We start from the raw sequence: 51,564 nt of genomic DNA, 5'->3' as shown, positions 1-51,564 counted from the left end.
TCACCACTAGCCGTTTGTCTGCTACCGTCACGTCACCTCAGCTCCACCCACGTCCCGGCTCTTTCCCCATTTTCTGTTATCCGGGAGTGATGCGTGGTGACGTGCTGCAAATATGGCAATGGCCAGCTTTAGGTTTCAAAAATGCTCTTCAGAAACCTACGGGTGACGTGACAAACACTATGTCCATATTCTTTACAGGCACCCCCCGGTGGCCGATTTCTTTCTAATTTCTCACAGGCCTCTAAGGCCATGATGAGTCAGACAGGCCAAGCTTCAGTGGCTGATGGCGGACATGTTTTTTGAGATATGTCACTGTCCTCGTAGACAGTCATGGCACCTCGGATAAAGACACTGCATGCCAATTTTCAAGTCGATCGGACTAATGGTGAAGTAATTATAGTCGATTTCATGTTTTTTTTCCTGTTATAGCGCCACCAAGTGGCCAGTCGCCACAACCTTTTTCATGCGACTACAGAATGAGCTCTTACATAGGTGTGCTGAGTTTGTTGAAAATATCTCGTTCCATTTACGAGTTATAGCCATTTTAGTAAAAGTGGCTCCACCCACTTAGGGACTGCGAATCGTTGACAATCAGCTGCACTGGTTCCGATCGGGCCAAAAACCTAGGACTAGTTCACAAATGTAGTTTTTTTCAAAAAACCTAAAATACCCAAGAAATTTCACAATGCATCTTGTCCGACTTGAACCAAGGATTCCAACAACATAAAACACTTGAGCCTACGCCTAACGGTTTAGGAGTTATACGTGATTTAATACTTTTGACTGCTGTAGCGCCCCCATCAGGCTGAGCTTTGCTGACATTGTAGATGGTGTGAGTACTACCAGCCCTCAAAGTTTCAAGTCTCTACGACTTACAGTTTGGTCTGCCCAATCACTTTTAGGGGAGAATGCTGATCCTTGGAAAATTCAACAAGTACAAAAGGGTTCACGCATGTAATAATAAATAAAGATTTTAATAAATAATCTGAAAATCTGTTATAAAAACAGGAATTTCAATCTATCTAATTGGATCTTATTTGATTCTTCATTCATCCAATTACACTCAGCTTCCAATTCTGATATAAATTCAAATTTTTTGGTAAGAAATAGTATGGCAGCATATCCAGAATTGCCATATTTACTTGCCATATCAAAGTCATGATGCAACACTGCAAACTATTTTCTGATATCTACAGTTTTAACTAGTAAAATGTTCTACATTACAGATATCTTAAATTGATTTTTTTACTAACGGAGATATTTTACCAATCAAAACTGATTTGTAATGATTAAAAGACAATAAAGGAATGCAAAGAAGTACTTGCCGTAGCAGGTGACCGTCTGCTGTTCGAGGTCTGTATTCACGGCATGTGACTGACATTAGATTTCAGATAATGTTAATTTGAGAACTGGCCAAATTAAACATACTTCTGATGCAACGAACAATACTATGAACAATGGTTGATTTTGCATGTTAACCCTATTAATAAATCTGAGAGATCCTAAACCTTATTTGTTAGCTTAAAAACATCATAAACACTGAAGGATGACAGTCAAAATAAGAGAACTGATTATGAGCAATATTTCTATGTGACTGTCTCTGGGGTTTTCCCAAACATAAAATGCTTTGAAATAAAATGGTCAACTAGGTTTTAAGTCAGCCAGAGGAAAAGATTTTTTTTTTTTTTTTAAATAAAAAGGGGGAAAAAAATGGTTTCCACGATAATATTTACACACAGCACAGATCCAATTACACCCATGATCTTATCATAAGTGGACAGGCCATGAGAGTGCAAACAACCAGGATGTTATTCTCAACAGAATGAGAAAGTGATCAAACTAATAACAGAAGTCTGGTTTGATTAGAAATATAATTTTTCATCAACATACTCACCCAAGATGAAAGAAACAAGACCAATATTCTGACAGAAAAATGCAGTTATTTAGTTTCCAAAAGAAAGAAATAAAACTTTTCTTTTTGCCTAAGACATGACAAGAATTAATAACGGAGCTTAATGTGGCTGATTCATTATTTTTGTGCAGAATCCAATTAATCAGTTCACACAAAAGCAATTCACTAAACAAACTATTTAAAAAAAAGAGTCAAACTAAAACCGACAGCTAACAAGTAAATTCACAATCCTTCTGTAGTGATTAGTTGAATAGTTACATCTTTCAAAATGAGTTCATAAATGTCCTGTGAGGTCAGTGCCGATCTCAAAGGAGTCTTTCCAGTTCTCTTAAAGGCAATCATCCGCTAAAACATGACAAGAAAAACTGAAATATGTTCCATAAGTTCATAAGTTGACTATACAGAAATCTGTACGTTCATTCAGTCAAAACAGTCCCTTTCACCTGAGAAACTTCCCACGGTTTACTGGTGAGTTAAACAAAAGGGTGTCAGCGGAGTTGATTAGATTTTCAGTCTGCTATTTGTTTCATGTATATATTGCTAATGAGGCATAGTGGTGATCCTCATACTCTGACTGGCGATAGGGTACGTCACCATCGGTGTGGTCGCGTGGCTCATCGTGATGCCCGGTAATGGTTGTGCCATGGACACGGCCACCGGCGCCACCGAAACGGCAACAGGGGCCATGGAAACAGGAGGGGCCATTCCCTGGGCGATAGTCTGAGCGAGGGCGGCAGAGATGGGGTCGGGGTTCAGATGTGGAGGGGGTGCGGTAGGGGGCGCGGCATTAGACGGAGGGGCGGTCGGCGCACCGGCCGGGGCCACCAGATCTTGTTGAGTGACGGGACGAGGCTGCAGACCAGCACTGCTCAGTGTGGTGTGTGTCTGGGCAATGCCATGGTTGTAGGAGCTCACAGAACCAACAGGGGGTGCCAGACTCTGCTCAGACGGAGCGGGGGTGGAGGACAGAGTCATCACTTTAGCCTGGCTCCGAAACTGAGCGTTCTGCTCCAGAAGCACCTCGTTGGTGGCTAGCAGATTGGACACCTTGATGAAAAAGTAAGGAAAGCAATTGAGAATTTAATTAGAAACTTAATTCTGAAGACATTTAAGATGTGGTTACATTCTACATTTATAAAAATAAGTGATCCTATTACTTATCATAACATAAAAAGTACAATTTAGAGATGTTGTGCATGCTTTGATTGCAAGATATATAAAGCAAAGGACTGGTCTCAATCATTACACATGCACAAATCATTCAAAACCTGTATTATTTCTGTCATCCATGGAACATAAAAGATCATCCATTGCAGAAATTAAAAGTAATTTACAAAGTCAAACATGGGACTTTCAAGCGAGTATTAGACAGCTGTTCTGTATCGGTTATCAGCTGATATTAGAGATTTCTGAGTATACTGGTATCGGCCAATATTAGCATTATTAATATTTAACAACACATGCCCAATTTTTACATTTATATTTTACATTCATCACCATCTAACACTCACTTAAAGTTAATCTTTAAAAAAAACTGTTAAATGTAATCTTAAAAATGAGTATTCATTTTTTTTCTTACAAAAACCCATCGCTTCAGAATACCTTTATTAACCCCCTGGAGCTGTATGGATTACCTTTATGATGGATGGATGGATGCTCTTTTTTTGGCTTCAAAATGTATTTAATTTTTTCAAAATAATTTAAATTTTTGGGTGAACTACCCCTTTAAATGTATGAGTACATTCCCTACCTGTTTTTTAAGCTCCTCCACTCTTTTCCTCAGTAGGGCGTTCTCCTCTTCTAGTAAGCGATACTCTAGCGGTCGGGTTGGCAGGGTGGTCTGAACCCCCAGGTCATAATGTCCACTGCTGGTCCCATCGGTCAACCGCAGCCCCTCCAAACGGCGTCTCTTCAGCTGGAGGGTTGTGTGGTCAATGGGGGCCTCCACCGGCCCAGGTTCAAACATGCCATTTTCAAACAGGGGGTCGTAGACGGAGCAGGGGCCCCTGTCGTAGCGCCGATGACCCGCCGTCCCCATTGACATACAGCCACTCATCGAGCCACCGCCTCCACCTCCAACCGACAGGCCCTGGTCTCTGCATCCGCCCATGTTGGGACATCCCATTCCCATGTAGTTACCTACACCACCGCCAACGAGGCCAGACATCCCACCGCAAGCACCACCAACACCAACCGCACCGCCGCCACCGGCGTTCACCATCCCGCTCACGCCACCGGTGACACCCATCATGCATCCGACCCCGACCCTGGGTGAGGCCTCGTAGTCGTAGTCCTTCCTGACATGTCGGAACTTGCACTTGTTGCCCCGCTGGCACTCTCCTTTCAGGTAGTCCCTGCAAATGGGCACCTCTCCGCGGCTCAACGGGAGGTCGGTCGGAGACAATCCCAATCCGGCAGCCACCTTCCCCCTGAGCCGAAGTGGAAGCTCTCCGGTTTTCTTATAATAGTCCTCATCTTCCTTCGAGCCATGCACAAATCGGCAGTTGGTGCGCACGCACTCTTTGTTCTGATGGTCATGGCAGAAGATAAACTCATTTTTCTGCACACCCAAGTCAGGAACTTCATTGAAGTCCGGATGGCGGAAGCGACAGCGCTTGCCGCGCTTGCACACATTACGCAAAAAGTCCCGGCAAACGCCATCCAGTCCCAAACCGCCACCGGCTCCGCCGCAGCTGTTGCCGTTTCCTAACGCCCCGCCGCCTCCCATGGTCCCAGGACCTCCGTTACCCCCCACACAGCCCACTGAGCCACCAACTACCGTCGCTCTACCCTCTCCTACCCCTCCGCCCAAACCCGCCCCGGCCCCTCCCTCGTCCCCGACCCCAGTGCCCACCCCGGTCCCACTGCCACCCCCACCGCCACCTGCCAGGTAGGTGCTATCCCGGTCAGGCATGGCGCTCGGCCCAGCGGGAATAGAACGCTGCGCTCATGTGGGTGCCAGAGAGATGGAGGTCATACAAGTGTTCAGAGTTATAATGCAAGAAGGACAAGAGCTCAGACTGTAGACAAATGCAGATCACAGCTCCACCTGGGCACCTGTAAATATCACACAAATACAATCATATATTATTCCAGAATTAACATCATATAATTTCGTTAAAACAATGAATAAACAATTTTGAGTAAGAATAACTGTTTGCATTTGGCCACCCTTTTCTCTAGATCAGGGGTTCTCTGATGTCGGTTTGTCGTCACATGAGATGCAGGTAAAGAAATAAAATATTTGGTCTTTTTCAGTGTTCTATTTGAAAATATTTTTATTTTAGTTAATATTTTTATGACTGAATAAATGTTTAGCTTTTCATTATGACCCCCTACTCTAAATATAGGTATCTGCATGCATTGGTCATTACAGAAAAAATATATCGGTTGACCATCACAACAAATTTCAGATGCATCATTATGGTGCACCAAATTGCATTAAATAAGGATGCAACGTTTTTGTGTAGAGACCATTCCAGCCTTAGGCATGCCATACATATTTGGCTTTTGGCATATTTTGGCATATTTGACAGGATGACAATGTCAAGATTCACCAGGGTTAAAATTGTGAAAAAGTGGTTCAGAGAGCATGAAGAATCATTTTCACACATTAATTGGCACCTCTGAGTCCTCTCTGAGTCTGAGTAATTTCATTGAAAGTCTTTGGGGTGTGCTAGATGAGACTTTACAGAGTGCTCACCTCTTGCATTGTCTCTTGAATTGATGCACCTTGATGGAAATAACATCACAACATTTATTTCCATTGAGAGGTGTATCATTTTTTGGTCAAGATCTTGCATTGACAATGCATGAGGTGAGCACTCTGTAAAATCTTATCCAGCACATCCCAAAAACTTACACTGAGGTTAAGGTCAGTGCCAATTCATGTGTGAAAATGATTCCTGGTGAATGACCCTGGTGAATCTTGACATTGTCATCCTGGAATATGGCCACGATGTGTCTTCCTACATGGTTGTTTAAGAAATGAAAAGCTACACACTCCAAAAGAACTGTTGCCAAACATATAACATGCTAGAAAAATAATAATCACCGTAAGAATGATCTATCCATAGACTCTTAAGTATTTGCCTATTAAAATTCAAACAGCAACTTTTTTTTGGGCCAGGCAGTGTATATTATAATTATAGAATGCTATATATTAATGGATTCCTTGCAAACCTTAATAATTCCTCCTGGAAATGCAAATATTTATCCAACATATTATGCAGTTTAACAAAAAAACAAAAACAAAAACAAAAAAAACATATTACCACCTTGGTTTTATTGGGTAACACCATGTTTTGCTCAGTCACTTATTAGTATTCTCTGAAATACTCTTAAATATCATTTAAGTAACATGAATACATAATAAACAGTACTGTGATAATAGCACCATATCACACACACACACATATATATATATATATATATATATATATATATATATATATATATAAAATGTATAATATTCATATACACTATATATATATATATATATATATATATATATATTATTCGTTTTTAAATAATAAAAATAAACAATTAAATATTTTTCCTAATCTTCAGTCTCGTATATAATCTATTAGAAGAGTATATAGTAATATACAACAATTATAACAATTTGTTTACTAGTGAAGTGCTGTCATGTCAAATCTTGAGGGGCGCCAAATACTCTACTCGAAGTGTATGTTGCCAAAAGAGTGTTACATAAGTAACCAAATATAGTTGACTGTTTCTTTTGTATATTATTTAGACTAAACATGCAATATGTATTATTTAATCCACAGCACATAAACCAAAACATGATCTCTGGCACAAAGGCCCGGATAACGCGCATGCACAGAGCGCAACGATAATAAACTACAACCATTACTACTAGTAAACAACTCACCCAATGTACACAACCAGTCGTATCAGCGAGATTAAACAAAGTGTATCTGTGCATTACTAAATTACACGCATAAACTATGAACTGGCTATGAGAAAGCTTACATTAGAACACAAGTTGGTCCGTGAACAACTACTTCCGGTTTTCTTTAGAAGCACTTCCTGTGCGATAGAAAGCTGGGAAAATGAACTTCAGATTAAAAGGCCTAAAACCACACAGTGATGATGGTATTAATATTATTACCATTATACATCATGGTGTTACAAAGGTAAAAGTATATTAAAAAAAGGTACTTTTTGAATGCACCATTATAGCGGTATTATTCCATTAAACATTTAAAATACATAGACAAGTACACTTAAAATGCAACAAGGTGCAACATTTCTTAGAAAACAGAAGAGTAAAACCTGACAAAGCAGCAAATGCAAATGTGGATTCATATTTATCCTAAAGATCAAAATTTTAGACAAATTTTGTTTTAAAGTGGCATTTAAAAAGTAAATGTTAAGAAAATATTTAATTGCAAAAAACAACTTGTTAGAAACAACCACCACCCAAACACATTCAGTATGCTGTAAAATCCATTGCTTGCACAAAAACATCTATTCTAGACATAATTATGACAACATTACTGCTGAATTGGGGCTAAATTCAGAGTTTGGATTACGTAAAGAATAGGTAAATATCTGACCTTGTCAATGATGTTAAGACTCTCTAACTCAAATTATGTTTTAAAATACAACATAGGAGAGACATGTTGGCAAGATACGATTCAACATTTATTTCAAGTCCCAATAAGTCACTACAGCATGATGGTTGTCAACAGTTTATTTGCATCTTAATGAGAACATCAGACATCAATGTTCATATCCAATAATCTTATAAAGATTCAGTTGTAGAGCAGGAATGCAGGGGCACATTATCTGTGAAGAAAGAAGAAAAGTGTAAGTGAATGTGTTTTTACATTTAAGGCAAGACACCACAGGTGAATAGGGTAAAATAATAATAATAAATAAATAGATATCACCATACTTTCACCAGTTGATTAATCATAGTACATTACTGTGTTGTGTTACAAGTTTTCTGAAATGCATTATTTAAATTTGCATTAATTTCCAGAACCAAAAATCTGATTTTTTGTTTCATTTTGTTGACATATTAAAAGGTTTTTACAGAGTAGACTTTGGATCTCTTTTTAATCATTCCATAAATAAAACATTTATGTCACAAAACAAGTGCTTTTGGAAATGTTATATGTATATCAGATGAATGACATATGAACAAACTCCTCTGTAAAAACCTTCAGAAGATAGGGATAAAACTGTAGAGCTTGGTGTGTGTAAAGCTTCTGACATGATTTCAGGCAGCAGGAGAAAGAAAAACATTGAGAAAACTGCTTTTAAATATATGTATTGTAACTGGAACCTAAACACACAAATAGATGATAGACACATTATTTGGATGCTTTACATCCATTAGTCTGGAAAAAAAGACAATGCTATGGAAGCAAAATAGCCCAAAATCTCAAAATTAACCAGTGTATGGAAGTAAAATAATGACTAATGTGTTTGAAACAAAAAAAGCATGCTGAATTTCACCAATTGAAAATGCAGTGCATTAAAATGCACTGTTTTCAGGGCTTACATTTTTGGGGGGCTGAAATTCAACATGGTTGTATATTTAAGATGTGAATACTTCACATGAAAACATTTCATAGACAATTTCATTACCAAAAATGCAATAATCCACATTCACCACATCAGCGTAAGGGGAGATAAGATTCTCTCTCATTTGCTGTAGAAAAAGCTGCTTACATGTACTCTGGGAAAAGGGCTGAAAATTGCTTGTTGAATATCATAGGTGGTATTTTCAAACAGACTGAATATTTTGGAAATGAAATCTGGAAGGTGAATATGGATGGATTATTGCATTTTTTAAATAATGAAATAATGTATGAAATTTCGCATTTGAAATATTCACAGCTTAAATATAAAATGTTTCTCAATTAGTGCAATTCAACATGCTTTTTTTGTTTCAAAGATGTTCGTCATTTTTACTTCCATACCAGAGCATAAAAGTGGTATTATTAATGGCATTCTTTAAAAATTACAGTTAGGGACAAAACTCAGGGCTGTTCAATATTATTACCGGTATGTTTACTGAAATGGCAGTACATATAGAGAGTGAAATGATGCTTGCAAAGTATTACAAATAAGATTTATATGCACTTGAAAGGCCACTCACGTTACATTGCTTTATTCTCCAGAAGGCCTGACACTTTGAAAAACACCAGCTTCTTTCATGGCATTAAACTCCTTCATGGCATCATACTGTTTGTAGAAGTCAGCATATGCCTGTTTCCTGGGCTCTGTTACTGCAAACTGCAGAAAGACACAACTTTCTCAGATTCAAAGAAAAATGTCCATGGCAGCTTGTAAAACAAGCTTCCAAAATAATTTAACAATAATGAAAAGAATGAAAGATAGGGATGAAACCAAATGTCCAAGATCAGAAATAAATTAAGGAGAATAAAAACCATCGAAAACTAATCTTAATGAAGTTACATCATGACAAAAGTTGATTTTAAAAAATGTTGAAGACATCTGGATTTCTCCTTTTTTTTTTTTAATTCAAAGAATCATTTCTACCTACACAAAAGATGAAGTACCAATGACAATTTTGAATAGAATTGAAGACCACAAAGGTCCAACATAGTGCATATAATCATAAAAACAACTTAATCTGACAAACACAATAAAACTGACCTTGAAAGCGGCTGCTGCAACGAGGGAAAGAGCAAAAGCGATGGGCAAATGAAACCTCAGACGCTTGGCAAGGAGGCCCCTCATCGCTGGCTTTGGAAGTGACATTGTTGACTTCTGGAAAGAGAAGACAATAATGGATTTTAATTGAAAAAGAAGAAAAAAAAAATCATAGACTGATAGTCAAGTGACAACCTTGCACTTCCAATAACATTAGATCACCCTTTAGTACTGCTACGTGCTTTTCTGACCATCTCAAATGGATGTCTTGCTGACTTTCAAGACAAACACAGAATGAGCAGTGTTAACATTGAGCTTTTTCTTATGGGTAGAGACTGAGAAGATAACAACATGTAATATACTAATATGCATGTTTTATATACAAATGAACAGCTCAGTTCAGGTCAAGGATTTAGCGGTTTGGCTAAAACGCAATTTGCATATTTCTCTAGACCTAATAAAGCGCAAGCCAAGCAATTAATCCTTGTTTTATTTTTAATATGGCACTTCTGATTCATGTCATAGTGCCTTCTGAGATTCAGGACTACCTGTCTAGCTAACACTAGCTAGCAATGACGATATTTCTAAAACGAGATTTGTTTAGCTAAATGAAATGAAGAAAAAAAAGTTATTAAAAACATAACATGGTGATATTATATTTTATACTTGATTCACCATAGAAATTTTGTTATAAACGTATAGCAAACTCGATATTTACCGTTTAATCCGCGACCTTCAGCACGCACGTCCGGTAACTCAGACAGGAAGGCGTTTATGTGGGGCCCAACTACGGAAACTGGCGAAGGACAAATACATTGAGGCCGATTCAGAGCAATAAGACATGGCATTGTAGTGACAACCATATATGTCTGTACCGTCCAGGGTTATTATAGTTAACTAAAATCATAAAAAAAAATAATAATACATTTTTTGTTGAATGAAATCAGATAAGCAATTGAAATAAAATAAAATATAAAAAACTTATAATATGTAAATTTTATTTCAGCTAGGCTACTTGCCAAACGATGTAATAAAATAACTAAAAGTATAAAATAAAATTAATAAAAACTATATAAAACTATTAAAAATGACAAAACACACAACAAAATTACTAAAAACTTTAACTAAAATGAAAACGGTAATAAAAATAAAACAGATTTAAAATATTTTTTTAAAATACATTTTTGTTGAATTAAATAAAATAAACAATTGAAATAAAATAAAATATAAAAAACATATATGTAAATTTTATTTGAGCTACTTGCCAAACAATGTAATAAAATAACTAAAAATCTCAAAGAAAATTAATAAAAACTATATAAAACTATTAAAAATGACAAAACACAACAAAATTACTAAAAACTTTAACTAAAATGACAATGAAAACGGTAAATATAAAAATAAAACAGATTTAAAATATTTTTTAAAAAACTAAATTAGTATTTAAATGAATTTAAAATAAAACGGCTGCTTTCAAAGGAACAAAAAAAGGACTTTTTATTATGTCTTGAAAAATATGATCATTATTTTTGTTATAGGATGCAAGTGTTATGCGTTATAAAACAAAGTAATAAATTTGTTTTCTAGTAAACATTTCACATTTTCTGACTGCTTGTATCTATAGCTACCACGTATTAAGATCATATTAGCCTACTATTTTTAATAAAAACGAAAAACAGAATTTACATTGGCTAAGAATAATAAAGACAAAACAATGCATTTAAAGGGTTAGTTCACCCAAAAATGAAAATAATGTAATTTATTACTCACCCTCATGTCGTTCCACACCCGTAAGACCTTCGTTAACCTTCGGAACACAAATTAAGATATTTTTTGATAAAATCCGATGCCTCAGTGAGGCCTCCATCAGCAGCAATAACACTTTTTCAGTGCCCAGAAAGCTACTAAAAACATATTTAAAACAGTTAATGTGAGTGTTTCAACCTTAATATTATAAAGCGACGAGAATACTTTTTGTGCGCCAAAAATAACAAAATAGCAACTTTATTCCACTATATCTAGTGATGGGCGATTTCAAAACACTGTTTCATGAAGCTTCGAAGCTTTACGAATCTTTTGTTTTGAATTAGTGGTTCAGAGCGTCAAAATCCCATGATTTCAGTAAACGAGGCTTCGTTACATCATATTAAGATATTTTTGATAAAATTACAGATATTTTGATTCAAATCAGTGGTTCAGAGCGTGAAAGTCATGTGATTTCAGTAAACGAAGCTTTGTTATGTCACAAGTGTTTAGAAATTTCAATGGTTTGTGTGACTTTGGCAGTTTGATTCACGCTCTGAATCACTGATTCAAAACAAAAGATTCGTAAAGCTTCGAAGCTTCATGAAGCAGTGTTTTGAAATCACCCATCACTAGATATTGTTGAATAAAGTCGCTATTTTGTTATTTTTGGCGCACAAAAAGTATTCTCATCACTTTATAATATTAGGTTTGAACCACTGTAACATGAACTGTTTTAAATATGTTTTTAGTAGCTTTCTGGGCATTGAAAAAGGGAGTGTTACTGATGTCAATGGAGGCCTCACCGAGCCATCGGATTTTATCAAAAATATCTTAATTTGTGTTCTGAAGATTAACGAAGGTCTTACAGGTGTGGAACGACATGAGGGTGAATAATTAATTATATAATTTTTATTTTTGGGTGAACTAACCCTTTAACATTATGTTAGAGACATATAAATGCATTTTAAATGATAATTAGGTTTCGTGAATGATATACTATTGTCTTTTTATAATCTTGTACTAAACATTTTACTCATTTGCAGTTCGTATTATTAAAAAGAAAAAGGAAATCTTTAAAGGAAACAATGCGTTTTAAAATAATGAATGTTTAGGGTTTCAGGAACATCTGGCAACCAACGGCTGGGGACTGGGTCAGTGTTGCCAAGTCCGTATAATTTAAAGCAACTTTTCGAATGTTTTTATCAGACCAGAAGGCGTGATTTTGTCCTCGGATCTGGCAACACTGGATTGGGTTACAATCACCCATCCTGATCTTCAAATAGCAGCACACCGGAGCTCGACAGCCGCTTCAGCACTGAAAACTGAAACTGAAATTCAACACCGCCCGTTTCTTGAGAGGCTCGGCCGGTAAACGTGGTGTTTATCCCGGCCCTCGCGTGTGTAGCAGGAGAAGAAGCGGATGTTCTAGTGAGTTCTAGAACGAGGACTGACTAGCTGCCTCACGAGGTTATAAAGTTGGTTGTTAAATACAATAACCAGGCGGAGTTGAGCGATCACCAGAGCCCTTCCTTCAGCGTTTAATACTTTCCGGGTTTTCCAACATTAGACGGTCATAACTCTGGTAAGTTTATACGTATAACAAATTTACTGTCAGTGTAATATTGATCTTGTTCATGATGTATCATTGCTAAATTAAGTTATAATCACACTGACTGATCGTTGCAGTGTCATCATGCCTCAGAAGCGGCGCTCGCAGTCGTGGACGGAACTCAAACAAGCCGGTAACGAGTGTTTCAGAGCGGGTCAGTATGGAGAAGCTGTGACCCACTACAGCCAATCCATCCTGCAGCTGGAGAAGTCTGGTAAGGGAAGTCAAATGTAATCATTTGACAAATGTCACCGAGGTGACCACCAGCGTTACAGTATTACCACTTATATAACTTGTTTTTCTACATGTACCGTGATAGCACCATTGTATTCTTGTGCTTGCTCTTGCACAAAATGTTCCATTGTATTCCTGTACCTTGCAGTAGCATGAAAATACTATAGTCAATGAATTTCAGTACTGGGGTTTTCAAAATGGGGTCTGGACTGGGGGAAAAGTGTAAAATTGACTAAATAAATAAAAATAAGATTAAAATAAATTCATTTAAATAAATAAATAATACATATAACAGTATATTACCATCGTGAGTAGAAAACACCACAATATTATGTAATAAAAAATATTTTCCAAATAATATTTTACACAAATTTATAATATTAATTTCCAGAGTATAAACTGGGTCTTTATACATACAAATATATTTTTTTGTCAAATAGATTTTATTGAAACATTGGATTAAATTGAAATAATTACAGATTCCACTATTCATTTTCTTATATCCTCCTGAGACCCATAATTTTTTTTTTTAATTTAGTATTTTTTCTTTGTCATTACATTGTTTAGAGCATAAGAAACAAATGGAATTTTTTTTTTGAAAAATTATATTTTATTCATGTTATGCTATGTCCTCTGTAGTAGACACCAGGACTAAATTGTTTAAAAAATAAAATGACATGAAATGACATGTATAGGCAAAAACAATGTGTTTTTTTTAATCACCAATTTTTAACCAAACTTTGGATGAAGATGATTCTTAACTATGTTATGAAAGACACAACGGAATGAATCAATGTTCCATTTTACTTTATGCAATATGTAGGTAAAATAGTCATACATGGGTTTTCCCATTCAATACAATGCATCTATACACTGTATCTAATTTGCATATTAATGTGTTCTTGGAGCAACATGCAATGAAAAAAGAAGTGTAATAATGGGAGTAATAATTAGCAACATTTTCATAATAATATCTAATAATTAATAGGAATATTGATATATAATTTCTTACCCTATTCACTTTTTGTGTCTCCTAAAATGCCTGATAAACAAGATTTAAGTCCTAGTGTCCTCTATAGTGGACATGTATGAAATCAATGCCAATCAATGTTTGATTGAAATCAATGTTTCGTAACAGAAAGTCATATTTTGATTATAAACCCCATAACATTTTCCTGAGATGTTGATTTATAACTAACAATTTGAAAATTCATCCGATTTAAATGATAATTACAAAATATTATCATATTTCCATAAGAGTGCTAAATTTTTATTTTCAGTCATATTTAAAGACCAAAGAGTTGTTGTCATAGGGATACCTCTAAAAATTTGGTTTCTCTGCAAAGCCCTGAATGTGCCCTTTACAGGACATCCAGACTTAAAACTGTGACATGTATGATGTCAGAGAAAATCACTAAAATAAAAATGTTCACTAGAGAGGACAAAAGTCTATTCCTGGGTCTCAGGAGGATATGCATAAAATGAGTAAACAAACTAGGGGAAAAAAAGAGAAAGAAACACCAGTTTAACCAGCACCCATTTCCCAGCCTGTTAGTATATGATCGCATTAATACAACATTTTACGTTATGATACAGTGCATTAAGGGATAGAATTGCATACGAAGTTAACAGATGAAATGATCCCATTTCTTGTTGAATTGTCCAATGCTGTTGTTCAAAAGGTATCTAGTTCATTTCAGATGTAGGGCAGACATCAGTTCCTCAAGCAATAGTTTAACAGTAGGAGAGTCAGTCTTTTTCCAGAACAGAAATAACAGCTGTTATCAGGCTATATGTTAGGGATTTATGTTAAGCTTTGTTCAAAGGATATGTAGAATCATAATCTCCTAGTATATTGAGCTCTGGGTCTGGTTCCAGTTTCACATTAAGGACATCGGAAAGCACCCTAAAAACCTCACACCAGAATCCCTGTATTTTAGGGCAGAAAATTAAAATCTATGAGCTAAATCAGCATCAGCATGATTTGAATTTATCACAAAGAGATGAGACATTGGCAAAAATTATATGCAATTTCTTTTTCGAGAAGTGTATTCTATGTTTTAACTTAAACTGAATGAGACATAGGCCCTGTTTCCACCTGGTATTAAAGGGTTAGTTCACCCAAAAATGAAAATTCTGTCATTAATTACTCACCCTCATGTTGTTCTACACCTGTAAGACCTTCATTCATCTTCAGAACACAAATTAAGATATTTTTGATAAAATTATTGATCTTTTGTTTCGAAGCATGAAAGTCACGTGATTTCAGTAAACGAGGCTTTGTCACGTCATAAGTGTTGCGAAATTGCAATGGTTCGTGTGATTTTGGTAGTTTGATACGCGCTCCGAACCACTGATTTGAAACAAAAGGTTCATAAAGCTTCATGAAGCAGTGTTTTGAAATCGCCCATCACTAGATATTGTGGAAGTCGCTATTTTGTTTTTGTGGCACACAAAAAGTATTCTTGTCACTTTAGAACATTAAGGTTGAACCACTTTAGTCACATGAACTGTTTTAAATATGTCATTAGTAGATTTCTGGGCACTGAAAGTGCAAATTAACAGTCAATGCAGGCCTCATTGAGCCATCGGATTTGATCAAAAATATCTTTAATTTGTGTTCCGAAGATGAATGAAGGTTTTTACGGGCGTGGAACGACACGAGGGTGAGTAATTAATGACAGAATTTTCATTTTTGGGTGAACTAACCCTTAAAGATGCATTTTGGTCAATCGGATCACAAGTGGATGACGCTAAATACAGATGTAAACTGGGTCTAAAACGTTTTGAACTTGTCCACTTTCGACCACTTCCAGAGGTAGTTGAAAACACATTCGACCGGATTGCTTTCGTAATGTAAATGCTCATGTGATTGAATGTGTTCAAACAACCACAGAAGACCACCTACTCTACACCGACTGACCTAATGCCTAAATATTATGGGAAGCACACTAGCCAGGAGGGATTTAAACTTTGTTGTCTGAGGACCCCAAGTTTGATTTGAAAATGAAAAACATGGCAAGAATATTCCTGATTTCTAACACGCACTCACCCCTCGCTCCCATTCCTCTCTGATCAAGTTCACAGAGGGGGAAGTAGCTGCTACTAACCTTCCATAAATTAAAGATAACTGATTTTTGTTTCCCCTAAACTGTCAGACAATCATCAGTGATTGAGGGCGGGACCTCTTCTAATGAAACATTGTGTGTATGTAAATAATTCCTTATTTGTAAGAATCTGAAAAAATATTGCTGCTTTTTAAATTTTAGGATGCATGAGGACGATCATATTGGGAGTCTGCGGCATCTAAACAATTAAGATTCCCTGTGCTATCTGACAGAACCTTGAAACAGTGATGGAATCTGATAGTAATGTCATGGTACTATCATATGCTAATGATCTTCTAGGAATACAATGGAGATTCTGTATTTAATGTTTTTAAATGAGTAACAAAATGGTTACCATAGCAAGCAGGAAGCTATGAAAGTTGCAAAGCAACTATTTTTTTATATGACTGCTCAGACTGTAATAGATGTAAAGGAGCATTTGGTACTAAGGTAAATAAACTAACTGTTCTGTTCACAGGTCAGAAGAAAAAGGAAGATCTGGCTATTTTGTACTCCAACAGGGCCGCCAGTTACCTGAAAGACGGAAACTGCAATGAATGCATTAAAGACTGCACAGAGTAAGTGCAACAAACAGGTGCAAAAATGGTTAAAGTGATAATGTTCAGTGTTAAAAGTTCTTGTATTTATCTTTCAGGTCTCTTGAATTGGTTCCTTTTGGATTTAAAGCTCTGCTTCGCCGGGCGTCAGCTTACGAAGCCATGGAGAGATACAGACAGGCTTATGTGGACTACAAAACTGTTTTACAGATAGACTGCAACATACCAGCTGCTCACGATGGCGTCAACAGGTCATTCTGCATGAACCTGATCCAGAATTATTAAGCAATTAAGTTAATTTATGAGCATAAGAATACAAAAATGTTTTGTATAACACATTGTTCCTTTCCTTCAGAATGACCAAGGCTTTGACGGATATAGACGGACCATCTTGGCGAGAGAAACTGCCTCCGATTCCCACCGTTCCAATGTCTGTGAAAGAAAGCCTAGCGCAAGCCACCAACTCGGCCTCTAACTCACAACAGAACGGAGTGATTGACAACAAGAAAAAAGGTATTTTTTTACCTGTGCCGTAGAGGTGCATGATTCTAAATAAAGATTCTGAGGTTTTTTTTTGGTTAAAATAGAGATTACGATTCTGAAAGGACAACTAAACAATACAGTATATTAAAGGCACACTATGTAAATTTTAACTACTAGAGGTCACCTATTCAAAGCCAAGGTGTAGCTTGATTGAGCGGAATCTTGGGCGATGTCGTCTTCACCTCACAGCCGGCGGAAAAGAATCAGGACGAGACTCGGGCAGAAATCACGTTCATGGATGAGATTATTAACATTACTCTAGTATGAAGCAGAGCAGCGCCGAGTGTTGTGAGAGCAGAACGAGGACGCTTGAGGGATTGCTAATGCGACGTTCGAGAGCAGCTGAGCTTTTATTATGCCGCAGATGAGCGCTTCCGCTGTGTGTGGGGTAAAGCAGCGCTGTTTATATTAGATACGATTTGTGTGTGTTGAAAATTGTTATAACGTTACTCTGTGCATACGCTCGGCAGACACTTGTTGCACACTGCAGTAAGATAAAACCGAAAATCGAGGGTAATGGGAATGATGTCACTGATTGAGGACGCACGGACACAGTCCGTGTCCTGGTTAAAATTGCTTATTTCTCTGGATTTAAACATTCTTGGAAACATCTGGGATAATGTTAGTTCACAAGTCAAAAAAAATTAAAAATACAACATTGCTCTAGTGGTTTTTGAGTATTTTAATCTAAAAAATCGTACATATTGTGCCTTTAAGAAAAAATATTTAATTAATTTGAATTATTAATTAAAGTGAATGATTCAATGACTCGCTCATAAAGACTTCACTTGTTCCATTACTGGATGAATCATTTTTGAACAACTTTTGAATGCATGATTCAATGACAAATCCATTTTTTAAGTCACTTGTTGCCACCTACTGGTGTAACATGTAATTGATACAATCTTTATTTGAAGCATCAAAAGGTTACTCTTAAACTAAACTACCGTAGACATCCAAAATAAACTTTATTCCAGCACTTCTGTGATATGAATTATAATAAGACAGAAATAGTAAGACTGTGTGGTTGTAAAGCTGTTACATACTTAAAGGGTTAGTTCACCCAAAAATGAAAATGTCGTCATTAATGACTCACCCTCATGTCGTTCCAAACCCGTAAGACCTCCGTTCATCTTCGGAACACAGTTTAAGATATTTTAGATTTAGTCCGAGAGCTTTCTGTCCCTCCATTGAAAATGTATGTACGGTATACTGTCCATGTCCAGAAAGGTAATAAAAACATCATTAAAGTAGTCCATGTGACATCAGTGGGTTAGTCAGAATTTGTTGAAGCACCGAAAATACATTTTGGTCCAAAAATAACAAAAACTATGACTTTATTCAGCATTGTCTTCTCTTCTGGGTCTGTTGTCAATCCGCGTTCACGACTCCGCAGTGACGCTGCTTGTGACAGCGGTTGCTGCTGTGTAGGAGCTTCTTCCATCGCTCTTAGTTCTTCGTCCGTGTATTTGGGTTCAAATAAATATGGCTGAGCAAAAAAATGCAAGTCTTCCTCTGTGTCAAAATCCTGTTTGTGAAGGTTGTTTTGTTTACAGCGTGCGTCTCCCTCAGACTGTAAACGAAGCTCGTGTGCACCAGATAACACGTCAGCAGCGTCACTGCGGAGTCGTGAACGCGGATTGACAACAGACCCAGAAGAGAAGACAATGCTGAATAAAGTCGTAGTTTTTGTTATTTTTGGACCAAAATGTATTTTCGGTGCTTCAAAAAATTCTAACGAACCCACTGATGTCACATGGACTACTTTAATGATGTTTTTATTACCTTTCTGGACATGGACAGTATACCGTACATACATTTTCAATGGAGGAACAGAAAGCTCTCGGACTAAATCTAAAATATCTTAAACTGTGTTCCGAAGATGAACGGAGGTCTTACAGGTTTGGAACGACATGAGGGTGAGTCATTAATGACATAATTTTCATTTTTGGGTGAACTAACCCTTTAAACATGACCACTGCTCTCTCTGAATCATTGGCAGCGGCAACACAGATCTGAATGTTCGCTGTGATCATACTTGTCAAAGGATCAACAGACAAAGCCAAATCACCGTTGTATAAAATCCCTGTTGAACTCTTATTCTGAATTAGTTTGTGACAAGCCAGTGCATCCATGCACATAAATCTTTAACAACTGTCATTTAGGAATAAGATCACGTGGGTGGTTGAATCGAGATCGCAACCTTTTAACGATTAATCGTACTGATCCTGATACGCTGTATTGAGCGAACCCATCATACATTGCTTCAGCACTTGATTTTCAGTTGTTTTATTCAAAGCACCAGGACCTGAAGCTGTTAAAAAGGCCAAAACTCTAAAAGAAGAAGGCAATGCATTTGTGAAGAAGGGCGAACACAAGAAAGCCGTGGAGAAGTACACACAGTCGCTCAGTCAGGACCCCACAGAAGTCACAACCTACACAAACAGGTATGAAATGCAACAAAAACTACCCTAGTAATTATGCTGCCAAACATCAGGGTTCATGTGGCGATGGAAAACCTGGAAATATCATGGAGTTTTATAACTGAATTTGAATTTCTAGGCCTGGAAAAGTTTGTGGTTTGATAACATTTAAATGAATATTGCTTTGTAGGGCTCTCTGCTACCTGTCGTTAAAGATGTATAAAGAAGCTATTAGCGACTGTGATGAGGCTCTTCTATTGGATTCTGCCAACATTAAGGGATTTTACCGACGTGCCCAAGCATACAAGGAACTTAAAGTAAGTTCAAATATGAGTAAATTGTCTTGAAAGATTGCCATCTCTGATTGGTGGCTTGTTTTATAAATTGTAATACATTTTTTTTTCTCCTAGAACAAGAAGTCTTGTATTGAAGACCTCAACAACGTGCTTAAAATCGAGCCAAATAACGCAGCAGCACAGAAACTCCTGCATGAAGTACAGAAGATGAAATAACAGTGATTGTAAAGTGGACATGAGGAAACTTTCCCCAAGTGCCTCGAGTTGATTTGCTGCTCAAAGCTGCAACGTTTGCTACAAATTTCTGCTCATCCTTCAGATATGCACATCATAATGTTATTTAAAAAAATAGGAAATAGTTTTGAGTGTTCATGTTCATATAGGCACATTTGACTGGGTGTATAACTGTCATTAAAATGGCAATCGGGTTTCCTTTTGAAACTCCAATCTTGTGTTTGTTTGGTCAGACTTGTTCTGGTTGTTAAATTAGTCAGTCACTAATCGAATCTGATGTTGATTTGGCATGTGATTTTAATGTCTTTTTCATTACACATTTAACTGACAATTTCCACATAATACACTCAGTTTTAGGGCTGTATTTTCTACAAAATGTGTTCATGTTTTACACTTACCTTTAGTCTTTTCCAGAGAAAGTACTCCGATGTGTTGTATTGTTGTGGGTTAATTACTGTCAAAACCATTTAATGTTTATATACATTTGTAAAGACTTGACACCTGTATTTATTGATGCCATTTTCCATCAAAACAATGTAAACGGGTCTTTAATTTAAAGAAAGTAATGAATCTGATAATAAAGGACAATGTTCAGTAATATTGTATTTTCTCCATTAAATTGTCAGATGTAATGCTATGGTTAGCGATTACCTTTTTTTGTAAGAATTAGTAATACTAAAAAGACATAAAACAGTAAATGCTATAAATACTAGTAGTAAAACTAATTAAAAGCCTTGTTTTTGAGCTGTAAATGTGCCTTAAAAGAACAAGTCAATCTTTTTCTGTGGTAATCAACAGCATGCCACAGATTGAGGTTAACTTGTAAAAATAGCTAAAATTTCCTGATAATTTACTCACCCCCATGTCATTTTAGATATGTCCGTCTTTCTTCAGTCGAAAAGAAATTGAGATTTCTGAGGAAAACATTCCAGGATTTTTCTCCATATAGTGGACTTCACTGGGGTTCAATGGGTTGAAGGTCCAAATTGTAGTTTCAGTGCAGCTTCAAAGAGCTCTACATGATCCCAGATGAGGAATAAGGGTCTGATCTAGCAAAACGATTATTTTTTTTAAAAAATACAATAAAAATGTATGTACTTTTTAACCACAAATGCTCATCTTGCACTGCTCTGTGATGCGCCACACATTATGTAATCACGTTGGAAAGATCAGGTGTGATGTAGGCACAAGTACTGAGCAAGTATTTACAAAGCGAACATGGAAAGACTAAGTCAAACGCCCTATTACAGAAAACAAAAAAAAACAACAGACGATTTTGAAGTCTGTCGCCCTACCGCGGTACTTCTGCGTGACCTTTCCAACGTGATTACGTAATGCGTGGTGCATCGTAGAGCAAGTGCAAGATGAGCATTTGTGGTTAAAAAGTATAATTTTTTTTTTTTTTTTTTTGTGAAAATGACCTATCGTTCCCTATTCCTCATCTGGGATCGTGTAGAGCTCTTTGAAGCTGCACTGAAACTGCAATTTGGACCTTCAACCCATTGGTAACTGTTGAAGTCCACTATATGGAGAAAAATCCTGGAATGTTTTCCTCAAAAACCTATTTCTTTTCGATTGAAGAAAGACAAACATCTTGGGGGTGAGTAAATTATCAGGAAATTAGAATTCTGAAGTGAACTAATCCTTAAAACTTGCTTAAAATCTTCATTAAATGCTTATTTAAATATTTTTATGAAAACCACATGCCTTTGAAGTGTTTAGAGAACAATGACAAGACCTTGAAAATTTGCAGATTGTTCTTTGAATTGAATGTACACCACTGCAAAAACAATACAGCGCAATTTGGAACTGATAAAACTTTTATTTCACTTTAAATTGTCTTTTACACTTTCCTGATTATAACATGTAAGGTGAAACTAGAACTGTTTTAAAAGACATACACAAATCTAGTATTACGTCAATAACCAGGTTGTATTTTTTTTTGTCATTTTGTCATTTTTTCCCTTAAGCTAGTCTAAATTTTCACAACCACGTGCGCGCTAAGCAATGAAACCGTCACAGAAGCTAACTTTAGGCAGAATACTGGTCAGTAAAAACAAAGCAATTGGAGATACCAGATATACAGACAGGCTCGGCTCCACATTCACTACTGTATTTTTTGTAATCAAGCATAGAATAACTGCCATTTGTTCAGCTAAGGGGAGAGAAAAAGAGATTTTGTCTTCAGTGCATGAACATTGTCTTCAGCTCAAGACAGATGAGTTCTACACCTACGTGGAATGTTATGGTGATGTGACAAGGTATTGTGACACTGAATGAGTGGCTACCTCCCTAGTAATGCTCGGGTCCTTCGACTATTTGCCAAATCTGATCTCGTCTTGCGTTTCACTGACTTTGGGCCAAGACTTAAAAGCCTCCACTGGTCTGCGGCACTTTCCTGCACAAAATTCAAGTTAAATCCAGTATTTCTCAGGTTGAACTGCTGAGGGTCTTACAGAAACTCATCTCTTAACAGGAAAGAAAGAGTAGTAAAGCTCAAAGTCAGTCTAAGGCCCCAAAACTCCTCCTGAACTACACTGATATCATTTGAAGAGGGAAACATCAAGCATAAACTTCCTGTAGGGGCGTTCATAAGAGGGTTGAATAATAAAAAAAAAAAAAGTGGTTTTTGCAAGCAGGTTGACAACATTTAGTTTTAAGACAAATTTATATTTACCTCTAAAATGTTTACAATTTTACATCTTTATTATACGGAGGTGTGATCTAAAAGGGAGGGGGAGGGGGGGGGAAACGTACAGAACAAACCAGGAAAATCGTCTACTGATGTCAAACAGCACCTTTATGTTGACTGTCTTCTCGACAGCACATTAGGAAACTCTCCAGTTTGTTCACAAAAGGTCTGTAATCGTTAAACGTCACATACTGATGGAATGTCTTTAACTTAAAACTGAACAGACATGGAATGGCAAACCTCGGGTCCCTTTTGTCGTCTTTAGCCGTGTACGCAAAATAAAATGATGCACATGACAGCAATAATAGTAATGCGTGTTAGTCAGTGTCACAATACAGCCTGTTTTCATCCCTTCTGTATGAGATCGCAACAGAATTGTACTGCTACTCGTACTGAAACCGTTCAGATTTCCATTAAGCACAAGTTATCCAGGAGGAAAAATTAAACATCACAGTGTTTGTTAAATTAATGGACAGTTTAATAACCTTTTGAATAAAACCAGCAATCGCCAGTACACTATTGGAGAGAAAAGACATAGAAGGGAAAAATGGGTGGGGTGGGGGACACTATAATGCATTATAACCTGCTAGACCAGAGAACATATAACCTTTTAAAAATGTTAGGAGGGATTTTAGGAAGGGAAAAAAAAAAAAAAAAAAAAAAAGGATGGAAATCATTTCCACTACTCAACCATTTTCCCTTGTCTAAGGGAAAAATACACAAACAGACATGTTTGAGACAAGTCAGCTTTGGAAAAACCAAACTTTACCCTGCCACTCATGGCTTCGGGGGTACAAACTTGTAGGTCAGATACAATTCATGCTGCTCGTCATACAGAAAGGTGGATAAAGGTGAGGTGGATTGGATGGAGCAGGGAATTATGGGCTGTATATGTGTAAGATAAAGAGTGTAGGTGGATTTAACAGTGAAGTGCAACGCCTTTAGTTCTCGCCCTCGCCGGCATCCCCCTCGTCACCCTGGTTTTCTGATGTCCACAGCTGCAGAAAGAAAGGGGGGGGAAAAGTTAAAATGATCCAATGATCAGGCTGCAAGGGTTAAAATTAACTTAACCACACCTACCAATGCCATAATATTAAGGCAAAATGTTGCCAATAAGATATTCTTTTATTCATATTAAAAATATAGAAAGGTCCGACACCGAGGAATTCATGTCAATTCTTCAACTCAATTTGTTATGCTCATAATATAACATGTAAATGACACAACTGTACTACATTTGAAAGGTGCAAAGCAAAAATTTCATCAGTGGACCACTATTTTTCTTACATTTTAGTAACAAGCCAATTTTGTTCTTAATATATTATTTTTGGTTGTTTAATGCAAGTAATATTCTATGCATGTTTCAACTGAAAAATAAAAAAAACCCCACAAAAATGTCATTAGAAATTGTTTGAGTCACAAAAGATGTTTGAATGTTACATTAGCACCGGTCAGACTATCATTCTTAAAGTTTAAAGATTTAAAATGAGTAATCTATAGAGTAATGAGTAAGCTAATGAGTAAGCTCGCATAGGGATGCACGATATATCGGCCACCATATTGGTATCGGCCGATATGTTCATTTTTAATGTTGTTTTATTAAACCCGATAAATAATGGATTATTTCCTTCAGCTGAGACACTTCAGATGCACACTGTCCACCATGATGGTTTTAAATTGCTTGAAATATGATTGAAATCACTTCAAAAATGAAAACACAGTTAAGTGCAACATGTGCAGCACAGGTCTGTCATATAGGCTACATAAAATTCTAATGAGAACCTTATAATTGTGTGCTTGGGACATGGCTTTTGAATTGTGACATTTTTTGTTTTTTGTAATCAGGGTCTCAAATTAATTAAAAATTTTAATTTAGATTTATCCACCAATATATTGGTTATCGTCTTTCAAATATAAAAAAATTATCGGTATCAATTTTTCATATTGGTGCATCTAATTTTGCATTGTTAATTTGAAGCAAGTGTTAATTTTGGGCAACTAACAGAGTGGGCACTTACAGTGAGGTTGTCCCTTAGTAACTGCATGATCAGGGTGCTGTCTTTGTAGGAGTCCTCGTTCAAGGTGTCCAGCTCAGCAATTGCCTCATCGAAAGCCTAGGGTGAAGGTAAACATGAGGGTCAGAGGTCTGTTGTCTTCCTGGACACTGGAAACGCACTCTAGTATTCAGTATAAACTCACTTAGTTTCAGGTTCTGAAACACTTTTTGAAGATATTCACAGAATGTTGCATAAATAAGATGAGATGAAAGAGGAAACAGTACATTGCGTGTACTCAAAACAAAAAAAGTCAAACAAGATAAAAGTCTAACCGTCTTTGCCAAACTGCAGGCCTGCTCTGGGGTGTTGAGGATTTCATAGTAAAACACGGAGAAGTTCAGTGCTAGTCCCAGCCTGATGGGGTGTGTTGGCTGCATTTCCTTTTTGCTGATCTCAAATGCATCCTGGTAAGCCTTCTGAGAGTTGTCCACTGTGGCTGTAATTTGATAGTAAACACAAAATCAAATTCATGACCGTTAACATCACAGCCTTTGATCAGAGGTTGCCTTAGACTGTAACTTTGTCCGTCATTTTGACGGACAGGGTCGTAAAAAATCCATCATAATCCATTATTACCCATCATTTTAATTTTCATCTTTTAATTATAATAACACATTTAATTGCTTTTATTTTTGTTCACATTTGAATTGGTAATTCACATATGAAATTTCTCAGTACTATAGGCCACGTGTTGGTAGCCATTAAAGAAAACGTGGTTTCATATTTATGTTTAAATAGTCCTATGTTATGTTTTAAATTCATCTATTTGATTATGAAAAGTGAAGAGCATGCGTAAGGGTAACACTTTATAATAACTCACGCTATGAAGCATTTGTTAAGCATTAGTAAATAGTCAATTCATCATTTATAAAACATTAATAGACATTAGTAAGCCATTTATAAATACTGCTATAAATGCTTTGTTCTTGATTTATAAGCATATCTATAATGAGTTTAATAATTGTATTTTCATACTTTATAAATGATCAATTTTTAATTTCTAAATTATGTATTACATTATTCACAAACTAGTTATTTAGGAGTTGTCAGTGGTTCATAAGATCATTTAGGAAGTGTAAGAAAATGATTAATAAAATATTTAAATGTACATTTATGCATATTATTTAGACATATAGTATTAGTTACTTAGTGTGTTAATAAATGCTTTACTAACACATATTCCTAGTGTAAAAACTACTTCAGTACTAACTTTAAAACATTAGAGAACAGCAGTGCAGAAGATCACCGAACCTTTGAATCTCATTTATAAAAGCTTTACAAGGCATTAATAGTCCTCACTTTAGATGAGCTCACAAACATAGTTAACTGACTACTTCTAAATGTTTTATAATTACCTGAATCATGAATTGCAGTAGGAATATGTGTTAATAAAGCATTTATTAACACACTAAGTAACTATTATTATATGTCTAAATAATAAGATGTATAAATGAATGTTTAAATAGTTTATTAATCATTTGCTTACACGTCTTAAATGATCTTATGAACCACTGACAACTCCTAAATAATTGGTTTGTAAATGTAATAATTTAGAAATGATAAATTGATTATTAACAAAGTATGAAAATACAATTATTATACACATTATAGATATGCTTATAAATCAAGAATAAAGCATGTATAGCTGTATTTATAAACTGCTTACTAATGTCTATTAATGCTTTATAAGTGATGAATTAACTATTTACTAATGCTTAACTAATGCTTCATCGTGTGCAGTTATTATAAAGTGTTACCGTTTTATTTTGTAGAAAGCCTTTCTTTAAAGTGAATTTCGTTTTGTAAAATTTGTATCTTAATTTTAATCAATGTTTCATCAATCAGTTGCCTGGATGTAATAAATAAGAAGCAAATATAGTAGAAAATATAATCATGACAGGGAGGCGTGGGTGCGATCACTGGCGCGTGAACTGGAGCACGTCTTACATGAATGAACCGAAACTCAGCGTATAGGCTGCTTGCCTCAGAGACATGAGAAATATATTTATAGAAAGTTCGAAATATCTACTTTAACGAAAATGAAATAATTCAAAACGAAAAGAAATAGGCTACTCTGATCATGTAGCCTAAACCGAATGAAATGTGCATTCTCTCTCTAATCGCATCCATGAGGAGATGAGGAGAGTCAATGTCAACTTCATCTTTGCCGCCGACACTGATTCAGAAAACATTACTTTATTAATGAACAATTAAAATGTCTCCTTGCTGTTTTGGTCACATTCATAAGACCAACATCGATTCGTAAATCCTAGGCTATATGCCTTTTTCAGTTGCCGAATAAACAGAAGCTGCATAGTGCGCCTCACACCCAAAAAATCGCAATAGGCTTAAAGCTTTGTGTTGTCTCAGATTTAAAATTACAATTTACAATAGATCACCCTCAGTGTAATCTGTCAACGTGATGGACGGCCTTCAGATTTTTCCATCAATGTTAAAAAAATCCGTCAATGACGGATAATTTTTGGTTAACGCAACCTCTGAGAGAGAGATATATATATAAATAAATAAAACCGATACAAATGAAATAAAGGGCTTTCATTTGTTCATGTGTTCAGGTAGCCTATAAAAGAAATCTAAGTACCAAATGTAAAATAACACTGCATGGTTTTCACAGTATAAATTAATAGATTAATGCTTATTAAAGCTAACTATATTCAGAAGAGGAGCAGTGAGTGATTTTCTCTTTGCATTTTGTTGTTTTGATTAACACTGATGGCATAATCATCAGAAGGTGACTGCTGTCACTTTAAGGCAATAGATAGATAGTAATCCAGCTCCAATCCAGTAATTTTAACATATTTGTGTGTGTATTTGATCGTTTGGACCTGAAGCCCAGCGTGTAATTTGTTTGTCTATTTGCGACCCGTTTTGAAGCATGCGCCACACACACAATTCAGCCCGGGGAACAGCGTCTCTTGCGCGGATTATTGCGTTTTCAGCGTTTTAAAACGTTGATAATAATGATCAAACATATTTACTGCAATTTAGCAACAGTAAAGACTGCATTTTACAACAGTCACCGATTGTGCCGATTCTGACGTTAAGTATGGGGTTTAGGGAGGAACGAACGCGCACAGCTGTGAATAGAATGAAGGTGTGCCTCAGATATCTTCTTTCTGATGATACTCGCTGTAGCTCCTCTCTCTTCTGAATTGCGAAAAATACATCATAGCCAAGATCAATATTATGGCATACAGAAACAGCTGGCTACTCTGGCGAGATAGAATTTGCAAGATAATGTCTATATAGCAGTAATACAGGTATGTGTATTTTCTTCATAATTTCTCCAGTACCGATAGCAGAACCGTTAACGTCAGAGCTTATCGATAACACCGGTCTTTCAAAATTTAGCCCCGGGGCAAATTTAATACCGGGTTTCGGTACCCATCCCTACCTTTGATGCAGTTTCTTTGGCTAGCATCTAATTATTCATTCTTAGGACTTGACCTTATACTGCAGCATTATGGCTTCCCATCTTTACACATTAAATTATCTTCACCTCTAATGACAGATGAACCATAATTTTAGGCAACATCCTTCTTGCTTTCTAAATAAAATGAGCTCACTTTTCTTTGCTTCTCCGGATGCCACCTCGGACAGGTATCTGAAGTAGTCTCCTTTCATTTTCAGGTAGAAGACTTTGCTCTCTGCCTGGCTAGCGTTGGGAATGAGGTACTTCTCCAGGAGACCCTGAGAGAACAGAGGAAAGGCAGACAAAGCTATGAACATTAATATTACATGAATAAGATAAAAAGTCATTAGCTATCAGAAAGAAGAAAAACAACATTCTTAGAGGTAAAGTGTACATTTTTGGATGCATCCAAATTGCATTTTTCTTATCAGTTTCATATTACAAATGCAAATGATTCCTTTTCCCCTGATCATAAACAGTGAAATGCCTTGCTGCCTGCGTAGGCAGCATTTTAACTGAAAACAAACATATTAAGTGGTTGATTTAGAACACTTCAAATAGTGCATCATTCATTTGAAGCTTTGCACATGAAGCAGACTTGACACAACAAAGACAATAAGAGAGACACGACAGTATTCCAAATAGCATAAATATACATTGCACACAAAATGTCGCTAAAAAGGGCCATTCTTTAAAATCATCCGACATTTCATTGCTATAATGCCTTAGAGGATCAGTTCACTTCAGAATTCAAATTTGCTGAAAATGTCATCCAATATGTTTATGTGTTTCTTTCTTCAGTCGAAAAGAAATTATGGTTTTTGAGGAAAACATTCCAGGATTTTTCTCCATATAGTGAACAGTTACCAATAGGTTGAAGATCCAAATGACAGTTTCAGTGCAGCTTCAAAGGGCTCTACACGATCCCAAACGAGGAATAAGGGTCTTATCTAGCGAAGCGATCAGTCATTTTCTAAAAATAAAAATGTATATACTTTAACCACAAATGCATGTCTTGCACCGCTCTGCGATGTGCCACGCATTACGTTGGAAGGATCACGCGTGACGTAGGTGGAAGTACCGCGGTGGTGAGTGAAAAATCTCATTTTCTCCTTCAACTTCAAAATCATCCCACATTTTGCCTTTTTTTTTAAGGGCCGTTTGACTTAGTCTTTGCACATTCTTGCTCGGTTCTTCCGGCTATGTCACATGTGACCTTTCCAATGTGATTATGTAATGCGTGGCGCATCGCAGAGCAGTGCAAGATGAGCATTTGTGGTTAAGAAGTATATACATTTTTTTATTTGTTTTTGAAAATGACCGATCGTTTCGCTAGATAAGACGCTTATTCCTCGTCTGGGATCATGTAGAGCTCTTTGAAGCTGCACTGAATCTGACATTTTGACCTTCAATCCGTTGAACCCCAGTGAAGTCCACTATATGGAGAAAAATCCTGGAATGTTTTCCTCAAAAACTTAATTTCTTTTCGACTGAAGAAAGAAAGACAAACATCTCGGATGACACGGGGGTGAATAAATTATCAGGAAATTAGAATTCTGAAGTGAACTAATCCTTTAAAACGCAGTTTTGAAACAAATTCTAACAAATTAAATCAATGTGGAACTTCTATAACTGTCAATTCAACTGTCAAATGTTTTCTTCCTTGTAACTCAGATTCACATGTCATGTCTCTCACCAGCACGTCGTGGCAGATTTCCTGAAGCTCGGCCTCGATCTTCTCACGGTATTCGCGCGCCATCTGCTGTTTCTTCTCGTTGCCCTCCGTTTTCTGCTCGATGCTGGAGATCACACGCCAGGACGAGCGGCGGGCGCCAACCACGTTCTTGTAGGCCACGGAGAGCAGGTTGCGCTCTTCGTTGGAAAGCTCAATGCCGCCCTCCGTGACGGCCTTCATGGAAGCAGCCATGTCATCATAGCGCTCGGCCTGCTCAGCGAGTTTAGCCTTCTGCACTAGGTCGCTCTTGTCCATGATCAAACTATAAAAGTAGGGGTAAAAAAGGTACTATTAGATGACAAAATGCATGTTGCTGGTGAGTTAAAGGTTTGATTAGTCTAGCGCATTATCTGACCCCTAGTGCCTGTATGCATATAATAAAAATAAGTCAAGTTTGGTGTCGCTTAGATAGGTTGGCTGACCTCCTTTTGTTGTAAAGAGGTCAATCTTCAAGTTGGTACCTATTTTGACCTGCACCAGATACCATTATTAAATTTGGGTCTTACGAAGATTTAAGTCATACTGAGGGCTACCCGTGAATGACTAAGTAAGAGGACAAACGAAAAGGCATGTTTCATTGGTACGTCATTCACTAACTGTCTTTTTATCTCAATGCATTCATCACCGAATCATCAGAGTAAAAACCATCAGTAAAAGTCCCATTTGAGGTTATAACACTTCTGGACAGTATGACAATACAATTTCATTATCTGAACCAGGCTAGTTATACAGAGCTTCCTTAAAGGATTAGTTCACTTCAGAATCAAAATTTACTCACCCCCTTCCTTTCTTTAGTCGAAAAGAAGTTAAGGTTTTTGAGGAAAACATTACAGGATTTTTTTCCATATAGTGGACTTCAACAGGGTTCAGTGAGTTGAAGGTCCAAACTTCAATGCAGCTTCAAATGGCTCTACACGATCCTAGCCGAAGAATAAGGGTCTTATCTAGCGAGACAGTTGGTCATTTTCTAAAAAAACATTTATATACTTTTTAACCACAAATGCTCATCTTGCACTAGCTCTGCGATGCACCACGCATTGCGTAATCACGTTGGAAAGGTCACGCGTGACATAAGCAGAAATACTGCGGTAGGGAGAAAGACTAATTTTCTCCTCCAACTTCAAAATCATCTGACAACGTTGTTTTACCTTTTCAAGACTTGTGCGGTACTTCCGACTTTTCAAACTTGATTACGTAATGCGTGGCACATCGCAGAGCTAGTGCAAGAAGAGCATTTGTGGTTAAAAGGATATCATTTTATTTTTTTTCGTTTCGCTAGATAAGACCATTATTCCTCATCAGGGATCATGTTGAGCCCTTTGAAGCTGCATTGAAATTTGGACCTTCAAACCCGTTGAACCCTGTTGAAGTCCACTATATGGAGAAAAATCCTGGAATGTTTTCCTCAAAAATCAATTTCTTTTAGACTGAAGACAGACAGAAAAACATCTTGGATTACATGGGGATGAGTGAATTATCAGGAAATTTTAATTCTGAAGTGAACTAACCACTTCAGACCCCAAAACAATGCTTGAGTTGAATTCAAAGAGCTTACCAAAATAAAAGTTGAAACATAAAACATAACTGATCAAGTGTCTTTTCACTGACTAAAATTAACTTGAAGTTTAGTATGGTGCATTTTTTTATTTGTCAAATATAAAAACACCCTGCCATAAGAAAGCTCACCATTATCTCTTTATAAAAAAAATAAATAAATAAAAAAAATTAAAAAAAAGGACAATTTCCAAGAAATATATAAACACTTTAAATACAGTTTGAGGGTTTTATTGTGCCATATAATGCTTGACCATCTTTAAAAGATAATTGTATGCATCATAAATCAGGCTTATCAATAGATAATGGTATTAGTAGAATCTAAAAGAATAATTTTGTGTCCAATAACAAATGCATGTTCACCAAAACATTTGTTTTACCTTGTCTCTGCATTGAGCGTTTTACATTTGTTCTTTGCACCAAATGACAATTATTCAGGTCATATTTAGCTCACACTGCACTTTAAGGTGATTTCTGAAATATAACCCAATTAAAAAAGCAGGTCAAAAACCATTATTTCTCAAACATCCAACGGCTTATCCACCTTTGCATATTATAACTGGTCAAAGTCTAAATCAAACCCACTAGAATGGATCACCTATTCTAGATCACATTCAACCCCAGGTCTCTGACTGCTGCCTAATATTACATTTATCCATTTGACCGTCTACCTTTGTGCAAGGTCATGGATTACGATCAGGAATCGTGATTCCAGCAGGCCACAGTGGGAATTCCAATCCTGTCAGCTATCAATACGTGTGTAAGTGCCAACGCCCTGGGCGTTGAAGTCCTGAACCCGAACCGCAGGTAACGGTGTCAGGCGAGTAAACACAGCCCGTCCAGATCCTGGAGACCAACCCACCTGCGTGAGCTTGCCGATCGGCTGCCTAATATAACCGAAGGGGGCTGGAGTGCAAGTTAAAATGCGTAGTTTGATCAGTTAGTAGATGACATAAGCTGCTGTCGAACTAAATTTATTTACATAGGCCCTCACGACGCGTCCTGACGACAAGTCCGCCATCCTTTGAGGCGATTGTTTCGCGATTTTATAAGATCCCAATCGACTGTGTGAAATCAATAAGTTAATTAGAATGATTTAGAGATGGTAAAACTACGAATTTGACCTGTATTAAGCGCCTAACCTTGCTAATACTGCACTGCAGCATATTCAAGGCTCTTCGCTCGAGCTAACAGCGTTAGCCACCAATGCAACGCCCTCTCTCTCACATTCCCTTGTGGAATTTAATCGGACGAGCCGATTATTCTCGCCAAATTTAATTTAACCGTTACTAGCCACAACTCACCGGCACGCGCTTTACTCCTCTAGTGTATTTTACTATTGACTGATTAGCCGGTTAGCTTTCACGACGGCCAGGCGTTGAATAGACGCGGGAGCCGCTGGCCATTCCTCCCGTGCTGATTGAGGGATGTTCCGCGCGATGGTACTTTGATTAAGCTCTTACATAATGAAAGTGCGGGAACCGCGCGCTTCTACGACAAATCGGACGCAATCGGGAATAAATCGGCAGTAATCGTTATTCATCGCCCGCCTCGGCCTAAGTCCTTGTACCCAGCCCCAAACCACAATAGACACCTTCCGCCATTGACAATGATGAGGGGGGCTTACATGAGCAACAATACAGCAAAATGCATCTCTAATATTCATAATATCACACGAGCGGCCTTAATGGGCAATGTAACTCACATTTAAATATATTTCGAGTCCTGATTTGTGTCTGTTAACGATGGGAGTATCAAGCTGTCCTCCGTTTCGCTGCTCGGGGTATTCAGGGCAGTACCACTTCCGCTTGCGCTGACACTTCCGCTTCCTCTAAACTCCACCCCTCCCCCCCCGCCAGTATCCATGGTAACCGCTATCCGGGGTTTCCTACACTGTTTTACACGGTCCCTCACGTCACAAAGACCATGGCAACCGAAGTCGTGCGTGACGTAGTTAGTCACCATAGCAACCGTTGCCAGGAGGCGCTCGACAGCTTGCTGGATTCCAAATGGAAGCGTCAGAACGTTTGGGTTCGCTTGTGAGATTAATAATAATGGCAGCAATAGAAGATGATGTTTACGATTCCTCCATTCTAAAACATGTACAAGGCCTTTGAGAGGCGCAGTATTTGTAATGTTCATTTGTAAAGCTCATTTCCATTTCGTTTAATATTAGTATTTATTAGAAGCCCTACTTTTTGTTTAATAGCTAGCACTTTTTCATAGACAAAGAGATTTTTTTGAGTTTTTCAACTCAAAGAGATTCACATGTTAGAAAGACTTTATAAAAGCCATTTAATAAAAATAATAAAATGTTAATCATTAAAATAAAAGGAAGTGAAAATCAATATCACAAAATAGGCCAAAAAAAAAAAAAAAAAATATTTGATAATATTCAAAAGAGACACTTGTACTTTGATGGAAAAAGTCACATGATCAGTGTCAGAATTACATGATTAATGACCTGGAAATAAAAAGGCCTATTAATTTCTTATTTTACCTCATAACGTTTTACATGCAAACACTTAAGTATCAACAATATGCATCGAAAAATTCTTTTTTCATGAAGATTTTGTCGTATGCATCTTTGTTGAAGCACAAGACATTTTCTTTTTTTTTTTAAATAGGCCAAAAAATAAGAAAACCCAGTTAAAGGGATAGTTCACCCAGATATGAAAATTCTGTCATCATTTCCTCACCCTCAAGTTATTCCAAACCTCTATAAATTTCTTTCTTCTGTTGAACACAAAAGAAGATATTTAGAAGAATGTCAGTAACCAAACAGTTGATGAACCCCATTGACTTTCATAGTATTTGTTTCCCCTTTTTTCTCCATACTATGGAAGTCAGCAGGGCTGTTTGGTTAACATATTCTTCAAAATATATTCTTCTGTGTTCAGCAGAAGACAGAAATTCATACAGGTTTGGAAAAACTTGTGAGTAAATGATGACTTGGGTGAACTATCCCTTTAAACAGGGTTTTATAACACTGAAACCCAAATCAAGCCTGCCAGCACTTGTGATCCACAGAAGTCTCCAGTAGGGTGTAGTGTAGATCTCTCTGACTCAAACAGGGCAGTCTGCTGCTTTAGTTAAACAAAATGTTACATTCTGCAATGGCTGGTATGACTGAAAACCATTGACAGACAGAATACAGTTTGCAAGTTTAACCGGGTAACTTCGAAAGATCACAATCTACTTTCTAGCAGCAATTTGGCCTAAAAACATGAAGTTGCTCCAGGTGGAATTTCAATGCCGTAACTGCCTAATGGCAAATGGCATTTGTTAGTATATTTTTTTAATAGATGGTATGATGTCAAGCTACTTAACCAGGTTTTCATTTGTTAAAAATTTAAAGATGTACACCATTGCAACTTTGCATTCATGCTGGCTCATAGTTATCATGCATAATAATCATGTCTGATGATGTGTGAAAATTACGTTGAAGATATATTTTCCATCAGTTTGTGCATTCCCAGGTGTTCCCCCTCTACAAGAGCTTTAAAATGTCTATGTACAATGTAATCAAAATAAGCAAAGATCATTTGAATTTGAGTGGCAATCTTGTATTTGACTAATTTTTTATCTCATTTTTAATGGTCTAATAATATATTCAGCTGTTTCCCAGAAAAAAAAAAAAAAATTCTCAGAACGTTTTGCTAATGTTCCAATTAAGTTATAAAAAATTCTGAAAGTTCTCTCAACGTTCAAAACGTCAATTTTTTATGTTTTAAAAACACTTTTTGTTATTATGTGAACGTTAAGGGAACATTATGGGAATGTTACTTTTGAATGTGTGAACGTTCTACAACATGTAGTAACATTTAAAAAACAAATGTACAACTAAAACGTTTCAGAAAAAAAACACATTCCATGACGATGTATAAATAATATTTATATTTTGAGAACATTATTAAAGACCGCTCTGAACGAATGTTCTATTAATGTTACTGAAACAGTTGTTCGATTCCCTGTTAGCTGGGATTGTTTTAAGCACGACGTGACGTATAAGACCTTATCAATACCAATGATTTTGTGATTATCTACAGCAAAAATCAGGCAACAATCTATCAGGCAATCAATTAATCATCCACTTCATTAATTTAGAATTGCAATTATCAGGATGGCCTTTTAACCTTTCACATAGAGGTAAATCACAAGTAAACCTTCTTTAATGCTTATGTGCGGATGATGTCCTCTTTGTAATTTCATGCATGCATATGAGAAATCACAACATTCTCAGATATCTGCTCGTACAACAAACCAAATTTGATGCATGAATAACCAGATTTATTTTTTCCCAGTATTTGGGAAAAAAATACTTATTGTTTCATTAAACAGACACTGCAATGTTTATGTTTCACAGAGCAATTCAAAGCTTTTCAGTGATGCTATATCATGTATGACTCAGACCCAAAATGAGGCTGGGTTATTTTGGGACAGCAACCTAGTTGAGTGAAAAAGACAGCATGGAATAGCTGAACATGGTTATTTTTAAAATATCTCTATATTATTATGAACGCTCATTAATTATCTAAGCTTATCTTTTAAATACCCCTCAACAACAAGCCTATTTCTAAACTTAGTAACCTATTTAGCAGACAAATGTAGATGTATAAATTATATAAACGAGGGGAAAAACAGTTAGTTTGAAAGCCTAATGGAAATGTCAGAAATAAACCAAAAAAATAATCCAGCACAGAAGAGGCAGGCTGCTGTACAGTGACGAGTCTATGTTCCCTGAAGGGACTTGAGAATAATATCTATAGCTTCAGGTCTCCAGGGAAATCTATACAGACCTGCTTAAGGCATGTTCAAGCAGATTTATTTGTTAAGCAATAGAAGCATGTGTTGATGCTGACTTGGTCACCTATTCATAAATCAAAGACAAAGCACGCCTCTGTATGTGTTGTTGTTGTTGTTAATGAAAGCTCTGCACAAAAGCTATACTTTAGGGTTAGGAACACAAACAAGTGTTATATAAGTATTATTTATATACTATAGTATTTATTAATATTTAAATGAGCTTTTATATTAATATTTTCAGTTTTCATTTTCATTTTAAAGTTTAAGTTCAAGCCTAAATGTAAGTTTAAATCTAATAAATATTTTTTATTTTATTTCAGCTTTATGTCAATGATTTTAAAATGAATTTAAAGTTTTAGTTAACAATAACAACACTGACAATCAACTACAACAAAAACAGGTGAAAATAATCCCTTAAATTTACATTAAAGGAGGGATGTTAGACATATCATGGGATCTTCTGACTTATTGGGCAAGTAAGCAACTTACATTAGACTCTATAGACATCAGCTGCATCCAAAAACTGAAAAATGCTGCCTTCGGAGGACGCATTCCAAAGTAGGAAGGCATCAAGTCACGTACGAATCCACTTCCTGTCTCATGAGATGCCTTCATCTGATGGATTTATGAAGGCAGCATAGATGTATCCTTCACTGCCTTCACTGCATTCTGTGACAGTGGAGCTAAAAAATAAAGATGGCATCTGAAAGTTGCAGTTGGTGGTTAGTTTGTGTGTAAATGTTAGTTTTTTCCCCCCATTGTTTTCCACTTTTGATGTCATTTCGCGTGTCATGACAGCTGAGATCCCACAGTGTGACATGAGGATCATGTTGGTACAGTCTGACAAGCAACGATCGTAAAGGACTATTATAAATCGCACAGTGTGCACCCGGCTTTCGGATGCAGAACTTATGTAGCCCCGCCCCTTTCCACCACTGCGCTCATTGTGTTCTGGCTCCGGTTTGTATTTTCACAGCATGAAGGTAAGATCTTACGGACTTATGAATGAATCACTCGTTTTAAAGTCTTCCTCGTCTACTGACATTTGTTATGAAATCCGCTTCAAACATTACAATGCTCATGATAACTTTTGTTAACTCTAAAATAAGTAAATCCACTATACCACGTAAATCCACTCTGAATACCTTAAAGGGTTAGTTCACCCAAAAGTGAAAATTCTGTCATTTATTACTCACCCTCATGTTGTTCCAAACCCATATGACTTTCGTTGAAATGCGGAACACAAATGAAGAACGTTTTGATGAAATCTGAGAGCTTTCTGTCGCTCCATAGACAGCTGTGTGACTACCACTTTGATGCTTAAAAAGTTCATAAAACTAATCCATATGAATTGAGCTGTATAGTCCAAATTTTCTGAAGAGACTTGTTCACTTTATATGATGAACAGACTGAATTTAGGCTTTTATTCTCATATAAACATTCATCAACTCAAACATCAGTTGTGTTAAACTCAAACTTAAGCTCAAGCATTTTTGCTTTATGTGAGAGAACCAATAAAGTTCATTCTCGTGTGTTACGCAGCACGTTTGAGCTTCCAGAAGAAGTTTGTTCTCGTGTGAATCAGGTTCGGTAGAGCTTTTAATTATGTTCGCTGATCAACGTTTATGTGAATAAAACCCTAAATTAAATCTCTTCATCATATAAAGTGATCGTGTCTTTCCAGAAAATTTGAACTAAATCACTCAATTCATATTGATTAGTTTTACGATCTCTTTATGAACTTTTTGAAGCTTGAAAGTGGTAGTTGCGTAGCTGTCTGTGGAGGGACAGAAAGCTCTCAGATTTCATCAAAAAGATCTTTGCTTGTGTTCCGAAGATGAACAAAAGTTTTACAGGTTTGGAACGACATGAGGGTGAGTAATTAATGACGAACTAACCCTTTAACAACCACTTAGCAACATCCTGGCAACCATTCACAACACCTTAGCATTGTGACAGTTAATGACGAACTAACCCTTTAACAACCACTTAGCAACATCCTGGCAACCATTCACACCACCTTAGCATTGTGACAGTTAATGACGAACTAACCCTTTAACAACCACTTAGCAACATCCTGGCAACCATTCACACCACCTTAGCATTGTGACAGTTAATGACGAACTAACCCTTTAACAACCACTTAGCAACATCCTGGCAACCATTCACACCACCTTAGCATTGTGACAGTTAATGACGAACTAACCCTTTAACAACCACTTAGCAACATCCTGGCAACCATTCACAACACCTTAGCATTGTGACAGTTAATGACGAACTAACCCTTTAACAACCACTTAGCAACATCCTGGCAACCATTCACACCACCTTAGCATTGTGACAGTTAATGACGAACTAACCCTTTAACAACCACTTAGCAACATCCTGGCAACCATTCACACCACCTTAGCATTGTGACAGTTAATGACGAACTAACCCTTTAACAACCACTTAGCAACATCCTGGCAACCATTCACAACACCTTAGCATTGTGACAGTTAATGACGAACTAACCCTTTAACAACCACTTAGCAACATCCTGGCAACCATTCACAACACCTTAGCATTGTGACAGTTAATGACGAACTAACCCTTTAACAACCACTTAGCAACATCCTGGCAACCATTCACACCACCTTAGCATTGTGACAGTTAATGACGAACTAACCCTTTAACAACCACTTAGCAACATCCTGGCAACCATTCACACCACCTTAGCATTGTGACAGTTAATGACGAACTAACCCTTTAACAACCACTTAGCAACATCCTGGCAACCATTCACAACACCTTAGCATTGTGACAGTTAATGACGAACTAACCCTTTAACAACCACTTAGCAACATCCTGGCAACCATTCACAACACCTTAGCATTGTGACAGTTAATGACGAACTAACCCTTTAACAACCACTTAGCAACATCCTGGCAACCATTCACACCACCTTAGCATTGTGACAGTTAATGACGAACTAACCCTTTAACAACCACTTAGCAACATCCTGGCAACCATTCACACCACCTTAGCATTGTGACAGTTAATGACGAACTAACCCTTTAACAACCACTTAGCAACATCCTGGCAACCATTCACAACACCTTAGCATTGTGACAGTTAATGACGAACTAACCTTTTAACAACCACTTAGCAACATCCTGGCAACCATTCACACCACCTTAGCATTGTGACAGTTAATGACGAACTAACCCTTTAACAACCACTTAGCAACATCCTGGCAACCATTCACACCACCTTAGCATTGTGACAGTTAATGACGAACTAACCCTTTAACAACCACTTAGCAACATCCTGGCAACCATTCACACCACCTTAGCATTGTGACAGTTAATGACGAACTAACCCTTTAACAACCACTTAGCAACATCCTGGCAACCATTCACAACACCTTAGCATTGTGACAGTTAATGACGAACTAACCCTTTAACAACCACTTAGCAACATCCTGGCAACCATTCACACCACCTTAGCATTGTGACAGTTAATGACGAACTAACCCTTTAACAACCACTTAGCAACATCCTGGCAACCATTCACAACACCTTAGCATTGTGACAGTTAATGACGAACTAACCCTTTAACAACCACTTAGCAACATCCTGGCAACCATTCACAACACCTTAGCATTGTGACAGTTAATGACGAACTAACCCTTTAACAACCACTTAGCAACATCCTGGCAACCATTCACAACACCTTAGCATTGTGACAGTTAATGACGAACTAACCCTTTAACAACCACTTAGCAACATCCTGGCAACCATTCACAACACCTTAGCATTGTGACAGTTAATGACGAACTAACCCTTTAACAACCACTTAGCAACATCCTGGCAACCATTCACACCACCTTAGCACTGTGACAGTTAATGACGAACTAACCCTTTAACAACCACTTAGCAACATCCTGGCAACCATTCACAACACCTTAGCATTGTGACAGTGGCCTTTGCAGTCAAATAACACTCACATTTTTCTTAGAAGAAGTACAATTCCATTTAAGAAGTAGGCTATTGTGGATGATACTATGGTCTAAGCCTCAGAGCACTTTTCACTTCAGTCTGTTTTCCACTTGTATTCAAGCCACTGTTTGCCTCTGATGTTGAAGAGCGAACATAATAGTCTTGGACAATAGCAGACATGAATTGTTCAGCTACATAATGGAGAGAGGTGGAGATTCTTTACTATGCATGAAGATAAAGGACAGAACTATACTAGCACATGATATAGTCTTTATGCTAACATGCCATTTTTAGCTCCTAATCATTTCCTGGTTAGAAATTAACACAAATTACTGACAGCCAAACAATTCAAAGCACAGCAGAATGGCATATATAATCTCAGCATGAAACATAAATGAGAAGCTAGATTTTTTGAAGAAAAGTGAATGGTGCCTGCTAATGCAAAACTCAATCACTGTGGTTGTCAGCACATTGCTATGCAGTTGCTTGAGTGTTCTGGGTGGTTGTTAGGTTGTTGGTGTTCTGACTGGTTGCCAGGGTGTTACTTTCTACATTCGGAGTAGTTGTTAGAGCATTGCTATGTGATTAATGGCTTACATTTCAGCCAAAGCATATGGCATTTTTTGGCATATGTTACCAATTTTTTGTTTTGTTTTTTTTCTGAACATTTCTGTCATGACAAGTCTCAATGTTTGGCATGGTAGTGATATGACAATCTTGATGTATTTGGTCTTAGCAGAACAGATCTGCTACGCTTCTGCTGCTTCAGAGCAAGTACAGGACTTGCTACTGCCAATACACATGCTGCTGTGAGCAAGTAAGCATACATGAATTACTTGTAGCAGATATATACAGGTGGAGCTGGGGAAGGTGGAGGGTTTCTAAAAGCGTGCTGCAACTGCTACAAAAAATGCTGACCAGTATTTGAAGGTTGAGCAGCAAGCTAATTGTCTACAGATACAGCAGGAACCAATCAGGTGTGCCCTGTAGAGAATTACGTGATTGAGAGCAGATTAAGTTAAAGGATTAGTTCACTTCAGAATTCATTTTTCCTGATAATTTACTCACCCAGTGTCATCCAAGATGTTTATGTCTTTCTTTTTTCAGTTGAAAAGAATTGAAGGTTTTTGAGGAAAGCATTCCAGGATTTTTCTCCATATAGTGGACTTCAACAGTTACCAACAGGTTGAAGGTCGAAATTGTAGTGTCAGTGCAGCTTCAAAGAGCTCTACACGATCCCAGACGAGGAATAAGCATCTTCTCTAGCGAAACTATTGGTCATCTTCTAAAAAAATAAAAATGTATATACTTTTTAACCACAAATGCTCGTCTAGCTCTGTGATGCACCACGCATTACGTAATCACGTTGGAAAGGTCACGCATGACGTAGGCAGAAGCAAGTGTTTACGAAGCGAACATGCAAAAACTAAGTCAAAGGCCTTTACAAAAAAGGTAAAACAACAATTTCACACGATTTTGAAATTGGAGGAGAAAATGAGATGGAGTTTTTCGCCCTACCACAGTACTGCCTACGTCGCACATGACCTAGAGCTAGTGCAAGACGAGCATTTGTGGTTAAAAAGTGTATAATTTTAATTTTTTTAGAAAATCGTTTATCGTTTCACTAGATAAGACCATGGCTGGGATCGTGTAGAGCCCTTTGAAGATGCACTGAAACAACAATTGAAGTCCACTATATGGAGAAAAATCCTAGAATGTTTTCCTCAAAAGCCTTAATTTCTTTTCGGCTGAAGAAAGAAAGACATGAACATCTTGGATGACATGGGGGTGAGCAAATTATCAGGAAATTTTGATTCTGAAGTGAACTAATTATTTAAGGACCAATCAGCCTGCACCATCTAGAACTTCATGACAGAACTTCAATCAAAAGAATTCTGAACTGTACACTGACAAATATTTAGATGTAGGATTTACTTGGAAACAGTTTTCTCTCCGAAACTGCTAGTAAATTTCACAAAGTAATTACAAAGAAATGGCAAGTAACATTAAATTAATTTGAAGTAGCAATATTTTGTAATGCATATGTGTAAAATGCTTTCACATGCTTGTTTTTTTTTTATTTGAAGATTAGAGTGTTGTTGCACTCAGGATTTTACAATCATCGGAGTCTCTCTCCCCTCTATCATGGACATTTACACCACACGCTGCATCCGCAAAGCCAACAGTATTGTGGACGACCCCACACACCCATCACCCACACACTCTTACCATCAGGGAAGCGGTTCCGAAGCATTCGGGCCGTTACATCCAGGCTGTGTAACAGTTTCTTCCCTCAAGCCATCAGGCTTCTCAACAAAGAACTGAACTGAACAGAACTAAACACACACACACACACACACACACAACTGTGTGACTGATCTGTACAACCCGGACTCAACACACACTCGTACTCACTTCGCACACTCGTGATTCAGTACCACTCACACTACATCTCTTCATTACCATAAACTGTTTATATGCCGTTTTTGCACATCTTCCTGGACTGTTGCTATTTGCTTTTTTTGCACAATATTTTGTTTACATTTTTGCTACTGTTCACTTTATCTCGTTATAACAGGTTTACTGGCGGAGCTATTTTGTGTTTTGTGTATTGTCCTGTGTTGCCTTGCACTCTCTTGTTTTGTCTTTGTACTGTTTTGCACGAGGTTTCAAACATGCACTTTATGTGGCAAGGACACTTACTTAGTCCTTGGCCCTGTGTTTTTTTCTGTTTCTGTGATTGTTGTTTACGTTGTTTTATGTAGCATCAGGGTTCTGGAGGAACGTTGTTTCATTTCACTGTGTACTGTGTCAGCTATATATGGTTGAAATGACAATAAAAGCTTCTTGACTTGACTTGACTTGACTTGACATGGATAAAGGATGAGCGTGAAATGCTATGGATGATCTGACTTAAAAACAATTAAAGTTGATCAATAAGTGCCAAGGAGTGTGAAAAACAGGTGTCAGTCTGAAAAACCTCCTTAGCACAAATGAAATCATTAGTTTGATCATTATTGTTTTCCTTAATTGCATCCTTTTCTAGTGCTTCTTTACAGCCTATAAGCATTTGATTGATTTCAATTAAGTAATGGGCCTGTATTTCAGGTTCAGTCCAGGTCTAGCAGAGTTACTGCCTCTCTGTTAAACATTACCGTCTCAAGATGTGAACCAGTGACACACTTGACACACTTAGCCTGTCCTTCATCCTCCGGGTTTTAATGATTAGCCGAGGATATCAGATATGAAAGACACAGCATCGTCCTCGAAGCCCCAATTTCTATATTAACTGGCAGCAGGCTGCTCCATTTTCAGCAATCTAGGTTGATGTGTACTGGAGGAAACCGATGGCACTCTTAAAACGAGTGCCAAGAACTTGTGGTTGGCAATTGCAGCGAGGAACAGAGAGTTTCTGCACAAGTCATCACATAATAAGTCTTTGTGCTTGCATATGTCCGAGATTATAATATGCAACATCAAATCAAAATGAACCCTATTTTCTTTATTAATGCATGTTCTTGGTCTTATTGTGAATTAATCAGTGCATGTCATTCCAAATAAAATTTAAACAAGCATTTTTGCATTGTTTTAGCAACTGAAATCAATTTTGTTATGAAGTTTTCTTGCATTAGTATTTTCTATTTTATAGTTTTACCCATTGCATGTCGGCAGTAAATGATGGAGCATTGTAATTTATAAATCTACATTAAACACATAGGGAGGATAGTACATTTGTTATCAATACCACAATTTTGATATATAGAATATAGAATAGATTCAAAATGAAATATTCAGCAGGCCCTAAAGGCAATACGGAGAATTTATTTATACATATCCATCTTTGATCTAAATCGTCAATGCTTATCCCATAAGACACGCCTGCCCCACAGCCCTCCCAGAGATATATAGCGGTGGGACGTCATCTGTAAATTGCTTTCTGACTCAGCATGTCCTGGTAAAATTAATTCACACTATACCAGGTACTGGCCCTCGGTGGTAAACAGCTGGCTGCGTTATTTGCTTCTCTCTCTCTGGTTGTCGCTGGTAAATAGAGACAGCCTGCATGCATCGGTGTCCTTGGACGTGCTCAAAACCAACCCAGTAGGTGAGCAGGCACCAACAAATGAGGTTACCACGGGAACAAGAGAGGGTGGCCTTAGCAGGTGTTTGTGAGACATATAGCATCTGCTGTGAATAACACTTGTACTGCAAAGCATCTTCCTCTACAGCCCTCGTTCTTTCTTCTGATACTACCGAAACATATATTTTCAATATCTTTGAATACAATTTTATCTTTGAATAATGTAAAAGTGTATACCAAACTCCATGATATCACATGGTTTGTAAACAAACTGTCGGAATTGTCAGAATTCTTGCTTCAGTTTATTATTAAGCCCTGGGTATAGGGCTCGCACAGAACGCACAGCCTTGCAAAGTATACTTCATTAGACGTACTCAGGCATTTGACGCACACACAGTTTTGTGCAATCTCTTGCCACGAGTTCCAACCCATGTGAACATATTTGTATTCTTTCATGCTAGAGTTGTACAAATGAGGGTATTTTCTAACTTCTTCACACAATCTCTCGATTATGTAGGCCTCCATTGTCGCTGTAGCTTGCATGCGTTCCAGTCTGTTCTGTTTATGTATTTTTTCTTTGACTACCTTGTGAATTGACGCCCCCAGGGCACAGTTGCCACCTTGTGGATAAACTAATTACTGCAAAAAAAAATAAATGCACATATGCGACCTATGCATACAAAGTATGCGTGGTTACAAAAATCCGGCGGTCCGCGTACTCTTCTGATGACGAAATTCGAGTCACATGCACTGTACGCTGACCCTTGCGTACGTGTAAAAAGTGAAGGTTATGTTGGAATTTATGCCCTGGGTGTACTTTGTTTTTTACGCGTATGCTAGTGTATGCTCACAGTTGAACGCATTTGACTCATATGACTCGTACGCATACACAGTCCTTCAACACGTGCACAGTTTTGAGCAATCCATCGCAACAAGTTATAACCCATGTAAAATCTTTGCTAGAGTTGTACAAATGAGGGTACTTTCTAACCTCTTCACACAATCTCTCGACTATGTAGGCCTCTATTGTCGCTGTAGCTTGCATGCGTTCCGGTCTGTTCTGTTTATGCAGTTTTTCTTTGACTACCTTGTGAATCGACACCCCCAGGGTACGTTGTCACCTTGTGGATAAACTAATTATTGCAAAAAAAAAAAAAAATGTATGCGCACGTGCGACCTGCACATACAAGTACACGCGGTTACAAAAATCCGGCGGTGCGTGTACAGTACACCTGTACTCTTCTGATGACAAAATTCGCATCACGTGCACTGTACGTTGACCCACGTGTATGTGTAAAAAGTGAAGTATACTTTGGGCTTTAGACTGAATGGTTTCAAAACATATCTGATCTTGCAAAAAATACAGTAGAAGCATATGAGGGAGAGTGTACTATATCAGGGTGGAGTGATAGAAAAAAATGGAACTCTATGATCATAATGTGCTTTATTTATGTCAAGGACAGGTACCGGCTACATTCCTGTGAGCTCTTTGTAGAGACGGCAATGGATTCTGATAGCTTTCCTGTTTTGTAGGTCAGTCTGATGCACGATTCTGTGGAGATGTGCTGTGCCTGTGAGTAATATGCATTTTAAGAGAGAATATGTGCGTACGCAAACCAGCTGTTCCAATTCAGTCATTACAGTAAACATAGCAGTTTAGTTAAGATATATTTCCAAGATATATTTGTCCAAGCAAATAGACCTATTTTGTGTTTGCAAACAGCGATGACGTTTTTTGTGGGTGGAGCCTACCTGGTGGCAGAAAATGACAGTTCTGCAGTAGCAGTCTGTGGAAGCCACGGAACAAAAGTATAAAAAACGTTAATTTGGAGTTTATATCTCACAATTCTTAGAAGGAAAAACAGAATTGTGAGATATACTCGTTATTCTGTCTTTTTTCCTCAAAATTGCAAGTTTATATCCCACAGTTCTGACTTTTTTCCCTCAAATTGTGATATAAACTATATGCATGGTTACAAAAATCCGGCGGCGCTCTTCTGATGACAAAATTTGCATCACATGCACTGTAAGATGACCCTCGTGCACGTGTATAAAGTGTATAATCTGGGCTTCAGTCTGAAGGTCTGGCTACGTGAGACTAGAACGTAACCATCTCATAACTCAACATACGCACTGCATTCTCAGCTTTACCTTAAGAGGCGCTATAGTGCATCATAGTGCACTTGGACTGTCTTCTAACACGGCCAGTTTTTCTTTTGAGGTCAGCTAGTTTCATTACAGAATATCTCTTTGAATCTTGCTAAACAAAAGTAGTTAAAATGTGTATATCAAGCGATAGATAGATAGATAGATAGATAGATAGATAGATAGATAGATAGATAGATAGATAGATAGGCAGACAGATAGACGGATAGATAGATATATAGATAGATAGATAGATAGATAGATAGATAGATAGATAGGCAAATAGGCAGATAGATAGATAGATAGATAGATAGATAGATAGATAGATAGATAGATAGATAGATAGATAGATAGATAGATAGATAGATAGATAGATAGATAGATAGATAGATGAAGAGCTTTTACAGATGTGAAGGGGGAAAGATGATGCTGATGAGAGTGGTGCTGGAGAAGAAAAGCAGCTCTCAAAGACGAAACCATTGTCAAATGAAACCAGACTAGAACATCTGCACCTCAGACAGCAACTAATGAAACCACAGTTTCTTCTCCCTACTTTGCTTTTCACTATCACCAACATGGAGAGCGAGACAGAGAGAGAGTGCTCGACCTTTATTGTAGACAGCCACTGTAAGCGCAAATTACACTGGAATGATTTATGTTAGCTCCTCTCCCAAATCCCACAACATCAGCAAGTGCTCAACGTCCAGATGCAGCCATACCTCTCCCTCTCTAGCTCGCTTCTTTCTACCATTCCACCTAAGATGTCACAAGGACACATCAGCAGAGACATCCTCATTTTGTCCTGCTTGAGAATTGTGTCTCCTGGGTACCTATTTAATTACTTTGTGCTGTTTGATGACAAGAAACACGCACACACACCAGCTACCTGATTGCACGGTGATGACCTCTGTAAATGTTGAAGGTAATGGCAACAGTTAAAAATGCTCATGCAATTTATCCATCCTCAACCCCTTATTAATTCATTATTATTAGGACAGACACAATTGTTCTTTCCCTCTATTTTTGTGGGCGCTGATCTTTGGAACACACTATGAGGGTAGAAACATGTTCAGCATACTTTTGGAAAGTCTACTCCTTCTCAGTGTTATCTTCTCATTTTAGTATTATTTATATACTATTATAGTATTTATTAATGGTTTGACTTAGTTTTTAATTTCATATGTTTAGTTTTTATTTTAATTTTACAGCACCAAATGTAACGGGAGGTGGGCGCACTGACAAGGACGATAAAAAGACCACAGTCTCTAATGTGCCTCTTAAGGCGAGGGGATTGAGGTTTACTTGCCCAGCTCTTACGAGCTTGCCTCCCTTACACTCACCCCCCTAAACCTCACTCCCATCTGGGTCATGGCACCAAATGTAACCAGTTCTACTCGACCAGCTACAAGCGGGATTCGAACCAGCGTCTCTGGGATGGGAGGCAGGCACACTAATAAGGACGCTAAAGACCACAGTCTCTAACGTGACTCTTGAGGCCAGGGGATTGAGGTTTACTCACCCAGCGTTTATTAGCTTGACCCCGTTACACTCAATCTCCTTAACGTCACTCCCATCCGGGTCATGGCACCAAATGTAACTGGTCCTACTCAACCCAGCTCCAATCGGCATTCGAACTGGCGTCTTTGGCATGGAAGGCGGGCCCACTAAAAAGGACGCTAAAGACCAGTCTCTAATGCACCTCTTGTGGCCAGGGGATTGAGGTTTACTCACCAAGCTCTTACTAGCTTACCTCCATTACACTTACCCCCCTAAAATTTGCTCCCATCCGGGTCACGGCATCAAACATAACTGGTCCTACTCGACCCCACTCTAAGCGGGATTCGAACCAGCTAAAGACCAGTCTCTAATGCACCTCTTCAGGCCAGGGGATTGAGGTTTACTCACCCTGCTTTTACTAGCTTGCCTCCGTTACACTCACCTCCCTAAACGCCACTCCTATCCGGGTCATGGCACCAAATGTAATCGGTCCTACTCAACCCCACTCTGATGGGGATTCGAACTGGTGTTTTCGGCATGGGAGGCAGGCGCACTAACAAGGATGCTAAAGACCACAGTCTCTAATGCGCCTCTTGTGACCAGGGGGTTGAAGTTTACTCACCCAGCTCTTACTAGCTTGCCTCCATTACACTCACCCCCCTAAATCTCGCTCCCATCCGGGTCACGGCACCAAATTTAGGGATTCGAACCGGCTAAAGACCAGTCTCTAATGCGCTTCTTGAGGCCAGGGGATTGAGGTTTACTCACCCTGCTTTTACTAGCTTGCCTCCGTTACACTCACCTCCCTAAATCTCGCTCCCATCCGGGTCATGGCACCAAATGTAACTGGTCCTACACTCCCATCAGGATTCGAACCTCCGGCATGGGAGGCAGGCGCAATAACAAGGATGCTAAAGACCACAGTCTCTAGCGTCAGCCGCTAGCATGCCTTTTGAGGCCAGGGCAGTGAGTTTTACTCGCCCAGCTCTTACTAGCTTACCTACATAACACTTACTCCCCTAAACCTCGCTCCCATCTGGGTCACGGCACCAAACGTAACTGGTCCTACTCGACCCCACTCTGAGCGGGATTTGAACCGGCTAAAGACCAGTCTCTAACATGCCTCTTGAGGCCAGGGGATTGAGGTTTACTCACCCTGCTTTAACTAGCTTGCCTCCGTTACACTCACCTCCCTAAACGCCACTCCCATCTGGGTCATGGCACCAAATGTAACCGGTCCTACTCAGCCCCACTCTGATGGGGATTCGAACTGGTGTTTTCGGCATAGGAGGCAGGCGCACTAACAAGGACGCTAAAGACCACAGTCTCTAATGCGCCTCTTGTGACCAGGGGGTTGAAGTTTACTCACCCAGCTCTTACTAGCTTGCCTCCATTACACTCACCCCCCTAAATCTCGCTCCCATCCGGGTCACGGCACCAAATGTCGGGATTCGAACCGGCTAAAGACCAGTCTCTAACGCGCCTCTTGAGGCCAGGGGATTGAGGTTTACTCACCCTGCTTTTACTAGCTTGCCTCCGTTACACTCACCTCCCTAAATGCCACTCCCATCTGGGTCATGGCACCAAATGTAACCGGTCCTACTCAACCCCACTCTGATGGGGATTCGAACTGGTGTTTTCGGCATGGGAGGCAGGCGCACTAACAAGGACGCTAAAGACCACAGTCTCTAATGCGCCTCTTGTGACCAGGGGGTTGAGGTTTACTCACCCAGCTCTTACTAGCTTGCCTCCATTACACTCACCCCCCTAAATCTCGCTCCCTATCCGGGTCACGGCACCAAATGCAACTGGTCCTACACTCCCATCAGGATTCGAACCTCCGGCATGGGAGGCAGGCTCAATAACAAGGATGCTAAAGACCACAGTCTCTAGCGTCAGCCGCTAGCATGCCTTTTGAGGCCAGGGCAGTGAGTTTTACTCGCCCAGCTCTTACCAGTTTGCCTCCGTTACACATACTATGCTATGCATAGTAAGCAATAGGAAATTATTTAATTCTGAACATATTACTCTTGCTATTTCTGACATATGAGGAAATAGTAAGAGTAGTATAATAGTATGCTATTCCGAATTAAGCCATACTGCAAATGAAGATTTGAATGGTTTTCCAATGCATTTCAAATGTGCAGTCCTGTTATACACACTCAACTTGCAAAATGTCATTTTAATGTGTATCAAACCTGAAGAGAGCAATAGAGTTAACTTCTGTGCCATTAAACCAGATGTGTTATTCAGGTATATTCTCAACTCTTGGGTGGTGACCCATGACCCAGACTGCCAGGGGCGCTGTAACAGGAGGGGAAATTAGGACAATTTTAAGGGCCATGTTCAGACAGGTGGCCTGTTTGACGCTACCAGGTGGCCCCGGCTCCCTCAAATCATTAAAATTCAACTTGCATCTAGAAACCAAACTCTTAAACAATAAAGAAAAGCCTGTTGAGTCTTTCAAGTTAGCATTAATAAAATAATTAATATTAATTTATCAATTTGTTAATAGTCATTTACTAATATTACCTTGAATTTTTTTCTTTTGGTACTTTCTTGGGTCCAACTTACATTCTGAGTCTTCTAAATTACTGATCCAAAGTTCAAACAGAATATGAGAGTGAAGCTATTTCTTCAGCTCACTTCACAAATGTGTTATCCACAGGATGTGAGTAGCTGCTGCTGTCCTGTGGCGCGGTGTGTCTCAGCGAGTGGCGTACTGATTGCACATGTAAACACACACAGGTGGTCTGGGCCTATTTTGGAGCAACTCACATTAGAGCTTGATAAAGACTGATTTTGCTCAACATTATGACAGAACAAGCTGTGTCCATTTCTGCACAGATTCACTCATATTACTAAAGCACAACTGTGCATAATCAGCGTTGCCAACTTAGTGACTTTTCAGACCCCTTTATTGACTTTTTTCAAAAAAGCTACTAGAGACAAATCTAGCAACATTTTGGACTGCTGGTTAACGTAGTCAGTAATATAGTTTGTGTTTGTGAATGTGTTACTGTTTGTGAATGTAAAAGGTCTGCACAGTTTTAAAGATCAAAGTGCACACCAAAAAAAGTTATTGTCTGATATCTCTATATATTATCGATTCTGAACTGACTAAAACAAGTCGTCAGCAATTCCAGTCTCACTTAATGTTACATACCTACGTAAAAAATTAGCATAATGCCCCCCTATTGTCTTGATTGGCTGCCCACGAACAATGTCTACTTTGACTCGCCCTCCAACACTGTAGTTGTAGCTGAGGCC

At 37.9% G+C, this 51,564-nt stretch overlaps 3 protein-coding genes across 6 annotated transcripts; 1 reads left to right on the top strand and 2 right to left on the bottom strand.

Moving 5' to 3' along the window:
• Positions 1-1,852: 1,852 nt before the first annotated feature.
• Positions 1,853-13,004, bottom strand: zc3h10 (zinc finger CCCH-type containing 10). Of its 4 annotated transcripts, none has more exons than XM_048199100.1 (7): positions 12,986-13,004; positions 10,284-10,361; positions 9,569-9,682; positions 9,048-9,184; positions 6,807-7,726; positions 3,663-4,969; positions 1,853-2,959 (listed from the first exon to the last, which is right to left on the bottom strand). In XM_048199100.1, exons 6-7 carry the CDS (start codon positions 4,824-4,826, stop codon positions 2,453-2,455), a joined length of 1,671 nt encoding a protein of 556 aa, XP_048055057.1. In that variant the 5' UTR covers positions 4,827-4,969; positions 6,807-7,726; positions 9,048-9,184; positions 9,569-9,682; positions 10,284-10,361; positions 12,986-13,004; the 3' UTR covers positions 1,853-2,452. The 4 variants fall into 4 exon arrangements, with proteins under 4 accessions (XP_048055057.1, XP_048055058.1, XP_048055059.1 ...); XM_048199101.1 differs by having other exon boundaries at positions 6,908-7,726; XM_048199102.1 differs by lacking the exons at positions 1,853-2,959; positions 3,663-4,969; positions 12,986-13,004 and having other exon boundaries at positions 7,617-7,726; positions 10,284-10,367.
• tomm34 (translocase of outer mitochondrial membrane 34) lies at positions 13,005-20,912 on the top strand. Its single transcript, XM_048199104.1, has 7 exons — positions 13,005-13,134; positions 16,740-16,839; positions 16,917-17,069; positions 17,174-17,331; positions 19,661-19,808; positions 19,975-20,101; positions 20,195-20,912. Exons 1-7 carry the CDS (start codon positions 13,005-13,007, stop codon positions 20,294-20,296), a joined length of 918 nt encoding a protein of 305 aa, XP_048055061.1. The 3' UTR covers positions 20,297-20,912.
• A 1,204-nt stretch (positions 20,913-22,116) lies between these two features.
• ywhaba (tyrosine 3-monooxygenase/tryptophan 5-monooxygenase activation protein, beta polypeptide a) lies at positions 22,117-33,651 on the bottom strand. The gene is made up of 6 exons (XM_048199099.1): positions 33,491-33,651; positions 30,193-30,493; positions 28,651-28,774; positions 25,336-25,499; positions 25,025-25,120; positions 22,117-24,004 (listed from the first exon to the last, which is right to left on the bottom strand). Exons 2-6 carry the CDS (start codon positions 30,484-30,486, stop codon positions 23,948-23,950), a joined length of 735 nt encoding a protein of 244 aa, XP_048055056.1. The 5' UTR covers positions 30,487-30,493; positions 33,491-33,651; the 3' UTR covers positions 22,117-23,947.
• Positions 33,652-51,564: the final 17,913 nt, after the last annotated feature.

Source organism: Megalobrama amblycephala, linkage group LG8 (assembly GCF_018812025.1).
Source record: "Megalobrama amblycephala isolate DHTTF-2021 linkage group LG8, ASM1881202v1, whole genome shotgun sequence".
NCBI lineage: Eukaryota > Metazoa > Chordata > Actinopteri > Cypriniformes > Xenocyprididae > Megalobrama > Megalobrama amblycephala.
Note: the sequence above shows the minus strand (reverse complement) of the source record. Positions and strands in the feature narration are given on the sequence as shown.

Coding starts and splice junctions, on each gene's coding strand:
- ywhaba (XM_048199099.1), bottom strand. CDS start 30,486: ATGGACAAGAGCGACCTAGTGCAGAAGGCTAAACTCGCTGAGCAGGCC. Junction 28,775..30,192: donor AAATCTGCCACGACGTGCTG/GTGAGAGACATG, acceptor CTGTTCTCTCAG/GGTCTCCTGGAGAAGTACCT. Junction 24,005..25,024: donor TACTAAGGGACAACCTCACT/GTAAGTGCCCAC, acceptor TTCTTTCTGCAG/CTGTGGACATCAGAAAACCA.
- zc3h10 (XM_048199100.1), bottom strand. CDS start 4,826: ATGCCTGACCGGGATAGCACCTACCTGGCAGGTGGCGGTGGGGGTGGC. Junction 2,960..3,662: donor TGGAGGAGCTTAAAAAACAG/GTAGGGAATGTA, acceptor TTTTTCATCAAG/GTGTCCAATCTGCTAGCCAC.
- tomm34 (XM_048199104.1), top strand. CDS start 13,005: ATGCCTCAGAAGCGGCGCTCGCAGTCGTGGACGGAACTCAAACAAGCC. Junction 13,135..16,739: donor CCTGCAGCTGGAGAAGTCTG/GTAAGGGAAGTC, acceptor TTCTGTTCACAG/GTCAGAAGAAAAAGGAAGAT. Junction 20,102..20,194: donor AAGCATACAAGGAACTTAAA/GTAAGTTCAAAT, acceptor TTTTTCTCCTAG/AACAAGAAGTCTTGTATTGA.